Source organism: Lathyrus oleraceus, chromosome 2, assembly GCF_024323335.1.
Source record: "Lathyrus oleraceus cultivar Zhongwan6 chromosome 2, CAAS_Psat_ZW6_1.0, whole genome shotgun sequence".
NCBI classification, from domain to species: domain Eukaryota; kingdom Viridiplantae; phylum Streptophyta; class Magnoliopsida; order Fabales; family Fabaceae; genus Lathyrus; species Lathyrus oleraceus.
The window spans coordinates 347,538,043-347,610,131 of record NC_066580.1 but is presented as its reverse complement, the minus strand read 5'-3'; the positions used below and the strand labels follow the sequence as shown (position 1 = coordinate 347,610,131).

At 37.0% G+C, this 72,089-nt stretch overlaps 1 non-coding gene across 1 annotated transcript; it reads right to left on the bottom strand.

Moving 5' to 3' along the window:
• Nucleotides 1-34,865: 34,865 nt before the first annotated feature.
• On the bottom strand, nucleotides 34,866-34,972 carry LOC127124705 (small nucleolar RNA R71). Its single transcript, XR_007804166.1, has one exon. It is a non-coding gene; the product is annotated as a small nucleolar RNA R71 (small nucleolar RNA).
• Nucleotides 34,973-72,089: the final 37,117 nt, after the last annotated feature.

Genomic DNA, 72,089 nt, shown 5'->3' with positions numbered 1-72,089 from the left:
ATCCATTGGAATGGAACCTTCATGGACTTCAGTCATCAACAAGTCTGCTTCGTGTCTATCCACGCATCTGAGCAGAACCATATCGAAGTTTCTCTTGTACAACACATCACCATTCAAGTGGAAATTGCTGGCTAATCTTCTCAAAGTCTTCTTATCTTTCAAAGATGCCCCAGACGAGTAAATCTGACTTTGGAGGTGTAAGACCCTAATTTTGACCCTAAGATCCCTCATGGCATCATATCATTGCTCAAATGCATTTGCCTCAAGGATCATAGCATCTTGGCTCCTTAACCCTTGGGTTGGGACTTGTGTGAGTTGGTTTGAGACCACTAAGCATGCTTGAATTGTATATTATTTCTTTTCCTATTTTGTTTACTAACCAAAAGGCACAAAAATATGTCACTAACTTTGTTTGTTTTGAAGCTCAAGCAGTCATGTGATCCAAGGCTCCTAGGAATCCCCTATGCTCAAAGAATGGCCAGATGAAAGTGGAAGCAAACATGACAATGGTTCAAAAAGCTCTCAATCATCATATATGCCTCCCAAAGTATCTCAATTTGTCAATTTGATCAAGATAAACCAAAGGGCTTGAGGATTGTTTCCCAAGGGAACCCTAATTCAACTATGCATTGACTGTGCCTTGCTCATGAAGCAACCTCAACCCATGATCAAATAAAATCAAGGGAATTTCTTTCATTCATCATTTTATGCATATATGAGCCCATGTGAGTGTCCTCAATCATCCATTCATCAAGATTGGAAGTTTGGACTTGAGAAGTTGATCAGTCAATTCATCTAACTATTTTGAAATCCATTGAGACCTAACTTTTGATGTGTTTGTCAAATAAAGATGACCCCAAAATGAACAATGTTCTTAATAACCATATAAACAACTTTCATGTTCATAAAAAATTGATTTTAAGCTTGTAAGGTCATCATTCATTTCAAAACATTATAGGTCATTTTGACTGAAACCCTAATTTTGGGTCAACTTCCCAAGGATCTAACTCCTTCATTTTTAATGATTTTGAGGTGGGACCAAGTGCATTGGAAATTTTAAGATGTCTAATTCAATTGTTATGTTGGACAAAATTTCATAATCCTACGAGAAATATAGGTGATAATACAAAACATCATAGGTCACTTTGGACCAAAGTCATTGAAATGTGAAAAAGTCCAACTCCAAGTGCCCATAACTTTCTCATAAAAAATCCAAATGATGCAAAATTTAATTTCAAATTTATTGTCTTGAAAATATCTACAACTTTTATGTTGAAGGTTTTGTCATTTGAGGCTTTCATCATTGAAACAGAAGGGCTTGAAGTTGGTCCATTTTGGCAAAGTTTCCATATACATGTTTTGTACATTGAACTTCATGACCAGTTTTCAATATTTTCCCAACTCCAAATGGATTTTTGTTCAACATAACATTTGTTCCTTATGTCAAGACCTTTCCAACCATTACCCACATGCCTATGTTTCAATTTTGCAAATGGCATTTTCGAAGAGGAGAAGTTTTGGTTTCAATTATGCATAACATGTGAAATCTTCTTGCACACCACATTGCCTTGCCATTTGCACGTCCAAATTCGTTTGTTTCATCATCAACATGCAAAACCAATTGAGTTTGGGCCTCACATGCGCATGTACAGGCCCATGCATGGAGGACCAAAGCTCATGCGCACACGGATATTTCATGCATTGCATCATCCCTTGGCTATAAATAGAAGGCTTCATTCACTTCAAACTTCAACCTAAAGGCGCCTGAAATTCTGCACAAGTGAAATCCCAACCCTCCATTAAAGGAATTTTGATTTTTCTCTCAATTTTTCAAGCTCAGATTTCAAATTCATTGGTTGATCTCTGACTTATAATTCCTTAGCCTTGCTTCCTTGCCACTTCAAGAACAAGCTACACTAAAGAATTGGATCAGATCGTGCCATTGAAAGCTGCACTTCAAAGGTTTATATTCAAACTATTTTGATTCGAATCTCTCTTAATATTGAGCATTTCTTGTATTGGTTGGTACCTCTAAAGTCCTCATGTGAGAGGCAATTGATTTGTGCTTTTAATTTTGTGAATTGAGTAAGTTCAGTTTGAACACCACATTTTTCCAGCTCAGATTTCTCTCTCTATAGGGATCTTGAGTGGAAAGTAAAGGTACAGGGGTGATGTACATCACCCCAGCTTTCGAATGATATATGGGTCGTGTATTATGGTGAAGGTTTGAAAACCTGAAACTCTGCCGGAACAATGAGGTTCACCGGAGAAGACGGTGGTTTCCACCACCGTCCCCACGTGGATGAGTTCCTGGCCCTTGGATTCACATTCTCAGATCTAATCTTAGCCCTTGGTTGTTATGACTTTATTTAATCGTGTGTGTTACGCGTTTGACCCATCCTTACCATACGCGCGTGCCTCTGGCTCCTTGGATCAGCCACGTCAATTAATGAGCGCTGATCCAAGCGCTGTGGATTTTTCCAATTTTTAATTTCTGTTTTAACTTTCTTTTATTCCAATTATTTTAAAAAATTCATAACTTCTTTATTTGGAATCACAAAAATATGGGACCAATTGCAATTTTTTTCTCTTGAATTCTAGTTTCTAAAAATGTTTTTTAATTATTTTTGTGATTCCATTTAATATTTTTTGTGAATTATTTCTTTTCTGGTTATTTTTAATTCATTTAAAATACTTTTCAATATTCAAAAATGCCAAAAATATTTTCTTAACATTTTTGGATGATGATGGATCTATGAAAAATATTCTCATCAATTTCTTAATTTATTTGAGATTTATTTGAGATTTTAGTTCAATTATGTTATTTTTCTTCATTTTTAATTGTTTAAAATTAGTTTTTGTTTCAAAAAAAATGATGAAAATTTTGTCAAACCTTGTTTGACCATGTTAGACTTATGATGATCTAATTGGACTTTTCCAAGTTGATTTGAATTGGATTTGAAGTTTGACCTTTATTTGTTTATTTTAATTCAAGTATTATTTTAATTCCAAAAAATACGAAAATATTTTTTTATTGTTTCTTGACTTCTAAGCTTCATCTCACTTCTGTTTACCATTGATTGATGTTGATTCCATTCATGTTTGATCAATGTGTGTTGGTTATGTTATTTGAATTTTAATTATGTACATTCCATTTCCATCTTCTTCTTCTTCTTTTTCCTTTTTGACCAATGAGTTAATGATTGGTGGTTAGCCTTGACATATGAGGGGCTTAACCTTTTTTGATTCAAATCAAATTCATCTTGATCAAAGATCAAATGAATTGCTTTGCATTAGAGATAGGTTGCTTCTTGGTCAAGCAAAAAACCTAAATCCATACAAGGTCATTCTTCTTTTCTTTTGGCATGGCAAGTTGTAGGAGCTTGGCTTACTAGTCATGGTCTCTAACTTGTGTTTATTTGCCTATAGTTTTATTGACCGGCCTCAGATAGGTGTGACTACTACATTAGTCCACTTACGATTGCTTAACATAGCGCTAAATTTGCCTTATGGCACACTAACACTAACTACTAATCACTAAGTTTTAATTCAAGCATTTAATTCTTGCAATTTACTTTAATGCAATTTAATTTCTTGCTCATTAATTCATTTGTCTTTTGCCCTTTTGCTCACTTGAGCTCATGTTTATGTTAATGTCATCTGCCTTTTGCTCACTTGAGCACATTATTATGTATATACTATTGCCATGTGCTTGTTTTGTTTTATTTGTGTGAACCCAATGCAAATGGAGAAAGGACTTAGATTTAGGACCTTACCTATGCTAATGGAGTTTCAAGAGCAACTAGGCCTCATGCCTTTAGAATGCTAAATATGTTGAAGAGCAACTAGGCCTCATGCCTTTAGAATGCTAAATATGTTGAAGAGCAACTAGGCCTCATGCCTTTAGAATGCTTAATCTTGAAGATGAATTGAGAGGACCCCTAATTCTAAACTCACTCTTGTCCATTCTTTCATTACATTGTGGAACTTTTTGATCTGTGTGTTCTTGTGATAGGGATCCCAAACTTGAGCTACTTAGAAAGACCATTGTCATGGACATCCAAGATAAGAGATACAAAAGCCAATTGGAAGAATCCTAGGAGCTTGATTGATATTTGCTTGATTGCTTGAGTTATTTGCTTATTGCTTGCTAAATCCAAAGGAAAGGAGCAACTTGGATCATCTTTATGATCTCAAGAAGAGAACTCCAAGTGGTTTTATTTCTTTTCCCTCATCTTTGCATGTTTAGGACCTAGCCCTTCTCTTCTTCTCTCCACTCTAACCCAAGCCAAACTTTTTGTGCAAACATTAACATTGTTTTCAAAATTAGAAAGTTAGGCACTATGCCTTTGATTTTTCAAACTCTTTTCATAACACTTATTTTGAATTGAATCTTAAGTCAACTTTGACCTTATTTTGTGAATACTTTTCATTTGTAAATCCAACTCACTCAAACCATTTTGTGGTTCCAATGACCATTTGTGTTAAAGCTTTTCATAAACATTAGCTATTAGGTTTGAGTTATCATAGAGGTTGATATAATACTCACCTGTATCCTTAGTGTTGGACTATAAGTCTTCCATGCTTATTATAGGGTTAACCCCTCACTAGCATGTTGAAGCTCTCCTCACATGGTGGATTTGTGGTTTTAGGTTGAGTTTTCTCCCTTTGATAACAAAAGACCTTAAGGCTTTTGACCAATCAATTCACCAATTTCTTTTGATATTTTTACCCCGAACTACGAGGTTTTGATCCTACCTTTTTAAGATGGTACGTAGGCAATGGGTTCATCCATTCAAACACAAAATTGTAAATAACTTGTATATTCTTTTCTCACCCCCCCCCCCCCCCCCAATCATGTTTGCATAAATATTTTTACAAATACCAACCTACCATACAACATTTGTAAAAAGGGTTTCCTTAGAGTACTAAGGATGTTTTGGGTGCTTAAAACCTTCCCATTGCATAACCAACCCCCTTACCCAGATCTCTGACATTTTTATTAGTTTTTGATTTGATAAAACTTCTCGGTTTTTTTTCGCTTTCTAACCTTTCCTTTGGATAAATAGAAGTGTGGTGGCGACTCGAATTGTATGATTTACTTTTGATTTAGTCAATAAATCTAAAGGTAACGAATACCCCGCTACAGGAATAAACACTTGATATCATAATACCACAGCTTTTCGTCTTTGACTTCTTCAACAACAAACACATGAGCTGGCCTATCAAGACGCATCACAGTCAAATTGGGAACTTCATTCCAATATTTCACTACGATCATTGAAGCCAACATTGCAAGAGCATATGCCATCTGGTTTTCATCTCGAGGGATATGATGAAACTCAACCTTTGTAAAGAAAGTTGAAATCCTCGCATAGTCTCTGTATGGTATCAAACCGGGTTGATTCATCTCGCATTCGCCTTTGATTTGATTCACGACCAAAGCTGAATCTCCATAGACGTCTAGATATTTGATTCTGAGATCAATGGCCTCTTTAAGCCCCATAAAGCAAGCTTCATACCCATCCTTGTTGTTTCTACAATTGAAATTCAATCTAGCTGTAAATGGAAAATGTGTTCCTTGAGGAGTAATGATTACTGCCTCAATGCTATTACCATACTGATTAACAGCTCTATCGAATACCATGCTCCAACGGGAACCAGGTTATGACCCTTCTTCAAGTAATGGTTCATTACAATCTTTCATTTTCAGGTACAAGATCTCTTCATCAGGAAAATCATAATGCACTGACTGGTAATCTTCAATTGGTTGGTGAGCCAAATGGTCAGCCACGACACTACCTTTAATTGCTTTCTGAGATCGGTATTCAATACCATACTCTGATAACAATATCTGCCAACGGGCAATCCTCCCAGTTAAAGCAGGCTTCTCAAATATATACTTTATTGGATCCATTTTGGATATTAATCAATTGGTATGATTCAACATGTATTGACACAAACGCTTAGCATCCCAAGCTAATGCGCAATAATTCTTCTCAAGCATAGAATACTGAGTCTCACAGTCGGTGAATTTCTTACTAAGGTAGTAGATAACATATTCTTTCTTTCCAGTCTTATCTTGCTAACCTAGAATACAACCCATACTCTCGTCAAGCACAGTCAAATACATGATCAACGGTCTTCCTTCAACAGGTGGAGACAAAATCGAAGGTTCAAGCAGATACTTTTTGATACTGTCAAAAGCTTTCTGGCAATCTTCGGTCCAATCACAAGACTGATCTTTCTGAAGAAGCTTGAATATAGGCGCACATGTGGCAGTCATGTGTGAAATGAATCTTGAGAGATAATTCAAGCGACCGAGAAAACCTCTGACTTGGTTCTCAGTTTTGGGTGCAGGCATCTCCTGTATTGCTTTGACCTTGGCAGGATCAACCTCAATACCTTTCTCACTAACAATAAAGCCCAACAACTTACCAGAACGAACACCAAATGTATACTTATTGGGATTCAAGCGGAGTTTATACTTCCTCAACCACTGGAATAGTTTCAACAAATGCTCAACATGTTCCTCTTCATCAATAGATTTAGCAATCATGTCATCGACACAGACTTCAATCTCTTTATGCATTATATCATGAAAAAGAGTAGTCATTGCTCTTTGGTAAGTTGCACCAACATTCTTTAAACCGAAAGGCATCACTCTATAATAGAATGTTCCCCAAGGTGTAATGAATGTGGTCTTCTCCATATCTTCGGGTGCCATCTTGATCTGATTATATCCGGAAAATCCGTCCATAAATGAAAAGACTTTGAATTTAGCTGTATTGTCTACCAACATATCAATGTGTGGTAGAGGAAAATCATCTTTTGGACTGGCTTTATTCGAATCTCTATAATCAACACACATACAGACTTTTCCATCCTTTTTCGGAACATGCACAATATTGGCCACCCACTGCGGATATTCAGCAGTCACAAGGAAACTGACATCAATCTGTTTTTGCACTTCTTCTTTGATCTTCACTGCCATATCAGGATGAGTCCTTCTCAACTTCTGCTTGACTGGCGGGCATGCTAGCTTTAATGGCAATCTATGCTCCACGATCTCAGAATCCAAACCAGACATGTCTTGATAGGACCAAACAAACACATCTAAATATTCTCATAGAAGATCAATCAACCCCTTCTTCACTTCAGGATACAGTCGAGATCCAATCTTAACTTCCTTCACATCATCCTCAGAACCCAAGTTGACTAACTCAATCTGCTCTTCGAATGGCTGAATGGCTTTTCCTTCATGCTCAAGAAGACGAGACAATTCATCACTTACTTCTTCATCACTTTCCTCCTCAGCCTCAAACACAGGGAATTCAAAATTTGGAGAAAGAGAAGGATCATTGTATTCAATGGGGTTAGGAAACAACCTGCATAATAATTTGATATTTTGATTTTAGAGAATTGAATTATGACCAAATATTATGCAAATGGACAATTTTATTTATTTATTTATGTTTTTTGTGATTACCATTTTCAGAATAAAGCAAAAAGTAAAAATAAAACATCATAAATATGGATGAATAGAATTATATTTTATTGATGATCAAATTTGAAATGCCTAACAGTGTTCACTTCTCCCTTAGGCATAAGAGAAGGATAAAAGCAATTACTTATATCGATGCACAATAACAGGAATATCAACAGCAGCCTAATTGTTGCAAGCTTTTCCATGCGTCACAAAATTGGTGCAGTCTTCGTCTTCATCACCCTTGATTACAGCAACTGAGTGTTGTTCATTACCATGAATGAATCCTCCGCTGCAGAAACTGGGTTGCGCATCTTCAGCTCTAACCACTGATGAACCTTGTTGAAAACCCAAACTGGCTCTGCTCTTGTTATCGGAGACCTCTACCATTTGTCCCCACTGATCACACTGACCATCTTCAACAATTTTCTGTGCATATTTAAATGAGGACATAAGTGCCTTAACTCTTTTTTCTTCAGCAATAGATAAGGCCTGGAACGGAGTTCCAACCTCATCCTCGGCTTCTACATAAGAGAAAGATGACAGGTGGCTGACCAACAATGCCTTTACCCCACCAACAATAACTAGCTTCCCATTCTTAACAAATTTTAATTTCTGATGCAACGTTGAAGTAACGGCTCCTACATCACGAATCCATGGCCTTCCCAATAAGCAGCTATAGGCCAGGTGGATATCCATTACTTGGAAAGTAATTTGGAAGTCACTCGGACCTATCTTCACTAGAAGGTCCACTTCACCGATCACAGTCTTGCGAGAACCGTCAAAAGCTTTGACAATCACGCTACTATATCTCATAGGAGCTCCTTGGTATGACAACCTCGACAGAGTTGACTTCGGAAGCACATTCAATGAAGACTCGGTGTCTACCATCACATTTGACAGCGTGTCATCTTTACAATTCATCAAAATGTGTAGAGCCAAGTTATGATTTCTACCCTCCTCGGGGAGTTCTTCATCACAGAAACTGAGGTTGTTGTAGGAAGTGATGTTAGCTACAATATGATCAAACTGATCCACCGTAACATCATGTTCCATATAAGCTTGCTCTAGAACTTTTTGTAGTGCTTCTCTATGCGCTTATGAGTTCATTAGCAGAGACAACACTGAAATCTTGGTGGGGGTTTGGAGTAGCTACTCCACCACATTGAACTCACTCTTTTTGATTAAACGAAGCACCTCATCATCATCGCTAGGCTTCAAACTACTGGATTCACCAGACTGACACTTTGGAACACTAGCATAATCTACCACAGGCGCATCAACTTTCTTGCTAACAGATATATCTTCCACATTCTTTGGTAACACCGACCCAAAGACTCGGCCACTGCGGGTGACCTTAGTAACATCAGCAATGCTCACAACAGAACTGGTTGTAGGCAAAGGAACCTCTTGACCATTCTCTATCATGGTAGCATTGTATTGATATGGGACAACCTTATCGGATGCATACGATACGGGGCCCGCTAATCGTATAGTCAACAGCGATACCGATCTGTTACTGACGTTGTTACTGTTGCTGACGCTGTTACAGTTGCTGCTGTCGTACTGGATTACTACTCCCTCAGGAGTCTTGAATATTGGGACTATAACATTCACATCATCATCTATATGACGGGATTGGACAATCTGAATCAAACCTTCATCCATCAACCTCTGGATGTCTCTCTTCACAACCATACAATCTCTGGGATTGACACTGCAGATAGCACAACCGTCATGGTCATGCTCACAATCGCTTACCGAACAAATATCCTTGTGCATCATCACCAAGGACGTTCTAATAAAGCGTACGTTAAATACCTTGAACTCCCCAGGACATCCGTCCACCATATTAACAGATGAATTCCCATGGGCAGGTAGTGGATTAGCTTTGACGTTCGGTGCACAGTCCTCAAAGGACACCATTCCAACTTTAACCAGCTCCTGGACTTCATACTTTAGAGGGTAGGAGTTCTCAATATCGTGACCGGGAGCTCCTTGGTGAAAAGCACAATGGAGTTCCAGTTTATACCACCATGGAAGTGGTTCAGGGATTTGAGGTGGTTTTCTTGGTTGCAACAGGTTCTTGAGAACCAACGATGGGTACAATTCTGCATATGTCATAGGAATAGGGTCAAAAGAGACCTTCTTCCTCTCAAAGTTTTATTGTTGTTAAAGATGATTGTTGGTATTGTTGTTGTTGTAGGTGTTTGTTTGTTGTTGTGGCTGTTGTTGTTGTTGAATTGGTGTTGACTGATTGTTAGAAAATACTGGGATCATAGACGATACTTGATGATGGTGTTGACGGGGTGGTTGATTTCTTCTTACATGACGCCTCCTTTGCCTCCCAATGGACACGACATTAGCTTCGCTCTCCTTCTTTTTACCAAAACTATTACCATACCTCTTGCTGGATGATGCTTCCTCCTTAGATAACTATCTCTCTCGAACACCTTCTTCTAGCCTCATTCCCATGTTTACCATCTCGGTAAAATCACTAGGGGCACTGGCAATCATCCGCTCATAATAAAATGAACTCAGGGTATTGAGAAAAATCTTGGTCATCTCCTTCTCTTCCAAAGGAGGGGTAATCTGAGCGGCAAGCTCTCTCCATCACTGAGCGTACTCCTTAAACGTCTCTTTGTCTTTCTGAGACAACAAACTCAACTGATCTCTATCTGGTGCCATATCAACATTATATTTGTACTGTTTCACAAATGTTTCACCTAAATCATTGAATGTGCGGATGCTCGCACTATCCAATCCCATGTACCACCTAAAAGCGGCACCGGTCAAACTGTCTTGAAAATAATGGACCAACAACTAATCATTGTCGATTTGAGTCGACATCTTTCTGGCGTACATCACAAGATGACTAAGTAGGCAGGTATTCCCCTTATACTTTTCAAAGTCAGGCACTTTGAACTTCACCGGGATTTTAACATTTGGAACCAAACAAAAGTTCCGCAACACTCTTACCAAACAAATCTTTACCCCTCAAAGTCTTCAACTCCTTACGTAACTCAAGGAATTGATCCTTCATTTCGTCCATATTCTCATACACATCAGGGCCCTCAGACGGCTCAGAATGATAGATGGTGTCTTCCACACGGGGTAGAGTATGCACAATAGGTGGTGGCACATACATGACCGGGCTAGATGCCGGCATGAAAGAAAAATTAGGTGAAAAACCCTCAGGCACGAAATTGGATGGCATTCCCCACGGGAATCCGGCAGGCATGTTAGGCGCAAAGTGAGCAGCAGTTGCAAGAATGGTAGAGGTAGCAACCCCGGAAATGACAGTCCTCTGAGGAGGAGGAGTTACAGGCATTGGAGAAGACTGGCTCTGAGCGGCTAGCACTGACTCCATCATGGCAGTCAGACGGGCAATCTCGCCCTTCAAGTCTCTATTCTCATGCTCTAGATGCTCCATAATCTTTGAGTGATTGGCGCGAGTATTATATCGATGAGTCAACTTGGCTGAAACATAGAAGAAATACCAATAAGACATCTGGTGAAAGAGAAACCTGCTATGCAAATGATGCATGAAATGCAATGCTTGATTGTTTTTTATTTTCAACGAACTTACTATGTTATTCGCAAAATATATATAATAACAATTGTAACAATTTGATTGACCATAAAAAATCTCTTTTATTTATATAATTGGAAGGATTACACTGAGTACAATTTCAGAAACCAAATGAAAATACAAGAGAAAACGAAACTAGTCATCCTAAGGATCCCTAACAACAATATCAGAAGGTCTAGCTGCAGGTGCGTACTTCCTTCGAATGCGTCGGATCTCGGTCTCAAAAGAAGCCTTCATCTGAGTCTTCTCGAGGATAAGCTGATCAATAATCTTCTTCCAAGCAACGGAAGGCTAAGGCATACTAGAGGATGATGAAACCTCTAGTCCTCTCTGCCTCTTCGTTACTCGGTCTTCAAGTAGCTCAATAAGTGCATCTTTGTCCTTAGACTCAAGTTGCAACTCCTCATGCTTTCGGCTCAAAGCATGGAAACACTCTTCCCACATGTCCTTCTCTTGCTTCATCTTGGCTAGAGCGTCTTCTAACTCCTCCACATATGGGTTAGGGAGAGTTAATGGCTCAACCACAACCATTGATACAGGTCTTTCACAAGCATAAGGCATCTTTAACTCCAAAGCTCTCTTCTTCACCCAAAGAGTGTAAGCTTCCAAAGCTACACAATTGCACGGTCCATGCTCAGATCTTTCTTTCCTATGCATATTATGCCAAGCATGCACAATCTTATGCTTCAAATATTGGGGATCTTTACCCTCTTGATAGAAAAAACCTTCTAACAAAGTGTTATTAGGTTTGTCTCTCAAGGGGAACCCAAGTTGACGACCAGCCAAAGTAGGGTTATAGTTAATTCCTCCTTGTGTACCAATAAGAGGCACATTAGAGAATTCACCATAATAATCAATAATCTCCATGCTACTCAATGAAGAATCATACCAAACTATATCATCATTAGTGAGAGACATAAGTCTCTGAGATCACCTTAGACATTGTTTGTTCTCCATAAAAGCAGGCATCTGAGGAAAGTGCGAAATAAACCACTTATACAGAAGGGGAACATAACAGATGATCATTCCACCACCCTTAGAATTCCTCAAATGCAAAGAAAAATACATATCCCCTAATAAAGTAGGCACATGATTCCCAATCAAGAAAATTTTAATGGCGTTAACATCAACAAAATCGTCAATGTTAGGGAACAAAGCCAAACTATAGATGAGCAACACAAAGATGGCTTCGAAAGCATCCACACTACCGGCTTGAGCAAAGGCAGTAGCTTCCTTGATGAGGAACTCAGAAGTCAACCCAAATATGAGCCTTAGTCTTAGACTTCTTTAAGTGAAGAGCTTCAGCTATAAAATGAGATCTGGGAATCTCCTCCAATCCATTAAAAGGCACTTTGTTGGAAACAGGTATTCCCAAGAGAAGGGGATACTCCTCTAATGTAGGCACAAGCTAATAATCAGGATAAGTGAAGCAACAGTAGAGAGGGTCATAGAACTGAACCAACACACTCAACAATCCTTCAACCACATCAGCAAATAAGATAGGCAGAAGCTTCCGATGACGTTGCTTGAAGTCCAAGGGATCTAATACAAAAGATGCTAGTGTCCTTAACTCTTTCAAGTCGGGACATCTGAAACTGTACTTCTTAGTGTTCCTTCATCCATAATCCATGGTCTGAAAATATTTGCAAATAAGATCTCAGTTCCTTGAAATTTTCGTGTGATGAATGTCATGACGCGCATGGATGCATGAATGCAACAATCACAAATAAGGGATCACACACAAGGAAAACAAACAAAGGTTAAAGGATGATTCGAGTCATTGTCAATATCAATCATCCATTTTGGTGGATTATGGTTTTCACGTTATCAACACCCAAGTTCCATTGATATTTACAAGACTTGATTGAATCAACGAAGAATCAAGGGTTTGTTGCGAGTCAAGAGCATGGAGTCTGGGTAAGAACCATCCCAAAGCAGTGAACTAAGGATAAAAACCTGTAGATCATGTTCTAAAAAGTTCCCAGAGTCTTAATTCCATCTATCGGATATTACAGTTTAGGATGACTGACTCATCAACCCATAATATTCTCAAGAGAAACTCGTCTGAGTGTAGTATCGCCTAACAACTGTTATCAAGTCTACACCTGAACAGTCTTTGCACTACGTCCTAAATAGGCCAAGAGAGGTTAAATGTTCTACGGTCCTCAGCTTCTCGGACCCCAAATCAGAGATAGTAATGCCTAACCATAAATAACTTGTGTGACATTCCTAACTCCAAAAGGGTCTCCACTGAGTAGATGGGTCTCAAGCCAACTTGTTAAGGACTACTCCACACAAGTCGAACATGACTATACCATCCTCCTATCTTAATTGCACTCAAGTTCGAGTTAGAACTTATCTCACCACTCAGAGATCACCAAGCACAACAAGCAGATTATATCATACAAACAAATATACAAACATCAAATATACAGTGATATACAAACAAAAAGGTAGGATAAACCCACTAGAGATTATTCCCTAGCAGAGTCGCCACTTAATTTCTGTAGCGGTGAATTCATGACCATCAAGCTATGGATAAGCTAGACGTCAATAAATCCAGAGTCGCCATCACGCTTTTATTATTTCCGAGGGAAAAGGGAAAAGTACGAACAAAGCCCAAAAGATAATAAGTTTTCAAATCAAAACTAATAAAATACCAGAGATTATAGGTAAGGGGGTTGGTTACACAAAGGGAAGGTGTTAGCACCCAAAGTGTCCTAGGTACTCCTAGGGAACCCTTTCTTGTGTGCATATGTATTTTTGTACAAATGATGTTTTCAATAAATAGAATGGGGGGATGAGAAAAGAATTCATTAATTATATTTTTTATGTTTGGCAAGACCTTCGGACTTGTGCCTACGTGTCAACATAAAAATGAGGGATCAAAACCTCGTAGTTCGTGGTATCAATTTCAAAATGAGTGCATAGCTTTTAACAAAACTTTAAGTTTAATAAAGGAAAAAAGATGGCCTAAAATGGTTTGAATGAGTGTTAATTCTTTTTGACTTTTGAAATTTTAAGTCAAGTATAGTTAGGTTTATTTACCAGTTTGTTTAAGAAAAAGATGTTTGAAAATGAAATGGAATAAGGCCAAAGTTTCTAATTTTGCAATATGGTCAAAGTTTGGAAAACAAACACGAGCAAAGAAGATTTTTTTTAAAAAAGGGAGGGAGAGATTTTGAAATTAAAGAAGAGGGGAATAGATGAAGAGACTAATCCTAAGCAAAATTTAAAAGTTGAGAGTTGAAAAGATCTGACCAATGGGCTGCAATCTAATAGACAAGAATGTCATATAGAAACCCAAATTTCCCTTGGACTTTAGAATCAAGCAAAATCAATACACAAATAGCAAGATTAAGAGCAAGGAATCAAATAAAGATAGCCACAGACAAGCTTACCAACTCCATGATCTTCTTCAAATTTCCCATGTATCAGATGACTTCAAAGATATGTATTAGACACAAGTTTAAGATAACAACTTCAATATGTTGTAGATGAACTCAAATGGATCTTCAATACTTGTATCAAATGAAAGTTCACTTCACAAGCACTTGGTTTCATGAAAGTTGGCATTGACCAAGTCCTTTTGCATAGGGAGTGTTGCCTAATTCTAAGTCCAATGTCTCAGAGCAAACCAACAGTCCACACAAAATCTCTTTTAGGGTATGAATAATGGCAAATGACATAATACTTAAAATTAAAGTGCATAAAAGTAAATGGCTTGAAATTAAATGTTAGTTGTTAGTTGATTAGAAGTTAGTATTGCTTTTGCTTTGTTTTGTTTAAGTCATTCTTTGGAGAAAACTCAACCCACTTATCACAAGCATGAATCCTTGAACCAAGACATCTTCCAAAGGAAGGAAAAAAGACCAAGTTTCCACACAATACCATGAAAGAGGGGAGACTTACAATTTCACTAACTAGAATGCTATGCCTTTTGTGTCATAAATTTAGCGCTATGTTAAGCAATCGTAATTGGAATTATGTAGAAGTCATAACTATTTGAGGTCAGGCAATATAATTTTGGTGTTAATGCATGTTAGAGACATAGTATAATGAACTATGCTCATGAAACATACCACACACAAAAAGATTATGCAAAATGGGGGACCTAATCTCATCCATACTCAAGTTGATTTTGTAATCAACTAGCCTTATGATATAGAGATCTCATAGGTCCATGAAATGAATGAATGAAGAAGGGGAATGAGATGAAGAGGGAAGGGGAATGGATTAAACACAAATTGGTCAAATGAGGACTTTTACCAAATTAAGATCATTCATTCATTTTGGGAGATGGAATATACATTCCATCAATCCTCTAAATCCAATGATCTTAACCTAACAAAGTCAAATCAATCTTGACCAAGGCCCAACAATGTAAGTCAAACTCATCAAGTCAATTAAAATGGCTCTACACAATTAATTTGGCATTTAAATAACTAAAAATAATAAAAACATGCATTAAATTAAATTATGGTTGATCAATTTCCTAAAACCTCATCAAAACACCAAAGAAATGGCCATGAGATTTATCATAGGTCAAACAAGGTCAAAGGACCTTGGACAAAAAATTTCATTATTTTTAGAAACTTAAAAGTATTTTTAAACAATTAAAAATATTCACAAAATCAATTAAATCATGAAAAATATTAATAATGATCCAAAAAATAATTTTAATTCAGAAAATAAAATTGGAATTTATTTAAGTTTTTTTGGTGAAACTCTCATTTTTTGGATCAATATTAAATTTAATATGAATTAATAAAAACAACACAAATAAAATGAAATTTAAATATTCAGAAAAAACGTGGACCACTTGATCTCCCTTATTAATTGAGGTGGCAGATCAAGTGGATCCAAACGTGCGTTCCACCATGCACTTGAGTCAGCGCGCCACATAAACGGTAATCAAAACCAATGCCTGTGATTAAAACAAAACGAAATGTTCATGTGGCTCTGAACCATTCCAGCTCATCATCGGAGCAAAACGCAGGTCATCTTCTCAGGCGACCCTGACTGTACTGGTTCACTAATCACCATCATAAAAAAAAAGGACATGATTTCAAAGTAAAAATGATACTAATCACAAATCTGACCTCAATTCCTCCCAACTCCAAGTATATTGAGAGATACATGGAGTTGAAATTTGAGGTACATGATCTGAGTTACTTCAATTTGACCTCAAAGTAACTCAATCTTCTTGCCTACATTGGTAGGACTTCAGACAACCAAGGATCCAAGAGAATTGATGAGAATTGAGAGAGAATCAAAGAGAAGAAAAAATCTGGAAAATGCCTCCAATGCTGTGCAGAATTCGATTACTCTTGCTTTGATTCTTGCTTGATCTCACTCAGGAAGCTTGCAGAAGTAGATTAGAATGGAACAAAGGCTTTGGATCCCTGGAGTTTTGAATCTCTAAACAGTGAGATTCAAACTCAATTTTTAAATAAAATTCTCAGGTTTCTCCTTTCAAATGTGAGGGCTTTGGGTATTGGAGCAAAGCTGGCGCGCAAGGGTCTTTAATTCTGATGCTAGAGGTCTCTATTTATAGCTGCAACTTGTGATATTTGCACCTTCAAATTCAACTTCCAAATTTGGAAATGGATGATGAATACTTGCGTGGGCGTGTACAGGCCCATGGAGTCACTCAATTAGGTCCATAATCAAGTGTGAATGAATCTGAAAGTGAACCGGAATGCAAGGCAAATGTGTACAACTATTTGAAGTTTGATCTTTGCCAAATGATGATGCTCTGTTCAATCCATGTGCATACCACTCAAACCTTGTCCAAAATGGATGAAATTGAACTCTTTGTAAATGTTAGATCAAGAGGAACAACTCTTACTTTGAACACTTTTCCATTTGAAGCTTGTATCATGATGAATTTTGCGGTGGAAGTTTGGAAATTTTAACATATCAAATTTTTTTCTAAGTGTCAAACCATATGCTCACTTATTCCACCTTGGCTAACTTTTTATGTGAGCTTCAAATGAGAAAGGTGTATTAATCAAAGTTGTAGCTCTTTCAAAATCCTTCAAAATGGTTACCAATTTGACCTCATTTGGATTTGATATGAATGAGTTATGCATTTTTGAAGTTGAGGAAAATCACTTGTTCAATGGCATTGGTCCAAAATGACCTATAATGTATCCTCCAAACATAAAAGTTGAAGTAGACACCTTGAGTTTGATTGTGCAACTTCTAAATATTTAATCTCATAAAAATTGAGCAAGTTATGGCCTTGGGAAGTTGACCTCCAAATTAGGGTTTAGACAAAATGACCTATAATCATTCACCATAAAAATGACTTTCCAAGAAAAACTAGCTCTAGACCTAAACATGAAAATTGTTTGGAATGTCATTTAGAGTAACTTTGCTATTGTAATAATTTTCATATGATAAATATTGTAGGAATAGGGTCTAGGGGACCCCAGTTTTGATAAGATGAATTACTTTGGTCAACCAACTTGTTAACTTGCAATTCTCTTGACTTTTGGGACTCATGGGAGATCATATATGCATAAGATTATGAAATTTGAAATACCCCTTGAAATATTTGACCAATTGTTGAAGAAGCTTGGTGAAGAAGTTACACAAGATACCTAGATGCACTAGGGTTTCCAAGGCAAACCAATTCTAAACTCTTGAAGGATTCTTGATCATAATACCATGTAATAGGGACTCATATATGATGCCTATATCCATTTTGGATCATTTCATGGTTGATCTCTTAGCAATGAGGGTCTTAAACCCTAGATGTGAACTTGATAAATCAAAGGTGATCATATGCCCTACCTACAAAAGAGTTAGACAAATGCAAATACATATTTTTGGTATTTTAGTTGGTAAAGATGACAAAATAACAAGTATGATACAATCACATAGTGCTTGGTGATCTCTCCCAAAACAAACCCAATGGGTGAGGGGTAAGGAGGATGCCAAGGTATGATCTAAATGCCAATGCATATGATGAGATAGTATGAGGGATTTTATGGTCAAAATTGGGGTCTTACAGCTGGCTTCGTAGGTTTCGAAGGAAATCAGAAAGGAAGAATCAGAGGCTCCAGAACTATTGGTAATGGATGTTTTCCCTCTATATCTGATGTTCTCTTTGTAGAAGGATTAATGTATAACCTGTCATCAATAAGTCAATTAAGTGATAACGGTTATGATATAATCTTTAATCAAAAGACATGTAAAGCAATTAATCAGAACAATGGAACAATTCTATTCACTGGCAAGAGGAAAAACAACATTTACAAAATTAATCTTTCAGATCTAAAAGATCAAAATGTCAAATATTTAATGTCTATAAACGAAGAGCAATGGGTATGGCATAGACGCTTGGGCCATATTAGCATGAGAAGGATTTCTTAGCTAAATAAACTCGAGTTAGTCAGAGGTCTACCTAAACTGAAGTTTTATTTAGATTCTTTGTGTGAGTCATGTCAGAAAGGAAAATTTTCAAAAACTTCTTTTAAAAAGGAAAATGTTGTTTCTACCTCTAAGCCTCTCGAACTTCTTCACATTGACCTGTTTGGACCTGTTAAGACAGCTTCAGTAAATGGAAAGAAGTATGGACTAGTCATTGTTGATGATTTTAGTCACTAGACATGGGTAAATTTCTAAAGCACAAGAATGAGTCACACTCTGTATTCACTAGCTTTTGTTCTAAAGTGCAAAATGAATTTGACTCTAAAATCGTCAGAGTCAGAAGTGATCATGGTGGCCAATTCTAAAATAAGTTCTTTGAGGAAATTTTTGATTCAAATGGAATATCTCATGATTTCTCCTGTCCTAGAACTCCACAACAAAATGAGGGTGTAGAAAGGAATAATAGGACACTCCAAGAAATGGCCAGAACCATGATTAACGAAACAAATATGGCTAAGCACTTTTGGGCTGAAGTAGTAAATACAATGTGCTATATTCAGAATATAATTTGTTAGACGGTGTGGCTAGTGATCGAGAGGGGGGGGGGTGAATAGATCACCTCTTTAAAAGTAACGGATTTGAAGTTTTAACAGAGTTATTGAAACTTAGCGGAAAAATTCGGTCCTGAATCGACTTCCGTCTATTCTGAACCGCTGCTGGAAAACCGGACACGCGAATATAATGCTGGATTTGAATTAGAATGACAAAGATAATCAACACCAGAAACTAATTAAATTGAATGCACTTATTACTAGATCCTATTTCCAATGGAAGAAACACTACAAATAGTTTTGTCAAACAGTTGGTGTGTATGCGCTTTGTGATGAACAATGGTGGACTTTATTTAACAAAGTTTTCTTGCCACTATTGTATCGCGAAGAACACAGCCACAACACACTAACTGAAACTTCAAAACTATTGAAAACTTAAAGAGAGATAAGGATAGAATATGATACGCAGAGATTTGGTAAGGAAGTTCCCCACGTCGTCCTCGCGTGTGGGTACGTCTCCCTCTCAATTTCAAATGAAATTGAGAACTGTGATTATCAATTAATGCCGAATTCGTTGATACAAGGTTACAATACAAAGACAGAATTCTAAATCCCAAGAACTTCTTCTTGTATGAAACCTCCACTTGATCTGAGCTCGGTCAAGAATTTCCTGCAAGAAGTTACAAACAATTCACCGGTTCCACGACCTGTTTGCGAAATCCCCCGATCTCCAAACGCAACGCTGCGGCTGAATCTGTTCTGCAAACGTGACTGACAAACCCTCAAGAACACTCCAGTTCTTGAAGGACAAACCAATTGGTTTTTCCTCGAAACCCCCTTCAATCTTCAACTCAGCTAGATCCTCGATCGTTCCACTGAACACCTCAGCTAGATCCTTGATCGTACCACTGAACGTTATCTCGTTGATCCTTTAATCCGAAGAACAAGAATGATTATGTGTTGATGTTCTTGAAGAAAAGTGATTGAGAAGATGAAGAAGATGAAGTATCTTTCAGGTTTCTATGTGCTCCAAAACAATTGCTCTTACACTGCTTTAATCTTGTGTTCAACTGTTTTTCTCTTTGTGAATTCGTTTTTTTCACTGCTGTCAAAAAATATTTCTTATATACAAGGACAGAAGCTGTTAGTTGATTAAAACAGACTTATGTATTGATGCATGATGTTATGTATCGATTCATACTGTAACATTGAATATTTTTAGAGAATTAATGAAGGCATGTATCGATGCAAGGCTCGTATGTATCGATACATGAAGCATTTCAACTAAGCTTGTATCGATACAAGATGCGTGTGGATCGATCCATAGAGCAATTTGCCTGTCCATGTATCGATGCATGACTCGTATGGATCGATGCATGCTGAAGCAAAAGTGTTTTGTGGTTTACAATATATTTCATGGATCGATGCATAAGATCATGTATTGATCTATACTGATACAAAATAGTTTTTATGAGTTCTTTTAATAGGTGTATCACTGTGGATCTTTATGTATAGATGTGAGACACTAGTATGAGATGAAAACACAAATGAATCATGCAAACTGATGCACATGCCAACAATTGGTCAATGATCACACAATTTTCTATCATTCAAAACTTTATTCAAGGTAAGGACTTTGCTCACAAACTCCCCCTTTTTGATGATGGCAAATTTTGGCAAGATGTGTGATACTCCCCCTGAGTTTGTGCATTCTTGTCAGTTGTGTCAACATCTGCTTTCTCCCCCTTTGTCAACATCAAAAAGAAGAACCAGTTTCATCAAGGCAATATGTAAGTAGCAAGACACAGCAAAATTGATAATAAAGCTAACAGTCACAGAGAAGGAAGCTTAAAAGTAACGAGTCACTCACAAAGAATGACAAATAGGGGTAAAGACACCGAAGGCGGAAAGTAAACAGAAAGTAATAGGCATTTTACTAGGAGAAGATGTTTTAAGATACACAGAAACCAAAACATATAAAGTACAACCAAATCGACAGAGAAACAAAACTAGAGCAATATGCAATGAAATGTAATGAGATGAAATGGGGATGGTTCAATGTGGATTATATCCACCACATGACTCCTCGTCATCTCTATCAGGATCTCTGAAGCTAGGCGGAGGAGGAGGAGGAGGCATTTCATCTGGATTATGGCCCATGAATGTGTAGTGTCGGAATCGGTTCTGAACTTCAACACTTCGGAATCTGTCCATAATACCCGGATTTGCACGGCAGTCATCCATAAAACCAGACATTTCATTGTAGAAGACTTGGTGCCATTTCACCAAGTCCGTGTTCCAGGAGTGCTGGTTATGATACATCCGTGTGTGATCGTCATGCCATTCACGATGCTCCTTATGCCACTCACTTTGTTGTACATGCCAGGATCTTGCCTCGTCATGACGTTCTTTGTTAGCAATCTCCATCTGTTGAAGCATTTGAGTGAGATGTGCAGTGGATGTTGAGGATGAAGAACCACCGGAGAACGGAGGAGCCGTTGGTTCAGGTACATAGTTTGTTAGAGACCATCTCTGTGGCACCCAATCGCCCCATCCAGCATTGTCACCAGCTGCCGGCGCATCTGCTTCTTGAGCATCAGGCATTTCTTCATCAGGTTGATCTTCCACGATATGAATGCGTTCAGAGGGTACATCAAAATTGTAGATTCTAGTTTTGGATTTCCTTTCGAAGAGATAGAAGCATTGTCGGTCCTTGTCCCATCGATATCCCATATGAGCTAAGGTGGAAGAGTCAAACTCTTGAGCAGCAGATGGAGATAGGAGGGGAACTGATGGTATTGCAACTTTCCAAAACTTAAGAATTCTCATGATTTGAGATGCATAACCAAGAGCGACATTTTTGGTATTGTTACGCACCAAGAAGAGGCGCTTGACAAAGTAGTTTGCCCAATTCAACGGAACCTTATTTTGAAGAATGTGTAGAAGATGAATACTTGCCCTGTCTAACCTCGAGTGTCCGCTGGTTGCCGGACGCAAAATGTGCGAGATAATCCAATGGAGTATGCGAGGAGTTTTCTTTATCATGCCAGATGTAACATGTTCATCCTCACCCAGCGGTCTGTCCAGCTTCAAGATAGATGAAGCAAACTCCCTCAGGTCAAAATCAGTGTCAAAATGCAGATCATGCCAGGACTTGAAGTCAAGTGACGGCAGTGGAATTTGAAACACTGTTTCCCAATCAACAACTTCAAATGTATACGTTCTGACCCCGATGGAGCACTTAAACATGTATCCTCTACCAGAGTGTAAACCAGCATAAAATGCCCGGATGAAGTCCTCATGATAGTCATCCTTTGCAGACATAAATGACCCAAGTCTTTGTGCATTTAAGAGTTCAACCACATCACTGAGATGCAGATGAATAGCATCATTCTTATCAAAGACATGGGGTTTCATAACTAACCTTGTCTTGAAAGAATCCTCAAACTCAGTAGCAATGGCGGGATGAAGCAAGTCTAGGGCGTTAGGAGGAATGTCGGGTAGCTGCTGAGAAGTACCAACCGGTTCCTTTGCTTTTCCTTTTCCCTTTGCTCTAGCTGGGATTGTTCTTGGAGGCATGGTGATGAGGGTTTGAAGGAAGGTGGACTGAATTTAGGGTTTTGGAGATAGTGAGGAGGAAGGGAATTAGGGTTAGCCGCTGGTTTTGGGAGGAGTGGTGACGGTTGAGATGAAGTTTTGTGACATGATGTGATAAAGTGGCTGATGTGTCGATCCATGAGAGAGAGAAAAATGCATTTAATCCAAGTAGCAGACAGTATGTATTGATGCATATTTCCATGGATCGATCCATGTCACGAATTTTAGTTTGTATAGGATCTATGTATCGATACATACGATGGTTGGATCGATGCATACTGAACCCATTTTGAAATATTTGTAATCCTGAGAACATGAATCGATGCATACATGTTTTGGATCGATGCATATTGATGCTAAACCACATTTTAACTAAGTTTTATGCAATATGCTCAATTATGATTCACAAATCAGATTTGAATGTTCAAACAGTATATGCAGAGATATTTACATAAACGATAGTTGTTGTAACATACATAATTACATAGTTCGAAATGAGATATAGAGAGGAGTGATATTACCTCTGTTGGTGTAACCTTGAGAGGAATAGGTAGAATCTAAAGCAAGTCTCATAAACCAAGGTGAAGCATAATATAAATAAATTCAACCAAGCTTAAGACACCAGTGGAGATAGATCTAATATCCCTAATTCGCGACGAATGTTGAAGAATGGTTCCGTTGCCAAGGGTTTAGTGAAAATATCAGCAAGCTGATTTTTAGAATCAACATGCTCAAATACAACGTCTTCTTTTTCAACATGATCGCGAAGAAAGTGATGTCTAATCTCTATATGTTTAGTGCGAGAGTGTAAAACAGGGTTTTTAGTAAGGTTTATGGCACTGGTGTTGTCACATTTTATTGGAATACGTTTGAGTTGAATGTTAAAGTCTTGTAGTTGTTGTTTTAGCCACAAAATCTGAGCGCAACAACTACCGGCTGCAACGTATTCAGCCTCTGCAGTTGACAAAGCCACAGATACCTGCTTTTTGCTATGCCAACTTACCAAGGAGTTTGAAAACAGGTGACACGTACCACTTGTGCTTTTCCTATCTGATTTGCAGCCAGCAAAATCAGAATCGGAGTAACCTACTAAACTACAATCACTTCCTTTGGAGTACCAAAGCCCATATTTAGATGTGCCATGAAGGTATCTAAATATACGCTTAACCGCTTTTAGGTGCGATTCCTTAGGATTTGATTGATACCGTGCACACATACAAACACTAAACATGATGTCAGGTCTAGAAGCAGAAAGATACAAAAGAGATCCAATCATACCTCTGAACTTTTTGACATCTACACTCTTACCATGCTCATCTTTATATAAGTTCCCGTTGGTAGGCATAGGGGTGTCAATTGATTTTGAGTCATTCATTCCAAAGTGCTTGAGTAGTTCTCTGCAGTATTTTGTTTGACATACTGCTCTACCTTCATCAAGTTGCTTTATCTGAAGTCCTAGGAAGTAGGTCAGCTCCCCCATAAGACTCATCTCAAATTCACCCTGCATAACCTTAGAAAATTCTTCGACCAAGTGTATGTTAGTTGAACCAAAAATTATATCGTCTACATAAACCTGAACTAAAAGAATGTGCTTTCCTTTGTGTTTAATGAAGAGTGTATTATCCACTTTACCTCTTGAATATCCATGATCAATTAGGAATTTGCTAAGCCTTTCATACCAAACCCGAGGGGCTTGTTTAAGACCATACAAAGCTCGTTTTAATTTGTAAACATGATCTGGATTTTCAGCATTCTCAAAACCAGGAGGTTGTGAAACATATACCTCTTCATTTATGACACCATTTAGAAACGCACTCTTTACGTCCATTTAGTAAAGCTTAAAATCATTAGAACACGCATAGGCAAGCAAGAGCCGTATAGCTTCAAAGCGGGCAACTGGAGCATAAGTTTCCTCATAATCTATGCCCTCCTCTTGGTTATACCCTTGTGCTACTAAACGTGCCTTGTTCCTAGTTATCACTCCGCTTTCATCAAGTTTATTTCTAAAAACCCATTTAGTACCTATGATATGATGATCTCGCGGACGAGGGACAAGTTCCCAAACGTCATTTCTTTTAAATTGATTAAGCTCTTCTTGCATGGCCATTAGCCAAAATTCATCAATCAAGGCTTCTTTGGCATTTTTAGGTTCTACTTGGGATACAAAAGCGAAGTGAGAACAAAAGTTACTTATCTTAGAACGAGTCATTACTCCCTTTGAAATGTCTCCCAAGATGTTGTCGATAGGATGGTCTTTTGAGGATTTCCAAGCTGGTGGAAGGTCGTTCACTTCAGCTGTCCTTTCTTCCTCATCTTCTTCATGACTAGTATCTTCATCCTTCTCATGGGCAGCTGTTATAGACTGATCAATTTCCGTAGCAGCTTCCTTGAGTATGTCTTCTGTAGATACACCTGCGTCATCAAAAGAAATACCTTTTCCGACATTTTTCGGATAAGACTCATCAAAAGAAACATGGACATATTCTTCAACAGTAAGTAAACGCTTATTATACACTCTATATGCTTTACTTGATTGTGAGTATCCAAGAAAGATACCTTCATCTGCTTTTGCATCAAACTTCCCAATATTTTCTTTACCATTATTCAAAACAAAACACTTACAACCGAATACGTGAAGATGTGACAAGTTTGGCTTTCTCCCTTTCAAAAGCTCATAAGGGGTTTTATTTAAAATAGGACGGATTAGGATTCTGTTTAAAACATAACGGGCTGTGCTAACTGCATCAGCCCAAAAGTATTTTGGTAATCCACCCTCATTTAGCATTGTTCTTGCCAACTCCTCTAAAACACGATTTTTACGCTCCACAACGCCATTTTGTTGTGGAGTTCGAGGAGCTGAAAAGTTATGCTCAATACCATACTTGTCACAGTACTTATCAAAGTGGTAGTTTTGAAATTCACCACCATGATCGCTACGGATTGTAACTATTTTGGAATTCATTTTGTTTTGGGACAGATTTGCAAAATTCTTAAAAGCAGAAAAAGTTTCATCTTTGCTATGAAGGAATATGGTCCAAGTAAATCTAGAGTAGTCGTCAACAATTACAAAACCATAATAATTTCCACCTAAGCTCTTTGTCCTAGAAGGTCCAAAGAGATCCATATGGAGAAGCTCAAGGGGTCTTGAAGTTGAAATTACATTTTTTGATTTGAAAGAGACCCTTGTTTGTTTTCCCATTTGGCACGCGTCACATAGGTGGTCTTTTGAGAATTTTATTTTTGGAAGACCGACTACTAGATCCTTAGATACAACCTTATTAAGCAAATCGAAATTAACATGTGCTAAACGTCTATGCCAAAGCCAAGAATCATCATTCAAGGTAACTAGACATTTAGTACTTGTTAAAGATACATCAAAAAGGTCAAGCATATAGATGTTGTTTACTCTTACACCCTTAAACACAACGTTCTGTTCAGCATGTTCAATTATGCAGCAAGTTTTTGTGAAGGAAACTTTATAGCCCATGTCACATAATTGACTTATGCTTAACAAATTGTGTTTAAGTCCCTCTACTAGATGGACATTAGAAATAGTAGTGGTGGAGGGATTACCTACACTACCTTTGCCGAGTATAGCTCCTTTGTTATTGTCTCCATAAGTAACATATCCCTTCTTCTTTGCTTTGAAGTCTATGAAAAGCGATATGTCACCGGTCATGTGCCTTGAGCAGCCGCTGTCAAGAAACCATCTTCTATCTACGGAAGCAAGGCACTCATCCTACAATATCAAAAGAGAGAAGTTGGTACCCAATTTTCATTGGGTCCAAGTGGGTAAGTGTTAACATGGTTGCCTTTTGGCTTCCATTGATAAATACCTTTAGGGACAAGAAATCTCCTAAACTTGCATTTCTCAATGGTATGGCCAGCACGACAACAATAATGACACAAACCATGATGATGTGGTTGTTTATTCTTGTTCATTAAATCCTTTGGAATGAAAGAGTATTTTGCATATGGTGGATTTAACGACTTCTTAAACAACCTAGAGTCAACGGCGTAAGTAACCTTAGGTTAACGCTTTTTCTAATTTGACCTTGAGAGTGTTTACCTCTTTTTGCCAAATATGACAAGCGTCACAGTACCTAACTTTACTATATCCATCAATGTCAATATCTTTTGAATTTTCTGCAATACTAGCTTTTAACGCTTCTAAATCATTTTCAGCTTTGTATACTTTACCTTCCAAAAATGAAAAAATTTGTTTATCGGAAGATAGTCTTTTAAAAGCATCTACAGCTTCGTTATGCAGTTTTTCAAAAGCTATTTTCAGTTCGGAAAAAGACATAGAAGAGAAACTATTGTAATAGGCTTGTTTTACCTTTTTGTCATTGCTTTTCTTCTTGTGGTAGGAAAGATTTTTGGTGTGAGCCATAAGGCACAGATTTGCGGTTTCATCACTATCACTTGAGCCTTGTGTGCTTGATGAGTCACTATCACTTTCCCATGCAATGTAAGCTCTTCTTTGTTTGCTGTACCCTTTTGGAGAGACTTTTCTTTGATCCTTATATTTCATAGGACAGTCTGTTTTATAATGTCCAGATTTACCACAATTAAAACAGGATCCTCTTCCTCTACTCTTCTTATTCTCTTCCTGTTTCGCATCTGTAGATTGTCTTCGAAACTTCATGAGGTTTTTGTCGGAATGCTTGACTCCATTCTTTCGAATGAATCTGTTATATCTCCTTACAAACAGTCCCATTTCTTCATCATCCGAATCTTTGCCACTACTAGAATCATTGTCACTTTGCTCTTTTCGTGAGGACTTAGAGCTGGAGGCCACAAGAGCTATTGGCTTCTTCTCTCCCTCTTTGTCTCTTTTCTTCTCCTTTTCCTTCTTACTTTTGTTCTCATATTTTTCAAGACTTTCCAATGCTTGCTGATGTTCTTCCAGCTTTCCAAACAGAGTTGTAATCGTAAGTCTTGTTAGATCGTTGGCTTCCTTAATTGCTGTTACTTTAGGTTGCCATTCCCTGCTAAGACACCTGAGAATTTTATTAGTAGCGATTTCATTGGAAACGGGTTTTCCAAGTGCATTCAACCTATTAGTGAGATGAGTGAATCTCTTTTGCATGTCGGAGATAGTTTCTCCTTGTTTCATGCGAAAGAGCTCAAACTCTTGATTTAGAGTGTTAATGCGGGACTGTTTTACTTCAGTAGTACCCTCATGGGCAACTTCTAAAGCGTCCCACATTTCTTTAGCTGTCGTGCAATGGGATACTCGATAATACTCATCAACACCAAGTGCTGAAATTAGTATATTTCGAGCTTTCCAATCACACGACCACTTTTTCTCATCTTTCTCATTCCAATCAGCTTCTGGTTTAGGAACTATGGCGCCAGCCGCATTTGTCATTGTAATTTGAAAAGGACCATTTTCAATGGCAGCCCATACTAGCCTATCCACAGAATTTATATGAACTCGCATGCAGTCTTTCCAGTAGCCGTAATTTTCACCGTTGAAAATAGGCGCTCTATTATACGCCCCCTTTGGTTCAGAATCCATACTGTTACAGGCAGCCACAGAGAACCAGCGAACCGGCGCTCTGATACCACTTGTTAGACGGTGTGGCTAGTGATCGAGAGGGGGGGGGGGGGTGAATAGATCACCTCTTTAAAAGTAACGGATTTGAAGTTTTAACAGAGTTATTGAAACTTAGCGGAAAAATTCGGTCCTGAATCGACTTCCGTCTATTCTGAACCGCTGCTGGAAAACCGGACACGCGAATATAATGCTGGATTTGAATTAGAATGACAAAGATAATCAACACCAGAAACTAATTAAATTGAATGCACTTATTACTAGATCCTATTTCCAATGGAAGAAACACTGCAAATAGTTTTGTCAAACAGTTGGTGTGTATGCGCTTTGTGATGAACAATGGTGGACTTTATTTAACAAAGTTTTCTTGCCACTATTGTATCGCGAAGAGCACAGCCACAACACATTAACTGAAACTTCAAAACTATTGAAAACTTAAAGAGAGATAAGGATAGAATATGATACGCAGAGATTTGGTAAGGAAGTTCCCCACGTCGTCCTCGCGTGTGGGTACGTCTCCCTCTCAATTTCAAATGAAATTGAGAACTGTGATTATCAATTAATGCCGAATTCGTTGATACAAGGTTACAATACAAAGACATAATTCTAAATCCCAAGAACTTCTTCTTGTATGAAACCTCCACTTGATCTGAGCTCGATCAAGAATTTCCTGCAAGAAGTTGCAAACAATTCACCGGTTCCACGACCTGTTTGCGAAATCCCCCGATCTCCAAACGCAACGCTGCGGTTGAACCTGTTCTACAAACGTGACTGACAAACCCTAAAGAACACTCCAGTTCTTGAAGGACAAACCAATTGGTTTTTCCTCGAAACCCCCTTCAATCTTCAACTCAGCTAGATCCTCGATCGTTCCACTGAACACCTCAGCTAGATCCTTGATCTTACCACTGAACGTTATCTCATTGATCCTTTAATCCGAAGAACAAGAATGATTATGTGTTGATGTTCTTGAAGAAAAGTGATTGAGAAGATAAAGAAGATGAAGTATCTTTCAGGTTTCTATGTGCTCCAAAACAATTGCTCTTACACTGCTTTAATCTTGTGTTCAACTGTTTTTCTCTTTGTGAATTCGTTTTTTTCACTGCTGTCAAAAAATATTTCTTATATACAAGGACAGAAGTTGTTAGTTGGTTAAAACAGACTTATGTATTGATGCATGATGTTATGTATCGATTCATACTGTAACATTGAATATTTTTAGAGAATTAATGAAGGCATGTATCGATGCAAGGCTCGTATGTATCGATACATGAAGCATTTCAACTAAGCTTGTATCGATACAAGATGCGTGTGGATCGACCCATAGAGCAATTTGCCTGTCCATGTATCGATGCATGACTCGTATGGATCGATGCATGCTGAAGCAAAAGTGTTTTGTGGTTTACAATATATTTCATGGATCGATGCATAAGATCATGTATTGATCCATACTGATACAAAATAGTTTTTATGAGTTCTTTTAATAGGTGTATCACTGTGGATCTTTATGTATAGATGTGAGACACTAGTATGAGATAAAAACACAAATGAATCATGCAAACTGATGCACATGCCAACAATTGGTCAATGATCACACAATTTGCTATCATTCAAAACTTTATTCAAGGTAAGGACTTTGCTCACATAATTTCTGTAAGACATATTTTGGAGAAGACTCCTTATGAACTGTGTAAGGGAAGAAAACCTAACATTTCTTACTTACATCCTTTTTCATGCTCCTGTTTTATTCTTAATACTAAGGAACATCTGAATAAGTTTGATTCAAAAGCCCAAAAATGGATTATGTTAGGTTACTCAGAGCGCTCTAAGGGCTACAAAGTATACAACACAGAAACCAAAATTGTGGAAGAATCAATACATGTCAGATTTGATGGTAAGCTTGACTCTGGAAAGTCAAAGCTAATTGAAAAACTTGCAGATCTGGAGATAACTCTTGCAGGTTCTGACGAAAAGACTACATAATCTGAGGAAGCTGAAAAGCAAAATCCAGAAACACATGAAATCTCAACTATCCAGAAAAGATCAAGAAATCGTCCAAACATCTCTGAAGATTTGATTATGGGAAACAAGGATGAACTTGTTAGAACAAGGTCTACATTCAAAGTATCTGAAGAAACCCCTATGGGATTAGTGTCTCTAATTAAGCCTACTTCCTGTGATGAGGCACTTCTAGACAATGACTGGATTCTGGCAATGAAGGAAGAACTTGATCAATTCACTAAGAACGATGTCTGGGATCTGGTTCCAAACCCAAAAGGAACCCACATTATTGGAACAAGATGGGTATTCAGAAACAAACGAAATGAAAAGGGAGAAGTAGTCAAAAACAAAGCAAGACTGGTAGCACAAGGTTACAGTCGACAAGAAGACCTTGACTACAACGAAACCTTTGCTTCAGTCGCTAGGTTAGAATCTATTCGCTTACTTGTATCATTCGCTGTAAATCATTCCATCAAATTATATCAGATGGATGTCAAGAGCGCATTTATAAATGGTTATATCTCAGAAGAAGTGTATGTTCACCAATCTCCAGGTTTTGAAAACCCTAAATGTCCAGAACATGTTTTTAAACTAAAAAAATCTCTATATGGTCTAAAGCAAGCTCCTATAGCTTGGTATGAAAGACTAAGCACCTTTCTTCTGGAACATGACTTTATTAGAGGAAAGGTTGGTTCTACACTTTTCTATAAAAACATTAGAAATGATCTCATGATATGTCAAATATACGTTGATGATATAATTTTTTGTTCAGCTAACCCCTCTGTTTGTCAAGAGTTCTCTGAGTTAATGCAGGCAGAATTTGAAATGAGTTTGATGCAAGAAATAAAATTCTTTCTGGGAATTCAAATTAATCAAGCTTCAGAATCCACATATGTATACCAAAGTAAATACATAAAAGACATTCTGAAGAAATTTGAAATGTCAGAATGCAAACCAGCAAAGACACCCATGCATCCAACCTGTATTCTGGAGAAAGAAGAAGTAAGTCAAAAGGTTTATCAGAATCTCTATCGTGGTATGATAGGCTCTCTTATCTATCTGACGGCTACACGACCAAATATTCTTTTTAGTGTATGTCTCTGTTCCCGATTCCAATTGGATCCAAGGGAATCTCATCTAACAGCTGTTAAGAGAATCCTAAGGTATCTGAAGGGAACACCTAACCTTGGTCTGATGTATGAGATAACATCAGAGTATAGGCTCTCTGGATATTGTGATGCAGATTATGCAGGAGACAGAATGGAACGTAAAAGCACATCTGGAAACTGTCAGTTCTTGGGAAACAATCTTATATCCTGGGCCAGCAAAAGACAGTCAACCATTGCACTTTCTACTACAGAAGAAGAATATATATCAGCCTCTTTATGCACTACTCAGATGCTCTAGATGAAGAATCAACTAGAAGATCTTCAGATATATGAGAGTAACGTTCATATATTGTGATAATACTGCTACCATTTGTTTAAGTAAGAACCCTATTCTACATTCCAGAGTAAAGCACATAGAAATAAAACATCATTTTATCAGAGACTATGTTCAGAAAGGGGTAATTTCTTTAAAATTCATAGATGCAGACCACCAATGGCCTGGCATCTTCACAAAACCCCTTGCTGAAGATAGATTCTCAATCATTATGAAACACTTGAAAATTGAAATTTGCCCAGAATGAATCAAACGAGTGCTTATCTGAAATGGAAAAATAAGGCTCTGAACATAACATCTGGTGTCTGGATCAGAATTTGATACTTCTACCAGTTAGAAGTCATTTGAATCAGAAATCCTCAGGATCCAATCTTTTTCTATTCATGAAGATCAGATAGATCAACATGTGGTTTCTCTTGCGTCTGACTTTGGATCTTCTAGACATATGTCTAGTAGAAATCAAGAGATAGGCCCTTGAGATCTCCTCGAGCAGTGTGCTGATTTGTGGATTAGACTTCCATCATTAGCTGTAATCAATTTCTCCTCTAGCATGTCAACTCTTTTTCTGTGCCATCATTAAATATAACTGTTCCTTTTCCATCTAATGTTGTTGTTTTGCATGCCTTTTTTATGTACTTATAGTTGCCACACTTCACACTTTCACACTTTTCACTCACATCCTACACAAACCTCTCTCTCTCTCTCCCTCCCTCTCTCTCTCTCTCTCTCAAGCATTCAAAACATCTTCAAACGTTCTTCAACAACTTCATCTTATTCATGGATTCCCAGTGACAATCAGTGTACAACTACTCACAACAAATGGAATCAATGGAACAACCTCCAAATTCCTCTCAACAAACCACTACAACAACTGGTGTTATCTCCACTCCCATCTACACAGAACCCCATCTTTTGGATCGTGAAACCCACATCAACCTTGCCACTCGTTTGACAAGCTTGAAGTACTGTGTGAATCCTTGGTTGATTTCGAGAATATGAAAAGAAATGGAATAAACCTCATTGAAGAACTCAGAACGCAAGGGTGGGAAAATTACTTTCAAAGGCTCTATGGTCCTGTATACACATATTTGGTCAAGGAATTTTGGCGCTTTGCAGATTCAGACGACCACTATATTGTGTCCTATGTTCTGGGGGTGAAAATCGTCATCACCGAGAAATCAATCGCTTCCCTTTGAACATGGAGAAGACAGGGGGAAGACGTATTTACAACATCAACCCTAGGTCAAAATACATTTCCCAGGAAATTGCCCCAACAATTTTCAAGCAGATGATAACGCGAAAACGTATCGTATATTTGGCTTAATATGCATTGCTTTTTACTTGATTAACACTTATTATTACGCAGTATTTTATGTTTATTTCAGGTATTTTATGCATATTTTGGTGCCCATCCCACAAAATATGGCGCCCGCCACGTATACCACATTAGGGTTGTGGCATCCGCCATCAACCCGGTCTTCCTTATTCCTCTCCACACTTTTCTCCACGACCTCCTCTTACTTTTCCAACCAACCACTCTCCACTAGTAGATATCCAATGCCACATTTAAGGAGAGTGGGGAGTATATATGGGAAGGTCGGTTTTTACGAAAAGGGGTGCATTTTTCCAGTCAGATTTTGTTGTTAGATCTTCTTAGGTAGTTTCCTACTTTGTAGAAGCAATATATTCTCCACATCAGGGACTGTTGCAATTATTGTTTAAGCATCTGAATTTGATTGTAACAGTGTACTCGATTGCCAAAGCTTACCGACATTGTTTAATTTGAAGAATCAGGATTCATTCCAAGTTCTCGATTTATATTCCAGGTTTTATTTTAATTGCCATTTTAATTACTTATGCCTTATTGTATGCTTAATTGTTTGAATATCATGTTTTTTACTGGATCCATATCCAGCTAAACCCCTAGGTATCGGTATGTAAAGACCGTCGAAACGACGAGATTCGTAAATAATTGGTGTTGGCTTTTATAAAATATTATTTTTCGGTTTTAGTTTCTTGTTTTATTCAAAACTATTTTTCGTACGAGAGTACAAAGCAAACAAAGGTTACGGTTAATAAGAACGAGAGTTTGAGATTTTAACCGGATAGCTGAAACTGGGCATTAATCCTAAACACAACGAGAGCGCTTTAGGATTAATTAGACTTTATTCATATTCAAAAATTACTTTTAAATTCATAATGAGACCGCGAGAGCCAAGCATTCTGGTTTAAGAGTATGGTCAGAGTCAATAAAAACGAGAGTGTGAGACAAAGTCCATTTTATAAATAATTTCTACTGAAGAATATTTTGATCTTTAAGATTACACCAACTATCTATCGAATCCCCGAAGTTTGATACGTTACATACCGGTATCCCTTTATTAAATATGTTTATTAATATTTTGTTTACGTTATAGTTATTTCTCTTCATCCCACCAATCTTAGAAAGATCCTCAGCCTTAGATTTACATAGTAACATTAGATAACGATACATTCGATTATTAGTCCTTTTGGGTTCGATAATCTTTAAAACTATGCGATACGACTTTGCACTTGCAGTCACGATTCCCATAGACTTACTAAGTCGCGATCAAGTTTTTGGCACCGTTGTCGGGGAATAATTTAGTCAATATCGTAACTCCAGTGTTGCCCAGTATAGACTAAGGCAAACAATTCTATTTCCCTTTCTAATTTGTCGAGTGTATGCCAAGTACTCGCTCTTAAGGCGAGAAATTAAAGCTACCATTCGACGAACCTGAGCGTTATCTAAGATTAGAACGTCGGATAAGAGACCTGATACGAGAACATCATATCAAGCTAAATCTTCCCGATCCTAATATCCCTATTCTTGAACCAATTATACAACAAGAGATGGTCGATGGACCGCAAAACCGTCCTCTTAAGTACTATGCCATCCCTTCTTTGGATGAACCACATAACAACATCACTGCCCCTGCCATAGAGGCAAATAATTTCGAGCTAAAACTTTCATTGTTGTCAGCCGTACAGCAAAACCAATTTTCAGGTAGTCCCACGGAGGACCTGAACCTACATTTGTCAGTGTTTTTGCAATACGCAAACACAGTGAAAGCAAATGGTGTCAGCCCCGAAGCTATAAGACTATGTATTTTTCCTTTCTCATTAAGAGATAGAGCTAGAGCTTGGCTCCAATCTCTACCATCCAACTCTGTCACTACGTGGAACAAGTTGAAGAAAGTTTTCTTAGCACAATATTTCTCACCTAGTAAGACGGCTATGTTAAGAGCCCAAATAAACGGGTTTAAACAAAAAGATAACGAATCACTTTTTGAAGCTTGGGAGAGATACAAAGACATGATGAGGCTTTGTCTACATCACAGTCTAGAAGAGTGGTTGATCATCCATACCTTTTACAACGGTCTCTTGTACAACACAAGATTGACAATAGACGCCGCCGTAGGTGGCACACTGATGGATAAACCCTACAATGAGGCATATCAACTTATTGAAAGTATGGCCTAGAATCATTACCAGTGGGGAAGCGAAAGAACCTCCGTAGAGAAACCTCCAACGAAAGGCGGTATGTATCAAGTAATTAGTCTTGACCATGTCAATGCTAAGATAGACACTCTTACTCAAAAGATAGACAACTTGACCATAACACCCGCAACCACTATGGCTTCCGTAGCACCAAACTACGAGATATGTGGAGTTCCTGGGCATGCTGCCCCTGAATGTTAACTTTTGATAGGAGTCTCCACAGACCAGGTGAACTATGCTTAAGGAAACCCTTACTCAAACACCTATAACCCTGGTTGGAATAACCATCATAACTTTTTGTACAAAAACAATAATGCATTGTATGCACCTAACCAAGCACCTGCGGTACCACCAGGATATCATAAAGCCGCCACAAATACTAAAAATGCTCATAGGAAGTAAAACCTAGAAATAATGATGGAAAACTTCATAGCTACCCAAGCCCAAACAAATAAGGATTTCCTAAATCAACGCATACACACTAGTGAGCAAATCAAGTAGTTAGCAAACAAGGTAGACGCTTTAGCCACCCATAACAAAATGTTGGAAACACAAATTTCACAAGTGGCTCAGCAACAAGCACCTACTGCTGCTCCTGCAGGCACATTTCCTAGACAACCGCAACCAAACCCCAAAGGTCATACAAATGTTATTATACTACGAAGTGGGACAAAATTAGACGGACCGACCGACCCTAGGATTCAAAACCCAGCCATGCACCAAGACCCTGGTAAGGTAACTGAGAAAGAAGACGAACTAGAGGAAGATAAAAGCGAAGAGGCCGTAGAGAAAGAAGAACCTTATGTGCCTCCATCACCGTATAAACCTCAAATCCCTTATCCTCAAAGACTCGTTAAATCTAAAAGTGTAGGGCAATTTAAAAAAATTGTAGAGCTTTTAAAACAATTGAATATCACAACACCCTTTATGGAAGATATCACTCAAATGCCCTCATTGTAGCGGTAAATTCATGATCACCAAGCTATGGATAAGATATACATCAATTAAACAAGAGTCGCCACCGCACTTTTATTGTTTCCAAGGGAAAAGGGAAAAAGTATGAATAAAACCCAAGAATAAGAAGTTATCAAATCAAAACTAATAAAATGCCAGAGATTACATGTAAGGGGGTTGGTTACACAGAGGGAAGGTGTTAGCACCCAAAGTGTCCTAGGTACTCCTAGGGAGCCCTTTTTTGTGTGCATATGTGTTTTTGTACAAATGATGTTTGCAAACAAATAGAATGGAGGGATGAGAAAAGAATTCATTAATTATATTTTTGTGTTTGACAAGACCTTCAAACTTGTGCCTACGTACCAACATAAAAATGAGGGATCAAAATGTCGTAGTTCGTGGTATCAATTTCAAAGTGAGTGCATTGCTTTTAAAAAAATTTAAGTTTGAAAGGCACAAAGGCCTAAAAATGGTTTGAATGAGTGTTAATTCTTTTTGGCTTTTGAAATTTTAAGTCAAGTATAGTTAAGTTTATTTACAACTTTGATTAAGAAAATGAGTTTGAAAATGCAATGGCATAAGGCCAAAGTTTCTAGTTTGCAAAAATGGTCAAAGTTTAGAAATCAACAAACACAAGCAAAGAAGATTTTAAAAGGAGGGAGAGATTTTGATTTTAAAGAAGTGGGGAGGAGATGAAGAGACTAATCCTAAGCATAAAATTTAAAAGTTGAGAGTTGAAAAGATCTGACCAATGGGTTGTAATCCAATAGACAAGAATGTCATATAGAAACCCAAATTTCCCTTGGACTTTAGAATCACACAACAATCAATATAAAAATAGAAAGGAATCAAATAAAGATAGCCACATCTAAGCTTGACAACTTCATGATCTTCTTCAAGTTTGCCCATGTAGCAGATGAATTTCAAGATGGCATAAAGCACATGTTTAATATAACAGCTTCACAATGATCATGTTGCAGATGAACTCAGATGGATCTTCAATGATGTATCATATGGAGTTTAAAATTTCAAGCACTTGGTTACATGAAAGTTGGCATTGGCCAAGTCCTTTGCATAGGGAGTGTTGCTTAAATTCTAAGTCTAAATGTCTCAGATCAAACCAACAGTCCACACAAGATATTTTTTAGGGTTTTTGTTCTTATTATGTACATTAATGTTCAAAGACAACATAAACAAACACAATATACACAAACAAAATATATCACAAAATATGGTCCAAGTGGACAAAGTGAAAATGACATTAACATAAACAATTTGAATGGTATGAGTAATGGCAAATGAATAAAGCTTGAAAATTAAATTGCATTAAAAAATAAATGACTTGAAATTAAATGTTAGTTGTTAATGAGTTAGAAGTTAGTATTACTTTTGCTTTGCTTTTGTTTTAATTCATTCTTTGAAGAACACTCAACCCACTTATCACAAGCATGAATCCTTGAACCAAGACATCTTCCAAAGGAAGGAAAAAAGGCCAAGTTTCCATACAATACCATGAAAGAGGGGAGACTTACAATCTCACTAACTAGAATGCTATGCCTTTTGTGTCAAACTTTAGCGCTATGTTAAGCAACCATAATTGGACTTATGTAGAAGTCACAACTATTTGAGGTCGGGCAATAGAATTTTGGTGTTAATACATGTTAGAGACATAATATGATGAACTATGCTAATCTCATCCATACTTATGTTGATTTTGCAATCAACTAGCCTTAGGATATATGTCCATGACATGAATGCATAAAGAAGGGGAATGAGATGAAGAGGGAGGGGGAATGAATCAAACACAAATTGAACAAAGGAGGACTTTTACCAAGTTAAGATCATTCATTCATTTTGGGAGATGGAATGTACATTCCATCAATCCCCTAAATCCAATGATCTTAACCTAACAAAGTCAAATCAACTTTGACCAAGGCCCAACAACACAAGTTAAACTCACAAAGTAAATTAAAATGGCTCTAAACAATTAATTTGGCAATTAATCAATTTAAAATAATAAAAATAATGCATTAAATTAAATATGGTTGGTCAATTTCCTAAAACCTCGTCAAAACACCAAAGAAATGGCCATGAGATTTATCATAGGTCAAAAAAGGTCAAAGGACCTTGGAGAAAAATTTTCAGAATTTTTGGAAACTTAAAAGTATTTTTTAACAATTAAAAATATTCAAAAAATCAATTAAATCATGAAAAATATTAATAATGATCCAAAAAATAATTTTAATTCAGAGAATGAAAGAGGATTTTATTTAATTTTTTTTGGTGAAACTCATATTTTTTGGATCAATATTAAAATTAATATGAATTAATGAAAAACAGAGAAATAAAAATAAAAATCAGATAATCAAAAAAACGTGGACCACTTGACCTCCCTCATTAATTGAGGTGGCATATCAAGTGGTGGAGAGCGCGCGTTCCATGGTGCGTGATAGTCAACATTCCACATGTTTGGTAATCACAATGAACGCTTTAGATTAAAACGTTTTAAATCAAATCAATGGCTCTGAACACTTCCAGCTCATCGCCGGAGCCAAAGGCCGATCATCTTCTCCGATGACCCTGGCCGAACTGGTTCATTAATCACTATATTATAAATGAAAAAGGAGGACATGATCTTAAAGAAAAAATGGCGTAGATCACGAATATCACCTCAACTTAACCTAACTCCAAATATATAGAGAGATACATGGAGTTGAATTTTGAGGTGTGTCAACTGAGTTACTTCAATTTGACCTCGAAGCAACTCAATCTTCTTGCCTACATTGGTAGGACTTTAGACAACCAAGGATCCAAGAAAATTGATGAGAATTGAGAGAGAATCGAAGAGAAGAAAAATCTGGAAAAATACCTTCAATGTTGTGCAGAAATGAATCTCTCTTGCTTCAATTCTTGCTTGATCTTGCTTATGGAGCTTGGAGAAGTGGATTAAGAATGATGCAAAGCTTTGGATCCTTGATTTTTTGAATCTACAAACAGTGAGATTCAAACTAAAATTTCAATTGAAATTTATCAGGTTTTCCTTTGAATTGAGAGGGTTTGGAGCTAGGGATTCAAAGCTGGCGCGCAAGGTCCTTGAAACTGAAGCGTTGGACCTCTATTTATCGCAAAAAATGAGTGTTATTTGCACACTTGAAAATTCTTCCAAAATTGGCAATGCAATGTGCATGCTTGCATTGGATGTGTGTAGGCCCATGAAGAAACTCGACTAGGTCCACAATCAACTGAAACGAGGTCTGAATGAAGCTTGGATTGCAAGGAAAATATGTTTGGATGTTTGAAGCATGATTCTTGCCAACTGATACATCCCTGTTTAATCCATGTGTAGACCCCTCAAACTTTGTCCAAAATGAATGAATTAGGACTCTTTGGAAAGCTTAGATCAAGAGGAACAACTCTTATATTTAAAACTTTTCCATTTGGAACTTGTATCATGGTTAATTTTGAGGTGGAAGTTTGGAAATTTCAACATGTCAAAATATTTTCTAAGTGTCAAGCCACACGTTCAATTATTCCACCTTGCTTAACTTTTTATGTGAGATCCAAATGAGAAAAGTGTATTCATCAAAGTTGTGGATCTTTTAAAAAAGTTCAAAATAGTCACAAATTTTACATCATTTGGATTTGGGATGAGTGAGTTATGCATTTTTGAAGTTGAGGAAAATCACTTGTTCAATGGTATTGATCCAAAATGACCTATAATGTATCCTCATATCACATGCTCATAAAAGTTGAATTAGCTCTTACTACAAACATAAAAGTTGTAGTGACACCTTGAATTTGATTGTGAAACTTGTAAATCTTTCATCTCATAAAAATTGAGCAAGTTATGGCCTTGGGAGGTTGACTTTCAAATTAGGGTTTAGACAAAATGACCTATAATGTTTTAACATAAAAAATGATTTTCCAAGAAAACTTAGATCTAGACTTCAACATGAAAGTTGTTTGGAATGTAATTTAGAGTAACTTTTATCTTGGAATCATTTTCATATGATAAAAATTGTAGGAGATAGGGTCTAGGGGGACCCAGTTTTGATCAGATGAATTTATCTGGGCAACCACCATCAACCAACTTGCTAACTTGCAATTCTCTTGACTTTTTAGACTAATGGTAGATCATATATGCATAAGATGATGAAATTTGAAGTGTCCCTTGAGAAATTTGTTCAATTGGTGAAGAAGCTTGTTGAAGAAGTTACTCAAGATACCCAGATGAACTGGGGTTTCCAAGGTAAACCAACTCCAAACTCTTGAAGAAATCTTGATCAAAATAACATGTAAAGATCATGGGAACTCATATATAATGCCTAGAGCCATTATGGATCATTCCTTGGTTGTGCTCTTAGCAATGAGGGTCTTAAACCCTAAATGTAAACTTGATAGATCAATAGTGATCATGCCCTACCTACAAAAGAGTTAGTGTAAGATCCTAATTTTGACCCTAAGATCCCTCATGGCATCATGTTATTGCACAAGTGCATTGCCTCAAGGATCATAGCATGTTTGGCTCCTTAACCCTAGGGTTGGGATTTGTTTGAGTGTTTTGAGATCACCAAGCATGCTTGTATTGTATATTATTGCTTTTCTTATTTTAATACTAACCAAAAGTACAAAAATATGTCACTAACTCTTTGTTTTGAAGCTCAAGTGATCATGTGCTCCACAATGCTCCTAGGAGGCTCCTAAGACCAACGTAATGGCTAGATGAAGATGAGAAAGCATGAAAATGGTCCACAAAGTTTCTAATCATCATATATGTCTCCCAAGTATCTAAATTTTCCAATTTTATCAAGATAACCCAAAGGGCTTGAAGATTGTTCCCAAGGAAACCCTAATTTCAGCGTGTTTTGACTGTGCCTTGCCCATGAAGCAATCTCAACCTCTTATCAAATTTAATCAATGGAAGTTCTTTAATTTATCATTTTATGCATATATGAGCCTATTTGAGGCCCCTCAATCATTTATTCATCAAGATTGGAAGTTTGACTTTGAAAAGTTGACCAGTCAAGTCATCTGACTAAGCTGAGGTTCAATGAGTTATGATTTTTGATGTGTTTGTCAAATGAAGATGACCCCAAGAGAAAAAATGTTACTAAGAACCATATGAACAACTTTCATGTTCATAAAAAATCCATTGGAAGCTTTGAAGGTCATCATTCATTTCAAAACATTATAGGTCATTTTGACTAAAACCCTAATTTTGGGTCAACTTGCCAATACCATAACTTCCTTAATTTTTATTATTTTGAGGTGAGACCAAAGGCATTGGAAATATTGAGATGTATAATTAAAATGTTATGTTGGACAAAACTTCATAATCCTAAAATAAATACATGTGATAATGCAAAACATTATAGGTCATCTTGGACCTAATTCATTGAATTTGAAAAAGTACCCAACTTCAAATGCCCAGAACTTTGTCATAAAAAATCCAAATGATGCAAACTTTGAGTCTAAATTGACTACCTTGAAAATATCTACAACTTTTATGCTGGAGATTGTCTCATTTGAAGCTTGTATTATAAGGACAGAGGGGTTTAACCAAGCCCACTTTTGGGTTAATTTTTCAAAGTGATTTGAACATGTTTTACACTTGAATTTTCCAAGCCAGTTTTGATCAATTTTCACATGCCAAATGATTTTTTTCCCAACATGACTTTTGTTCCTTATTTCAAGATCTTTCCAACCATTAGTCACAATAGTCCTTGGGGTCTACCATTTGGGAGTTTCGAATTTATTTTCATTTATGTGCATTTTGGATATTTTATGTTGAAACTTGAATTGCAAGCATTTACCATCCAATGTGCATGACCAAATGCCTTCCACATGATCTCAGCAAGCTTCTTTAGCCATCCATGGGCCTCTCACACGTCCACAAAGGCCCATGCATCCAAAAATTCAAATCCCATGCACATGAGCAAAGTGTGAACTCAGCCACATTCAGCTATAAATGAACACCTCATGAGCTTCATTTCACAACTTTTTGGAGATCCCATATGCTGCTGCACTGAAACCATAGCCCTCACCAAAGGAATCACTCATAATTTTTTCAGATTTTTGAGCTTGAAATTCAGTAACATTAGTTGAGTTTCAAAGCTAGATTCCTTAGCCAATCATCTTCCATACACCCAGGGATCAAAGAGGAGCAAATATCTTGAAGAATTCGTGGCCAGAAACTCACCAATTTGAAGGTATCAACTCAAACTGTTTGGATCTGAAACTCTTAATCCAATGTAGTTTTCTTGTGTTTCTGTGGTTCTCTGAAGTCCTCATACTTGAGGCAAGCTTTTGATGCATTCAATTTGTCATTTCATGAACAATCCGTATGGACACCATGATTTTCTCCTTCATTTTTCTCTCAATATAGGAAGATTGAAAGAAATCCATTGGTACAGTGATGATCTACATCACACGAGCTTCATTTTCATGTCCTTGTTTTCCATTTTTATTAAGATTCATTTCTCTACAAATTTGGCCGGAGTTTGTGTGGTTGGCTGGAGAAGACGGTGGTTTCCACCACCACCACCACCACATGTGCATGCTTATGGCCATTGGATCTCCCTTCCACGATCTAATCTCACGTGTCCTTTTTAATTACTTCTTTTAATGCATCATGTGGCGCGGTTGACTCAAGCCTAGTGTGTGTCTTCAGATCCAAACCGTGCAAATGTGCCACGTTAATTAATGAACTGGATCTAGTGGCTCAGGCATTTTCGCTTATTTCATTTTCTTTTTATTTTCTGTTAATTCATTTCATTTTCAAAAATTCATTAAAAATTCATTTGAAGTCAGAAAAATATGAGACCAATTTTGAAAATTTTCTTGAAAAATCTAGTTTCATATTATGATTTTAATTATTTTTGTGACTTCATTTGATACTTTTTATGAATTACTTAGTTTTTAATGATTTTTATTCATTTTAAAATACTTTCTGACTTTTAAAAAATACAAAAATATTTTGATAGCATCTATGGATCATGATAAGTCAATGAAAAATAGTCTCAACAATTTCTTGTTTGTTTTGAGATTATTTGAGATTTTAATTCATATTATGCTATTTTTGGTTGTTTTTAATTGCTTTTAATTACTTCCTGACTTTAAAAATTTGTGAGAAAATTAGTCAAAGTTTGTTTGACGATGTTGAACCTATGAGAATTTAATTGGACTCATTGAAGTTGTTTTGAATTGAATTTGAGGTTCAACTTTGTTTGTTTATTTTTTTATTTGTGTTTTCTTTTAATGCAAAAATACCAAAAAAATATTGTGGACTTCTTGACCTGTCATCTTCATTTCTCTTTTGTTTGGTGTTGATCAAGGTTGAATTGATTCAACTTTGATCAAATTCATTGGATCTTGTGGTTTGAAAATCCTTAAGGAACATCACCTAGAAAGATGAATGAATTTGATCAAGGATGAGTTATCCCTTGATCAATTGAGATTGGTTGTTGACTTCTTGCCCCCTCCCTTTCATCTTCATCCCTTTCTTTCCCTCAATGGCCAATGAGTTAAAGTCTTGAGGTTGGTCTTGACAAAATAGAAGTTTAATCTTCTTTGATCCAAACCAAATTCAACTTGATCCATGATCAAGTGAGTTATTTTGTGTCAAAGATAGGTTACTTCTTGGTCAAGCAAATAACCAAAAGTCAATACAAGGCCCTTCCCCTTTTGTTTGGCATGGCAAGTTTATGGAGCTTGGCTTACTAGTCATGACCTCTAACTTGTGTTCTTTGCCTACATTTTTATTGACCGACCTCAGATAGGTGTGACTATTATATTAGTCCACTTACGATTGCTTAACATAGTACTACATTGTCTTATGACAAGCTAACATAACTCTACTAACTACTAAGTTTAATTTGAGCTTTTAAATTCTTGTCATTTACTTTTAATGTCATTTATTTCTTGCTCATTATTCATCTTGATTTTCATCTTTGCTCACTTGAGCACATATTTTATGTTTATGCCATTTTTCTTTTGCTCATTTGAGCCCATTATTGTATATAAATATATTTCTATTTTGTGTTGTTTGTGTTTGTTTTGATTTGAACCAAAATGCAAAAGGAGAAAGGACTTAGAATTAGGATTTACCCTTGCTTAATGGAGTTCAAGAGCAACTAGGCCTCACGCCTTTAGAATGCAAAATTTGTTGAAGATCAACTAGGCCTCATGCCTTTAGAATGCTAAAATTCAAAGTTGACCTCAAAAGGACTTCTCCTCAAACTTATTCTTTGTCCATTCCCTTTATCATGTTATAAGCTTTTTGATGTGTGCTTTTGTGTGATAGGAACCTCATCTTAAGATTGTGAAAAGAGGACCATTGTCATGAGTAACCAAGTTAAGAGCCAAGCCAAATGGAGATCCTAGGAGCTTGAATTCAATTTATTGATTGCTTGTTTGTGTGCTAAATCCAAAGGAAATGAGCATCTTGAGTCATCTCTATGACTTCAAGAAAAGGAACTCCAAGGGTTGTCTTTCCCCTCTTATCTTTGTATGCTTTAGGAATAGCCCTTCTCTCTTCTCCCCACTCTAACCAAGTCAAAAAACATTTTTCAAAACTTTGACTTTATTTCAAATTAGAAACCTAGGCCTTAAGCCTTTGACTTTTCAAAACCATTTTCATAAATACTCATTGTAAATAAACTTTAATCCAACTTTGACCTCATTTTGTAAATAAATCTAACTTGTAAATATAACCCATTTCAAGTTGTTTCGTGGTTCCAATGGCCACTTGTTAAAACCTTTTCAAAAACATTAGTCATAGGTTTGAGTTATCATAGTGGTTCATGTAAATCTCACCTCATCCTTAGTGTTGGATTATAAGCCTTCCATGCTTATTATAGGGTTAACCCCTCACTAGCATGTTGAAGTCTTCCTCACATGGTGGATTGTTGTTTTAGGTTGAGTTTTCTCCCTTTGATAACAAAAGACCTTAAGGCTTTTGATTAAAATCAATTCACCAATCTTTGAAATTTTTACCACGAACTACGAGGTTTTGATCCTCCTTTGTGATGGTATGTAGGCAATTGGTTCATCCATTCAAACAACAAAATTTGTAAATATAATCTATTCTCTTCTCATCCCTTCAATCTTTTGCACAAATCTTTTCACAAATACCAACCTACAACACATATTTGCAAAAAGAGGTTCCCTTAGAGTACTAAGGATGTTTTGGGTGCGTAAAACCTTCCCATTTCATAACCAACCCCCTTACCTAGATCTCTGACATTTTTATTAGTTTTTGATTTGAAAAACTTCTACTTGACTTTTGTTCGCTTTTTAGCCTTTCCTTTGGACAAATAAAAGTGCGGTGGCGATTCGAATTGTATGTTGACTTTTGGTTTAGTCAATAAACCTAAAGGTAACGAAAACCCCGCTACACTTGGCCTTATGCCATTGCATTTTTAAACTCCTTTCTTAAATCAAACTTGTAAATGAATCTAACCATATTGCCTAAAAAATTCAAAAGACAAAAAGAACTAACACCCATTCAATCTCTTTTGGACCTTTTGGGCCTCTTTTAAATTTAATCTTTTGATTAAAATCAATCCACTCATTTTGAAATTGATACCACGAACTACGAGGTTTTGATCCCTCGTTTTTATGTTGGTACGTAGGCACAAGTCCGAAGGTATTGTCAAACACAAAAATATAATTAATGAATTCTTTTCTAATCACCATACTCTATTTATTTCAAACATCTTTTATACCAAAAAAAACATACACACATAAAAAAGGGCTCCCTAGGAGTACCTAGGACACTTTGGGTGTTAACACCTTCACTCTGTGTAACCAACCCCCTTACCTGTTGTTGATTCTAAGTGTTGGCAGCAATTTTGGTAAAACAAAGAGTGTTCACAAGATGTCATATGTGATGTCTTAACATAAGATATCCTATGTACCTGCTGGAGTTCAAGAACATGTGCAAGCAGGATTGTTTCAGAATGCCACATACAATGCCATGGCTTCTGATATTGGTTGTACCTGCTGGAGCTTAAATGAAAGACATGTTCATGCAGGATTGTTTCAGATGACATACACAAGGTCATGACATCTGATATGGTTGCCCCTGCTAAAAGCTATAAAAGGAATTATTGGATTATGCAGGATTTTTCCAGGATGTCAGACCCAATGTCATGACATCCTGTACACAGAACATTCAGTATGAATGTCTGGTGTTTTGTGATTGCACAATTAATGGCAATCTTTGGATGATTGAAGATATGATTAGCTGGCGCATTCAATCATGGATTACAACCAGATTTACTTATTTTCCAAAGAGATCTAACCAGCTGTTATAAAAAGATTTGATTGGAAAATAGATTTAGGGTTTTCAAGATGTCCAAGCCCAGCAGAATGCTTCTATAAAAAGGGACCTAGAAAACCTGTTTGAAAACACAACCAAGACTGAGCGAAATACATAGAGAGAGCTAGGGTTTGTGTCTGTTTAGTCGTAAGACTTATAGGTCATTCAAGTCATCCTTTGATGATTGAATTGGACTGATTTGTGGTTGTAATTTGTCACTCTAAAGCTGTTAAGCAAGAGTGTGTGTCTACTTGATCAAAGCTGTGAAGCAAGATCAAGTGTGTGTCTTCTTGATCAAAGCTGTGAAGCAAGATCAAGAGTGTGTCTTCTTGATTGAAACTATGAAGTAAAATCAAGAGTGTGTAATGGAAAAGTATTTTCTTTTGTCAAGGGATTGTTGTTTAAAATCACTGGTGTGTGATTGTAAGGGAAGTGAGTGGGTTCTCATATCTAAGAGTGCTTAGGTAGAAATTGCACGGGTAGAGATTAGGTGAGAAAGACTGTAACTTATTGAAGTGTACGGATAGTCTTTGAACTAATTCTATTTTAGTGAATTTCCTTCCTGGCTTGGTAGCCCCAAGACGTAGGTGAGTTGCACCGAACTGGGTTAACAATTGATTGTGTTATTTAATTCTGTATCTTTATCCATTGTGTGTTAACAGATATCAGTGTCGTGACATTACCTTCGACATCTTATATCTGATACCAGAATTTCAATTGGTATCAGAGCAGGCATCCTGCTCTGGTTCTGGGTGAGATCTAGGGAGAATACTTTCTGGTTCAATGGAGAGGGATGGAGGATCTGTTCATAGGCCACCCATTTTGGATGGTTCTAACTATGACTATTGGAAACCTAGAATGGTAGCTTTTTAAAAATCCCTTGATAACAAGGCTTGGAAAGCTGTCTTGACAGGCTGGGTGCACCCTGTAGTTACTAAAGAAGGAGAAGCCACTGTTGAGAAAAAGCCTGAAGAACAATGGTCCAAGGAGGAGGATGATCTAGCTCTTGGAAATTCAAAAGCCTTGAATGCCATATTTAATGGAGTAGACAAAAATATTTTCAGGTTGATAAACAATTGTGAAGTGGCCAAAGATGCTTGGGATATTCTCAAAACCACCCATGAAGGCACCTCTAGGGTAAAAATGTCTAGACTTCAACTGCTCACCTCCAAGTTTGAAAACTTAAGGATGAAAGAAGATGAAAACATTCATGAATTTCACATGAGTATCCTTGAAGTTGCTAATGCCTCAGGAGCCTTGGGAGAAAAGATGACAGATGAAAAACTGGTAAGGAAAATACTCAGGTCACTCCCTAAGAATTTTGCAATGAAGGTGACTGCAATAGAAGAGTCTCAAGACATTTCCAGCATGAGGGTAGATGAGCTAATTGGTTCCCTCCAAACCTTTGAGATGGGATTGAATGATGGTCTTGAAAAGAAAACAAAGAACATAGCCTTTATGTCAAACACAAAAGAGGAAAGGAATCGGGAGGTTGATGAAGACATGGTCAATGAAGTAGCAATGCTGGGAAGACAATTCAATAAACTGTTGAAAAAGATGGATGTAAGATCTAAGACGAATGTCAAGAACATCTCATCAGACATCAGTAAATCCAACAATGCTGGAAGAAGAGAAAGATCAGATGAAAAGCTCAAAGAAGAAAAAGAGGTACAATGCTATGAATGTGATGGGCTTGGACACATCAGAACTGAATGTGGAACCTACCTTAGGAAACAGAAAATGAGTCTTGCTGTCACTTGGTCTGATGAGAGTGAAACAGAGGAGGCTGCAAATCTTGTGACTGCCTTGACAGGAAGATGGGGATTTGATGAAGACTCAAGTGATGGTGAAGTAACCTTTGAAGAGTTGGCATCTACCTACAGAAAGTTGTGTATCAAAAGTGTAGAGCTGTGCAAACAGGTTGAACACAATAAGAAGGAAATAACTGAACTGGAGAATGAGAAGGAAGAATACTTGGAAATCATCTCCAATTTACAAACAGAAGCAGTGGTTTTAAATGCCAAGCTAGTTGAAAATCCTCAAGCTGAAAGACAGAAGATAGCACAGCTGGAAGATGAGAAGGCAGACCATGTGAATACTATCTCTAAGTTGAAAATTGAAGTCATGTTTCTAAATTCTAAACTAGAATAGATGACCAAGTATGTAAGGATGTTAAGAAATGGATCTGACTCCTTAGACAAGATTCTCCAAACTGGTCAAATAGCAGGAGACAAATCTGGCATTGGGTATAATGACTCAAAACCTGAGTGCAGCTACACTGGTGCAATATTTCAAGCCAAACCTAAGTGTATCCATAATGAAAGTAAATCTGTGATGTCACATCATATGTCACAACACCAGAGAAAAAAACAGCAGATAGGGAAACACGAAAGATGGATATGCCATCACCGTGGGAAATTTGGTCATCTAAGGCCGTTCTGCTATAAACTATATGGTTATCCCAAGCCTGCTAATCATCAGAATCACTATCAATCCAAACCCAAGCAACACATGCCTATCATTAAGAAGCAATGGATTCCTAAGACTAATGTTACCGGTTTGATAGCTCACATACCCCTCAGAATCTCAGCCAAAGAAGAGTGGTACTTTGATAGTGGGTGCTCCAGACACATGACTGGAAACCAAGACCTGATAACTGATCTGCATCATCATACCATAGGCCATGTAACCTTTGGAGATGGAGCAAAAGGTGAAATCAAGGGAACAGGAAGGCTTGAGTGTTGTGGAGATCCTAAAATTGACAAGGTTCTACTAGTTAAGGGTTTGACTGCAAATCTAATAAGCATCAGTCAATTATGTGATCAAGGGTTGAATGTTAACTTCACCAAAACTGAATGTCTAATCTTTGACAAAAATAGTGAAGTAATTATGAAAGGAATCAGATCCAAGGACAACTGCTACATATGGAGCTCTCAAATGGAGTATCCCTTAAAGCACTGGATGAGTATAGATGCTCTCAATAGTGATGAAAAACAAGTCTGTAGGGAATGTCAGATTGGAAAACAAACAAGGATGTCACACCAGAAGCTCAGACATGACACAACTACCAAAGTCCTGGAACTACTTCATATGGACTTGATGGGACCCATGCAAGTAGAAAGCCTTGGTGGGAAGAAATATGCATATGTGGTAGTGGATGATTTCTCCAGATACACCTGGATCAATTTTATAAGAGAAAAATCTGATGTATTTGATGTCTTTAAGGAGTTGTGTCTGAAACTTCAAAGGGAAAAAGAAAGTCCTGTTGTCAAAATTAGAAGTGATCATGGAAAGGAGTTTGAGAACAGCAAATTTGCTGAATTCTGCTCTTCAGAAGGAATTCATCATGAGTTCTCATCTCCCATCACTCCCCAGCAAAATGGTGTGATGGAAAGAAAAAATAGGACTCTGCAAGAATCAGCCAGAGCTATGATTCATGCTAAGAAGTTACCCTATCATTTTTGGGCTGAAGCCATGAACACAGCCTGCTATGTCCACAACAGAGTGACATTAAAGAAAGGGACTCCCACAACCCTTTATGAAGTCTGTAAAGGAAGAAAACCTACAGTAAAATACTTTCATGTATTTGGTAGCAAATGCTATATCTTGGCTGATCGTGAGCAAAGAAGGAAGATGGATCCCAAAAGTGATGAAGGAATATTTTTGGGCTATTCAACAAACAGTAGAGCCTATAGGGTCTTCAATTCCAGAACTAATGTGTTGATGAAATCCATTAATGTAGTGGTTGATGATCAACAGACTGATGTCACAGACAATGTCGAGACATCTCTGAATGATTCTCCAGCTGACTCCTCAGGTAAGAATAAGGAAGAAGAACCACCTCAAGCTGAACCTGAAGATGACAAAATCAACAAGGGACCCTCTATCAGAATTCAGAAGGATCATCCCAAAGACCTTATCATAGGAGACCCAGATAAAGGAGTCACTACTAGATCAAGGGAAGTAATCTCACATGGTTGCTTTGTGTCAAATATTGAACCTAGAAATATCAAGGAAGCCTTGACTGATGAGTTCTGGATCAATGCCATGCAAGAAGAGTTAGGCCAATTCAAGAGGAATGAAGTATGGGAATTGGTTCCTAGGAAGGAGTAAATGTCATAGGTACAAAGTGGGTATATAAGAATAAATCTGATGAACAAGGGGTTGTTACTAAAAACAAAGCTAGATTAGCAGCTCAAGGATATACTCAAGTTGAAGGAGTTGACTTTGATGAAACTTTTGCTCATGTAGCTCGCCTTGAGTCCATTAGATTATTGCTTGGAGTGGCATGTATTCTGAAATTCAAACTGTTTCAGATGGATGTAAAAAGTGCCTTTGTAAATGGCTACCTAAATGAAGAAGTATATGTTGAACAGCCTAAAGGATTCACAGATCCAAATCTTCCACAACATGTGTACAGATTGAAGAAAGCCCTATATGGATTGAAGCAAGCTCCAAGGGCTTGGTATGAAAGACTCACAGTCTTTCTCACTGACAATGGATATAGGAAAGGAGGTATTGACAAAACTCTGTTTGTAAAGAATGAAGGAGGAAAGCTCATGGTGGCACAAATATATGTAGATGACATTGTATTTGGTGGAATGTCAGAACGAATGGTTGAACATTTTGTTAGACAAATGCAATCTGAGTTTGAGATGAGCCTAGTTGGGGAACTGACCTACTTTCTTGGGCTACAAGTCAAACAGATGGAAGACTCTATCTTTTTATCTCAAAGCAAGTATGCCAAGAACATTGTGAAGAAGTTTGGCATGGAGAATGCAAGCCATAAAAGAACACCTACTCCTACACATGTAAAAATCTCCAAAGATGAAAATGGTGTCAGTGTAGATCAAAGTCTATACAGAAGCATGATAGGCAGTCTGCTATATCTCACAGCAAGCAGACATGACATTGCATTTGCTATTGGTGTGTGTGCTAGATATCAAGCTGAACCAAAAGTCAGTCACATAAACCAAGTGAAGAGAATACTGAAATATGTCAATGGCACCAATGACTATGGGATGTTATATACTCATGGATCTGGATCTATGTTGACAGGATACTGTGATGCAAACTGGGCTGGGAGTGCTGATGATAGGAAGAGCACATCAGGAGGATGTTTCTTCTTAGGGAACAATCTGATTTCATGGTTCAGCAAGAAACAGAACTGTGTATCTCTATCCATTGCTGAAGCTGAATACATAGCAGCTGGAAGTAGTTGTTCTCAACTGGTCTGGATGAAACAAATATTGTCTGAATACAATGTCACACAAGAAGTCATGACATTATACTGTGATAACCTGAGTGCTATAAATATTTCCAAGAATCCTATTCAGCACAGCAGGACAAAGCACATTGATATCAGGCATCACTTCATCAGAGAACTTGTGGAAGAAAAGATCATAGCACTGGAGCATGTTCCTATAGAGAGGCAATTAGCTGACATATTCACAAAAGCTTTGGATGCTAATCAATTTGAATGTTTAAGAGGAAAATTGGGGATATGTGTGTATGAGAATCTATAGCAATCAAGGGAGTCTGTGGATAGCCCTCACAAAGAGAGTATGAAGTTTTGTGAGGTATGGTGTAGCGAAGGATGTGATAGGTGTGAAGATGTTATGAGAATTGGTCACCTTTGGTCAATTTTGACTAAAAAGGGGGAGAAGTATGTGGATGGGTACTGGAGTTGTGAGTGGCTGGACTGGAGGACAGTTATTATTGAAGGAAATACACAGCTGTTAAAACAGGTCTGATATGATGTACAGGTGTTGTGCTGATGTTGAAGCAGATGTCAGAATGACATTCTGGCTGGTACAGGTGCTGGAGTTACATCAGCTGTTATTTGATGAATGCACAGATTTAGGGGGAGAAGAAGTACCCTTGTGCATTGTGCATTTGTGTGTCTTACTAGTTGCATCCATAACTAGTAATTCTGTTGTTTGTTGCACAGATTTAGGGGGAGGAGAAGTACCCTTGTGCATGTGTGTATTACTAGTAGTTATATCTAGTAATTGTTATTGCTTCTGCTGCTGATTAAACTACTGATAAGTTGTTTAACTGCTGACAGTTTTCCTTGTGAACAAAAAAAAAGGACAAATATATGTTTTAGCCAAAATTTGCCAAAGGGGGAGTTTGTTGATTCTAAGTGTTGGCAGCAATTTTGGTAAAACAAAGAGTGTTCACAAGATGTCATATGTGATGTCTTAACATAAGATATCCTATGTACCTGCTGGAGTTTAAAAACATGTGCAAGCAGGATTGTTTCAGAATGCCACATACAATGCCATGGCTTCTGATATTGGTTGTACCTGCTGGAGCTTAAATGAAAGACATGTTCATGCAGGATTGTTTCAGATGACATACACAAGGTCATGACATCTGATATGGTTGCCCCTGCTAAAAGCTATAAAAGGAATTATTGGATTATGCAGGATTTTTCCAGGATGTCAGACCCGATGTCATGACATCCTGTACACAGAACATTCAATATGAATGTCTGGTGTTTTGTGATTGCATAATTAATGGCAATCTTTGGATGATTGAAGATATGATTATCTGGCGCATTCAATCATGGATTACAACCAGATTTACTTATTTTCCAAAGAGATCTAACCAGCTGTTATAAAAAGATTTGATTGGAAAATAGATTTAGGGTTTTCAAGATGTCCAAGCCTAGCAGAATGCTTCTATAAAAAGGGACTTAGAAAACCTGTTTGAAAACACAACCAAGACTGAGCGAAATACATAGAGAGAGTTAGGGTTTGTGTCTGTTTAGTCGTAAGACTTGTAGGTCATTCAAGTCATCCATTGATGATTGAATTGGACTGATTTGTGGTTGTAATTTGTCACTCTAAAGCTGTTAAGCAAGAGTGTGTGTCTACTTGATCAAAGCTGTGAAGCAAGATCAAGTGTGTGTCTTCTTGATCAAAGTTGTGAAGCAAGATCAAGAGTGTGTCTTCTTGATTGAAACTGTGAAGTAAAATCAAGAGTGTGTAATTGAAAAGTATTTTCTTTTCTCAAGGGATTGTTGTTTAAAACCACTGGTGTGTGATTGTAAGGGAAGTGAGTGGGTTCTCATATCTAAGAGTGCTTAGGTAGAAATTGCACGGGTAGAGATTAGGTGAGAAAGACTGTAACTTGTTGAAGTGTACGGATAGTCTTTGAACTAGTTCTATTTTAGTGAATTTCCTTCCTGGCTTGGTAGCCTCCAGACGTAGGTGAGTTGCACCGAACTGGGTTAACAATTGCTTGTGTTATTTAATTCTGTATCTTTATCCATTGTGTGTTAACAGATATCAGTGTCGTGACATTACCTTCGACATCTTATATCTGATACCAGAATTTCACCTGTGATCTCTGGCATTTTATTAGTTTTGATTTGAAAACTTCTTATCTTTGGGTTTTGTTCGTACTTTTCCCTTTTCCTTTGGAAACAATAAAAGCATGGTGGCGACTCTGGTTTTATTGACGTTAAGTGTATCCATAGCTTAATAGTCATGAATTTACCGCTACAGTACTAACTGATAATCATCAATAGGTTGGTAAGCCAAATGGTGACCCAAGACACTACCTTTAATCGCTTTGTGAGCTTGGTATTCAATATCATACTCAAATAACAACATCTGCCAACGGGAAATCCTCCCAATTAAAGAAGGATTTTCAAATATGTTCTTGATTCGATCCATCTTGGATATCAACCAAGTAGTATGATTCAACATATATTGGCGCAAACGCTTAGCAACCCAAGCCAAAGCACAACATGTCTTCTCAAGCATAGAATACCGAGACTCATAATCGGTGAAATTCTTACTGAGGAAGTAAATAGCATATTCTTTCTTACCAGATTCATCTTGCTGACCACCGCACACAACCCATACTCTCTTCAAGCACAGTCAAACACATGATCAATGGTCTTCCTTCAATAAGCGGAGACAGAATCAGAGGCTCAAGTAGATATTCTTTAATACTGTCAAAATCTTTTTGGAAATCCTCGGTCTAATCACAAGACTGATCTTTTTGAATGAGCTAGAATATAGGCGCACATGTGGCAGTCATATGCGGTATAAATCTTGAAATATAGTTCAAGCGACCGAGAAAACCTCTAACCTGCTTCTCAATTTTGGGTGCAGGAATTTCTTGTATTACTTTATATTTGGAAGGATTAACTTAAATACCTTTCTCACTGACAATAAAGCCCAACAACTTACTAGAGTGACACCAAATGTACACTTATTGGGATTTAAGCAGAGTTTGTACTTCCTCAAACGCTGTAATAGCTTCAATAAGTGCTTAACATGCTCATCTTCAGACCTTGATTTAACAATCATATAATCAACATAGACCTTAATCTCTTTATGCATCATATCATGGAAAAGAGTGGTCATGACTCTTTGGTATGTTGCACCAGCATTCTTCAAATAGAAAGGCATCACTCGGTAACAAAATGTTCCCTAAGACGTAATGAATGTGGTTTTCTCCATATCTTTGGGTGCCGTTTTTATCTGATTATAACTGGAAAATTCATCCATAAAAGAGAAAACATTGAACTTAGTTGTATTATCTACCAACATATCAATGTGTGGTAGAGGAAAATCATCTTTAGGACTAGATTTGTTTAAGTCTCTATAGTCGACGCACATGCGAAATTTTCTATCCTTCTTTAGTATAGGCATAATATTGGCCACCCTATGAGGATATTCAGAGGTAACAAGGAAACCGTCATCAATCTACTTTTGGACTTCTTCCTTGATCTTCACTGCCATGTAAGGATGCGTTCTTCTTAACTTTTGCTTGACTGGCGTACATTCTAGCTTTAACGGAAATCTATGCTCCACAATATTGGTATCAAGACCTGGCATGTCTTTATAAGACCAAGAAAACACATCAGATTACTCTCAGAGAAGCTCAATCAACCCCTTATTAACCTCTAGATGAAGCTGTGACCCAATCTTGACCTCCTTGATATCATCTTCGGAACCCAAGTTGACCAACTCAAATTGTTCTTCAAACGGATAAATGGTTCTTTCCTTGTTCTCAAGAAAATGGGATAACATCAGAAACATCTTCATCATCATTCCCTTCCTCAACTTTGAACACAGGGAAATCAAAGTTCAGAGAGGAAGTAGGGTCATTATTTTCAATGGGTTTGAGAAGTAACCTGCATAATGATTTGATATTTTGACTTTAGAAATATATAGTGCAAACAAATACTATGCAGATATGGGAAAAATTATTGTCTATTTAGTTTTTTTTTCGATTACCATTTTCAGAAAAAAAGAAAAAAGTAAAAATAACATAAATGTTGATGAATAAAATCGCATTTTATTGATGATAATTGAAAATGGCTGACAACGTTTTCACTTCTCCTTTAGGCATGGGAGAAGTATTTTTATTTAAATAATAAGGTATATTACTTTGAACGTTGAATTATTACAGGAAAATGAATAGCAACCCAATTGTTGCAAATCTGTCTATGCGTTACAAAGTTGGCACCGTCTTCTTCTTCATCTTCATCTTCATGAAGGACGCAGCTGAGTATTATTCTTCCTTATGGATGAAACCTCCGCTACGGAAAATATGTTGCATAGCCTTGACTTCCTTCTTGAACGACCCTTGCTTGAATCCCAAATCGGCCTGATTCTTGTTCTCAACCACTTCCACGACATGGCCCCAATTGTCTGTGTCACCAGCCTAAACAATCTCTTGCGTATCTTTCAAAGAAGACATGGATGCCCCAGTCTTTTGGATCATATTAGCCACTGACAAAGCTTAAAATGGGGTTCCAACATCTTCCTCGGATCCAACATACGTGAAAGATGATAAGTGGCTCACCACCAATGCCTTCTCACCTCCCACAATAACAAGCTTCCCATTCTTGACAAATTTGAGGTTTTGGTGTAGAGTTGACGTGACAACATCTGCTTCATGAATCCATGGCCTACCCAATAAGAAGCTATAGGTCGGGTAGATATCCACTACCTGGAAAGTAATTTGGAAATCGATTGGACCAATATTAATTTAGAGGTCAACCTCTCTAATGACGGTTTTGCGAGAACCGTCAAACGCCTTCACAATCACACCATTATATCTCATGAGTGCTCCTTGATAAGATAGCCTAGCCAAGGTAGACTTGTGTAGAACGTCCAAAGATGAACCAGTGTCTACCAAGATGTTGGACAAGGCATCCTTCTTACAATTCATAGATATGTGGAGAGCCAGATTATGATTCCTACCTTCTTCTGGAAGCTCCTCATCACAAAAACTTAAATTGTTGTACGCAGTAATGTTAGCAACGATGTGATCAAATTGATCAATTGTAATATCATGTTCAATGTAGGCTTGCTGAAGTACTTTTTGCAAAGCCTCACGATATGCTTCATAAATCATTATTAGAGATAAAATAGAAATCTTGGAGGGCGTCTGGAGTAGCTTCTCCATGATTTTAAACTCGCTCTTCTTTATCAGGTGGAGTACTTCATCATCATCATCATCATCATCCTTATTCTTCAAACTGCTGTACTCATCGGACTGACAGACTGGAGTGTTAACATGATCAAATAAAGGAACAACCACCTCGGCCTTATTTCCAACGATGACATTCTTAACAGCCTTCGGGAATACCAAACTGAACACTCAACCACTTCGGGTCACCTTGTAAATGTAAGCAATGCCTACTACTAAAGTAGTTGCGGGAAGAGGAACCTCTTGCCCATCTTTGATCATAGTAGCATCAGACTTGTAAGGCACAACTTTATCAGATGCATACCGGAATGGGCCCTCTAACCATATCACTAACGGTGATACCGATGTATTACTTCTCCGACTTCTATCATACTGAATCACCACCTATTCAGGAGTTTTGAAAACTAGAACAATCACATTCACGTCGTCATCCAGATTTCTAGTTTGGTGGATGTGAATCATACCTTCATCCATTAACCTTTGAATATCCCTCTTCACAATCACACACCCACGTGGATTGACACTACAAATGATACAGCTGTCATGATCATGCTCACATTCACTAATCTGACACAAACTCTTGTGAAGCTCTACTAAGGATCTTCGGATACGTGGGACATCATAAACTCTATACTCATTGGGACAACCGTCCACCATATTTAGAGAGGAGTTACCATGAGCGGGTAACGGATTGGCTTTAACACTTAGCCCACGGTCCTCAGAGGATACAATCCCACTTCTTACCAACCATTGAACCTCATATTTCAACAAATAACAGTTTTCAATATCATGGTCTGTTGCCCCTTGAGGATAGGCACAATGCTGATTAGGCTTATACCACCACAACAGAGGTTCAGGCATACGCGGAGGACTTCTTAGTTGAACCAGATTTTTGACAATAAGAGATGAATATAATTTGGCATAGGACATCGGAATAGGGTCAAACATGACCTTCTTCCTCTCATAGTTGTTGTTCTAATTATTGTTGTGATTGTTGTTATGATGATTGTTGTTATGAGTATGTTGTTGTTGTTGTTGTTGTTGAGGTTGGATTGTTGCTGATTGAACGAAAGAATTATTGGCAAACACTGGAATAACATAAGACACCTGATGATGTTGTTGATGAGATCTGGAACTCTTCTTCACATAAGGCTTCATTCGCCTCTCCACAGTCACTGAATTAGTTTCTCCATCCTTATTTTTCGAGAAACCACTCTTATACTTCTTATTGGTTGACGCTTCTTCTCTAGACAATCTTCCCTCACAGACACCATTTTGGTGAAAACATTGGGAGCACTAGCAATCATACGCTCATAGTAAAATGAACTCAAAGTCTTGAGAAAGATCTTTGTTATTTATTTTTCTTCCTACAGAGGACTGATCTGAGCGGCTAGCTCTCTCCATCTTTGCGCATATTCTTTAAATGTCTCTTTGTCTCTCTGACACATAGACCGAAGCTGGTCATGATCAGGCGCCATATCCATATTTTACTTATACTTCTTGGCCAAGGCCTCACCTAAGTCATTGAAAGTATGAATACTACCACTGTCCAGACCCATGTACCAACGAAGAGCGGCACCGGTCAAGCTATCCTGGAAATAATGAATGAGCAACTGGTCATTGTCTGTTTGGGTTGACATCTTGCGGGCATACATCACAAGATGGCTTATAGGGCAAGTGTTCCCTTTGTATTTATCAAAGTCAGGGACCTTGAACTTAACAAGGATCTTCACATTGGGCACCAAGAAGAGCTCAGAAGCACTTTTCCCAAACAAATGTTTTCCCCTCGGGGTCTTCATTTCCTTCTTCTGTTCTTGAAACTAATCCTTCATTTCATCCATCTTTTCATACATATTTGGACCTTCAGACGGCTCAGAATGATAGATAGTCTCTTCAACACGAGGCATGACATGCACAACAGGAGAAGGAGTAGACATGACTAGGCGAGATGCAGGCATAGGAGCAATGGTATGAGCATAACCCTCAGGCACATAGTTTTGAGGCATTCCCCAAAGGAATCTAGCAGGCATAGAGTGCGCAGGATGGTTGACTGGAGCCACAGACACGGGCGTTGAGGTAATCTTAGAGATAACTGTCTGTTGTTGTGGATTTACAGGAGCTTGAGCCATCTGACTCTGAGCTATGATGAGAGACTCCATAAGAGTAGTAAGTATAACAACCTCCTCTTTGAGTTCACGGTTTTCTTGCTCTAATTGATCCATCTTGCATTGATGATTAGTACAAGTGTTGTACTGATGTGTCAGCTTCACTGATACAAAGATGAAGATCATGAGACACCTGGCCGAAGGGCTAGAATGCAAGAAACCTACGATGCAAATGATACATGAATGCAATTTTTTGATTTTTATTTTCAAGAAACATATAAAGTCTTATTTACAAATATTTCAACAATAATAATCAATAATAACAATTTGAATTGACCATAAAATCTCATTTGTAATTATAATATTTGGAAGAATTATACTGAGTACAATTTCAGAAACCAAAATAAAAATACAAGAGAAAAGGAAAATAGCGTCCTAAGGATCCCTAACAATTGCATCAGAGGAGGAACCAACAGTAGACCGTAACATCTTTTCTAACTTCCCGATCTATTCTTCATACTCTTCCTTCATCTTCCTTTTTCCCAACACTATGTTATCTACAACACTCTTCCAAACACCAGAGGTAGAAGGAATATTAGAATAATCAGCAGGTAGAGTAGGGCTAGAGGAAAATAAATCCATGTGCGCCTTCCTCTTCTTTTTGGCAAAGTCTTCTTCATCCCTTTGCTTCAACAACTTTTGGGTCAAAGAAATCCGAGCGTCTCTCTGTTGTTGTATATGGGTCAAAGAAATCTGAAGTTTCTCAACATCAGTCAGAAAAACAAGAGTATGACATCTATCAACCATAGGCAAAGGCTCTTGGCGAGGATATGGCATCTTAAGATCAAGATCTCTAGCTTGGACCCATTGAAGATAGGGTTCCAAGGAGACACAATCTTTCCTTCCTAATTCTTCCTTTCCCTTCCTACGAATATTATACCAAGCACGAACAATTTTCTCCTTGAAACCTCTATTATCTTCATTTTCCTTGAGATAGAAACTATGTAACACCCCTTTTTCTACCCCAAAATATTTATCGTATAATCAGAGTAAATAAGCACGCTTATAAACAAAAGGGCGTCACATCGACGTTTTCAAAAACTAAAAGCTTTCAAAAACCAACAATACACCTGGTCATTTAAAATAACACATCTCAATTATCATGAATATTCAAGCATATGCGTTCGCAGCGGAAAATAAAGAATACTCATGTATTTCATAAAATGATCCATGTCCCATACCATGATCATCTCTCAACAATCATCTCAAGATAACATAACTCAAGTAATAACATACTGCATCTCCAATGAGATATGAGTTCAATACTACCAATCTACCCAGTGTTACATGACCAGAGCATTGACTCATTACCTAACTTCAAACTAAATACGGAAACTCTCCAGCTATTCTTGAGTGAGCTACCGTCCACCTACTCCAACAATACTACTTTGTAGTATCTGCACGATAGCCATGTAAAGGTAACATTCAAACAGAAAGGGTGAGAATTCCAAATCATTATGAATATAGCATAATAAGGCATAATGAATTAAAACACAATTTAAGAATTCATCACACTTGGTATAATCACATCAATAATATTAATCAACATTCATCTCACATATTTCAAACGTACATCACACTCACATCAATACATGCATTCAATGATCACATAACTATAGACGACTCAATGCAAGACAATGTGACTCTATGCATGTGGTACCGCAATGTGAACTCAAAGTTTCACCGCTTTCCGATTCAATATCTAGAATCCAAACCACGCTTCCGATCCGGACAAGACCAAAGCCCTACGTCTGTTTCCAATGAAGGATCACCACTTAATACTATGCCTAATCCCAATTAAGGATTAACGTCTGCTACGTCTGTTTCCAATGAAGGATCACCGCTTAATACTACGCCTGATTCCAATTAAGAATCAACGTTTGCTCATGTGAACCCACAGTTTCACCACTTCCACAATGAAGTCAACCATGCTATGAATGAATGCACACATACCAACACATATGCAATTAAGATCTATACCATCTTAACATTCCACATACCACCATAACTCACAATTGGTACATATACACATTCATCACCACACATCATCTATGATTACATATACACATCCATAACCAGAAATCATTCACAATCCAATAATGGTATACATACACATTCATACAATATTTTATTTTCATCATGATAAAATTCATGGCATTTATAAATCACATAATATTTTATAACATGGAACAATAATAATAATCCTTTACGTTATCTTTAGTCATGTTATTTCACAATCAAACATATCAACCATGTTTAACCCCCATCAAAATAAAATTCATAGAATTTGTAAGACGCGTAATACACTATAATATGATATCATAATAATAGCCTTTTTCATTATCTTACCAATGCATCCGTCCGCATTCAAAACGGAGCTATAATGCCCAATTAATTCATTAATCTATCTTAATCAAGATTTAGATTAATATTTATTCATTGCATAAGTATTCATTGCATAAGTATTCCTGCGCTAACACGAAACAGAATGCAGAATTCTCCGCATTTTTCATCGTTGGAGGACTTCCAGACCTCCGATTTCGATTCCGTAAAAAGCTACACGTTCAGAAAATTATGACTCATCCAAATATATATTCATTCACAGTTTTAGCATAATTTAATCATCACAATTCAAGAGTATTTATCAAGACCTAATAATTTCAAAACCATGCCAATTAAGGATTTCAACCTAAAACATGTTCCTACCCATTAACCCAATCATACTAATCCATAATAATAAGAATTTCCCCCCTTACCTTGTAAATCTGATGAAAACCCTAACTCCTCGTTACTTTTCCTCTCTTCTTTCTCTATTGCCTTCAGTGCTCAAGTGAATTCTAATTCTCACTTCCTTCACTCTTACTATTTATAATAGTATTCTAGTTGGACTTAAATCATTTAATTTAATCACTAGGTCCAATAATACCTAATATTGAAATACCTCTTTTTAAATTCAAATAATTAACCACTCACTATACACACTAGGTTAATTATTAATTATTTAATTATATCTCATATCACTAAATAATTAATTATCACACTAATTAAATTAATTAATCCATTATTATACTACCTCACAACCGCTTAATTACTTAACACTCCAAATAATTAAATATAATATAATAAAAATAATATAATAATTAATTCCTAAAAATTGGGCTGTTACAAACTACACAACCAAATGTTGTTTGGTTTACCCCTCATAGCATACCCAAATTGACGACGCGCCAAAACTGGGTTGTAGTTAATGCCTCCCTTTGTACCAAGAAGGGGTACATTGGGAAACTCACCACAACTATCAATAATAATCACCCCATCATAAACACGATTATACCATACAATATCAGAGTAAGTAAGAGCCATGATTTTTTGGGACCACCTTAATCCATTATTGAGATCCCAAAAGGAAGCAGACGACAAGAAGTGAGAAATAGACCACTTGTAAAGCAAAGGCGTGCAACAAACAATCATTCCCTCACTCTTCGAAGTCCTATGGTGAATAAAATATTAATTGTCTCCAAGAAGGGTTCGAAGTGGATTTCCAATCAAGAATATCTTTATGGCATTAATGTCAACGAAGTTATCAACATTGGGGAAAAAAACCAATCCATAAATGAGCAGATAGAAGATAGCCTCAAATGTGTCCTATAGTGGTAAATTCATGACCATCAAGCTATGGCTAAACTTGACGTCAATAAAGCCAGAGTCGCCACCGCGCTTTTATTGTTTCCAAAGGGGAAGGGAAAAGTACGAACAAAACCCAAAGATAAGAAGTTTTCAAATCAAAACTAATAAAATTCAAGAGATTACAGGTAAGGGGTTAGTTACACAGAGGGAAAGTATTAACACCCAAAGTGTCCTAGGGAGCCATTTTTTGTGTGCAAGTGTTTTGGTCAAAATGATGTTTGGTAAAAATGGAATGGGGTGATGAGAAAAGAATTCATAAATTATATTTTTTGTGTTTGACAAGACCTTCGGTCTTATGCCTACGTACCAACATAAAAATGAGGGATCAAAACCCCGTAGTTCGTGGTAAAAATTTCAAAGAAAGTTGGTGAATTGATTTTAACAAAAGTTTAAACAAAGAAAGGCACAAATATGGCCAAATATTTGAATGGGGTTGTTAGTTCTTTTTTGTATTTTTTAAATTAAAGTCAATATGGTTAAGTTCATTCACAAGTTTGATTTAAGAAAATTGTAAAAATTCAATGGCATAAGGCCAGGGTTTCTAATTGTTAAAACATGTCTGAGTTAAGAACACAAACAAAGAATATTTTTGAAAAGAGGACGAGATTCTGGAAATTAAAGAAATGGGAGGAGATGAAGGGATTATCCTAAACCAAAATTAAAAGTTAAGAGTTTGAAAAGTTCTAACCAATGTGATGTAATCCACAAGACAAGAATGTCAGATAGAAATCCAATTTCATTTGGACTTTAGTAAGAAACAAGCATAAGCAATATCCAAGCAAACCATATGAAGACCAAGGAATCAAATAAAGTTTTACATAATATCCAAGCAAGCACTCCAATAGCTAACAATCTTCAATGTCTTCCAATGTATCAGATGAAATATTCCCTTGATACACTTACAGAAACAATCATCAAACACAATCAAAATAACAATATAACAATTAAACACAGAGACAGATGAACCAAGGGGAACTCAAGGCTTATATCAGATGAAAGACACTGTCAAAGATATCTCAGTCTCAGAATAGTGGCATTGGCCAAGTCCTTTAGCATAGGGGAGTTTCCTACTTCTAAGTCCAAAAGTTCAGATCAAGTCAAGGGCAGAGGTCCAATAGTCCACCAACATATTTTTTTAGGGGTTTTCTTGATATTAGGTATTCTAAGGTCCTAAGACCATAAACACAACAAAATCAAAGGCACACAATATATACAAGCACAAATGATATGGCTTAAGTGAGCGAAGTGAAAATAACTGGAACATAAACATCTTGCATGAAATGTAAATGGCAATGAAGGATAAAGGTGCTTGAAATTTAAATTGAATTAAGTAAATGACTGGAAAGTAAAGCAATTTTAATTAGAAGTTAGTCAGTTGTTAGTGAATAGTTTTAATTGTTTAAGTCATTCTTTGGAGAACACTCAACCATCCATTTACAAGTAAGAAGACATGAACCAAGACATCATCCATTAGAAGGGCTCCAACTTGGATAAATCAACAAGTATGCCACTACTCTCATGAATGGAAAAAATTCAAGTCTTCACACAATTCCATGAAGAATGGGAGACTTACAATCTCACTTACTAGAATGCTATACCTTGCGGGACAAATTTATCTCCATGTTAAGCAATCGTAATTGAACTTATATAGAAGTCACAACTATTTGAGGTTGGGAAATAAAAATATAGGTGTTAATGCATGTTAGAGATTTGGTACAAAGAACCTAACTCCTAAAACATACCACACACTAAAAAATGGGATGAACCTATCTCAGTCAGGCCCATGTGGATTCATCTGACATATGGTCATTGATGAATCGATTAGCATTAGACATGCAAAGAATTCATTGGTCAATGATCGATTAGGGAAGAATAGGGATGAAGATGAAGAGGGAAGGGGAAATAGAAATCCAAATTGATCATAGGAGGAATTTCATCTGATCAATACTATCCATTGATTTTCGGGGATGACATGTCCATTTTGTAGCAGTAAATTCATGATCATCAAGCTATGGATAAGCAAGACATCAAATAACAAGAGTCGCCACCGCGCTTTTATTATTTCCAAGGGAAAAGGGAAAAAATACGAACAAAACCCAAAAGTAGGAAGTTTTCAAATCAAAACTAATAAAATGTCAGAGATTCCAGGTAAGGGGGTTGGTTACACAGAGGGAAGGTGTTAGCACCCAAAGTGTCTTAGGTACTCCTAGGGAGCCCTTTTTTGTGTGCATATGTATTTTGTACAAAGTGATGCTTGCAGACAAATAGAATGGGGGGATGAGAAAAGAATTCATTAATTATATTTTTGTGTTTGACAAGACCTTCATACTTGTGCCTACGTACCAACATAAAAATGAGGGATCAAAACCTCGTAGTTCGTCATACAAAATTCAAAGTGGGTGCATTGCTTTTAACAAAAATTAAGTTTGAAAGGCACAAAGGCCTAAAAATGGTTTGACTGAGTTAGTTCTTTTTTGGCTTTTGAAAGTTTAGGTCAAGTATAGTTAAGTCTATTTACAAGTTTGATTAAGAAAAGAAGTTTGAAAATGCAATGGCATAAGGCCAAAGTTTCTAGTTTGCAAAGTGGTCAAAATTTAGAAAATAGAAAGTGCAAACAAAGAAGTTTTTGAAAGGAGGGAGAGATTTTGAAATTAAAGAAATGGGGGGGGGGGGGGGAGATGAAGAGACTAATCCTATGCACAAAATTAAAAGTTAAGAGTTGAAAAGATTTGACCAATGGGTAGCAATCCAATAGGCAAGAATGCCATATAGAAATCCCAAATTCCCTTGGATATTAGAATCAAGCAACAAACAATGCATACAATATTAACTTGAAGAGAAAGGCATCAAATAAAGATAGCCCCATCCAAGCTTTAGCCACTCCATGATCTTCTTCAAATTGGCCTATGTAGCAGATGGACTCCACAAGTCACAGGTTCAAAATAACAACTTCATAGTGATCATGTTGCAGATGAACTCAAAGGGATCTCCAAAGATGTATCAGATGAAGTTTCAAACTGCAAGCACTTGGTTTCACAAAAGTTGGCATTGGCCAAGTCCTTTTTGCATAGGAATGTTACCTAAATTCTAAGTGCAATTGTCCATGATCAAGTCAACAGTCCATACAAACATTTTTTAGGGGTTTTGTTCTTATTATGTACATTAATGGTCAAAGACCACACAAACAAACAAAATATACACAAGGAGGATATATCACACAATATGGTCCAAGTGGACAACGTGAAAAGGCATTAATATAAACAATTAGAATCGTATGAATAATGGCAAATGAATAGAGCTTAAAAATTAAAGTGCATTAAAATAAAAGACTTGAAATTAAATGTTAGTTGTTAATGAGTTAGAAGTTAGTATTGTTTTGATTTTGCTTCTTTTTTTTAGTCATTCTTTGGAGAATACTAAACCCACTTATCACAAGCATGGATCCTTGAACCAAGACATCTTCCAAAGGAAGGGAAAAAAGGCCATGTTTCCACACAATACCATGAAAGAGGGGAGAAATACAATCTCACTAACTAGAATGCTATGCTTTTTGTGTAAAAAATTTAGCGCTATGTTAAGCAATCGTAATTGGACTTATGTAGAAGTCACAACTATTTGAGGTCGGACAATAGAATTTTGGTGTTAATGCATGTTAGAGACATAGTATAATGGACTATGCTCATGAAACATACCACACACAAAAAGAATATGCAAAAGAGGTGGCCTAATCTCATCCATACTTATGTTGATTTTTCAATCAACTGGCTTTAGGACTTTGAGATATCATAGGCCAAATGAAATGGATGTATAAAGAAGGGGAATTAGATGAAGAGGGAGGGGAATGGATCAAAACTCAAATTGGTCAAAGGAGTACTTTTACCAAATTAATATCATTCATTCATTTTGGGAGATGGAATGTACATTCCATCAATCCCCTAAATCGAATGATATTAACCTAGCAAAGTCAAATCAACCTTGACCAAGGTCCAACAACACAAATCAAACTTACACAAACCATCATAAGAGGTCTACACAATTATTTGACATTTATTCAATTTAAAAATACTAAAATAATGCATTTAAATTAAATATGGTTTGTCAAATTCCTAAAACCTCATCAAAACACCAAAGAAGTGGCCATGAGTTTTATCATAGGTCAAGCAAGGTTAAAGGACCTTGGAGAATTTTTTTAAAGAATTTTTATTAAGAATTTTTAAAGACTTAAAAGTATTTTTAAACAATTAAAAATAATCACAAAATCAATTAAATCGTGAAAAATATTAATAATGATCCAAAAAATAATCTTAATTCAGAATATGAAAGCGGAAATTATTTGAAATTTTTTGGTGAAACTCTCATATTTTTTTGATCAATATTAAAATTTATATGAATTAATGAAAATCAAATGAATTAAAACAAAAATCAGAAAATAAAAAAAATGTGAGCCACTTGATCTCCCTCATTAATTGAGGTGGCAGATCAAGTGGACACAAACGCGCGTTCCATGATGGAACCTAGTCAGCGCGCCACACGCGTGGTAATCAAAACCAACGCCTAAGATTAAAACGTTTTGAATGGATCCTTTGGCTGGGAGACGTGCCAACACACCGCCGAAACCAGATCTCCTGTCTTCTTCTCTGGTGGACCTCACCAGACTGGTCCACCCTCAACCATCACCAAAATAAAAAAGGAGGACATGATTTGAAAGAAAATATGGCGTAGAGCACGAATCTGACCTCAATTTCAACTAACTCCAAATATATAAAAAGATATGAGGAGTTGAATTTTGAGGTGTGACAACTGAGTTGCTTCGATTTAATCTCAAAGCAACTCAATCTTCTTGCCTACATTGGTAGGACTCCAGACAACCAAAGATCCAAGAGAATTAATGAGAATTGAGTGAGAATCAAAGAGAAGAAGTTTTCTGAAATTTACCTTCAATGCTGTGGAGAAATGGATCTTGCTTCCTTCAACCTTGATCTGATCACACTTGAGAAGCTTGTAGGAGAGGTTTGGCAATGGTACAAAGCTTTGGATCCTGGAGTTCTTGAATCTCCAAACAATGAGACTCAAACTCAATTTTCAAGTTGAAAATTATCAGGTTTTCCTTTGAAATGTGAAGGTTTCAATTGGGGGGCAAAGCTGGCGCGCATGGTGTGTTTGAATTGAGCTCCAAGGGCCTGTATTTATAGCAATTGGGACTGATATTTGCACACTTGAAAAATTGTTAAATTTGGACATTTCATGCACAAGCTTGCATGGGCGTGTACATGCCCATGAAGCAATCCAATTTGATCCACTTGCATCTGTTCTGAAGTTCAAATGAGGCTTGTACATCAAGGCGAAGTGAAATGTGATTTTTGGCATTTGATTTCTTCCAATCATGTAGCTTTGTTAAATCCATGCGCAGACCTAGCAAATCTCATCAAAAATGCATGAACTTAGGTTCTTTGGAAAGCTTAGATCAAGAGGAACAAGTTTGATGTTGAACACTTTTCCATTTGGAACTTGGATCATGGTGAATTTTAAGGTGGAAGTTTGGAAATTTCAACATGTTGAAATTTTTTCTAAGTGTCAAGTCATATATCTCCATATTCCACCTTGCTCAACTTTTGATGTGAGCTTCAAATGAGAAAAGTGTCTTCATCAAAGTTGTAGCTAATTCAAACACCTTCAAAATGGTAACAAATTTCATGTCATTTGGATTTATAATGATAGAGTTATGCATTTTTGAAGTTTGGAAAAATCACTTGTTCAATGGTATAGGTCAAAAATGTCCTATAATGTATCCTTATATCACATGCTCATAAAAGTTGAAATAGCTCTCACTCCCAACATCAAAGTTGAAGTAGAAATATTGAATTTGATTGTTCAACTTGGAAATATTTCATCTAATAAAAATTGAGCAAGTTATGGCCTTGGGAAATTGACTTTCAAATTAGGGTTTAGAAAAAATGACCTATAATGTTTCAACATAGAAAATGATTTTCAAAGCAAAACTAGCTCTAGGTCTCAACATGGAAGTTGTTTGGAATGTCATTTAGAGTAACTTGTATCTTGGAATCATTTTCATATGGTGAAAATGGTAGGAGATAGGGTCTAGGGAGACCCAGTTTTGATCAGATGAATTCATCTGGTGAACCACCATCAACCAACTCGCTAACCTTCAATTCTCTTGACTTTTTAGGCTCATGGTAGATCATATATGCATAAGATGACGAATTTTGGAAGTGTCCCTTGATAAATTTGATCAATTGGTGAGATAGCTTGTTGGAGAATTTACTCAAGATACCTAGTCAAACTAGGGTTTCCAAGGCAAATCACCTCCAAACTCTTGAAGAAAACTTGATCAATATGACATATAGAGATCATTGGGACTCATATATGATGCTTTGAGACATTGTGAATCAATCTTTGGTTGTGATTTTAGTCATGAGGGTCTCAAACCCTAAGTGTGGATTTGATAGATCAATGAGGATCATGCCCTACCTACAAAAAGTTAGGCAAATACAAAGACATATTTTCGTTATTTTGGTTAGTAAAATGCTAATATACAAGTATGATACAATCACATGGTGCTTGGTGATCTCTCCCAAAACAAACCCAATGAAAGAGGGCTAAGGAGGATGCCAAGGTGTGATCCCAATGCTAATGCATATGATGAAATTGCATGAGGGATCTTAGGGTCAAAATTGGGGTCTTACAGCTGCCCCTATTTAAGAACATACTAACTGAGGAGGTGAAGGTTAAAATCTTCGTATCGACTCAGTAGAATGGACTTAAATAACAACATAGAAACAAATTTTGGTCCCTAAGAGACCTCATGATGCATATGACATGTATGTAAAAAGCAAATTCTCTATGGGGAAATATTGCCACAAGGGAAAAGAAATCAGAGAGACCGAAGATCCGCAGGAGTGTAATGCATTCCGTAAGGAAAACTCACTGGGGAGATAGAGACTCTGGGGGGTAAAAGGTTACGCGTAGGTGTAACACCTCAAAATTTGCCCTCCTCTCTTGGGACTAGCTTAACACATTGCATATCATTTTGTAGGTCATTAGGCATTGCATCTTTGCATATCATGTGGCAACATGGAGCAAGTCATCCTCCTAGGTCTTGATCAGAAGATAAAGAGGTTAAGGTGCAAGCTAGGGTTTCATTGGATTAATCACTAATCATCTGAGGATTGTGCTACAAATTAGGGTTTTTTGGTTGTCAAGGGGATTGAGTTTCATCTTGGTTGAAATGGTACATCATCATCATCATGGTCTTGTCATCACCAAGAGATTCATCATGCTTGATCAGATACCTTGAGATTAGGGTTTTGACCACTGGTCAACCCTAATCAGTTGTATTGGGCCAATCAGGGCTTGACAAGGAGATGGGGTCTGTATGGATATGGGGATCATCATATGATTATATTGAGCTTATGGAAGCTAGGGTTTCATCATTGAGCCATTTCATCAGGAGTTTGAGGCTCAATTTGATCAGTCAAGCTGAAATTCATCTATCAGTCAGAAAAAGTCAATTGTGGTCAACTGTGCCTGAATTGATGGATTTGGAGGTGGGAGAGAGTTAGAGACACTTCATTCATGTCTAAACAAGTTTCATTTGACATTTCAAACATCAAGAATGAAGAAAATAAAGTCAGATGGAAACTTTCCAAAAATAGAAAGTGACTTGTAATTCAAAATTGCCAAGAATGGAAAGTTTTCCTCCTCAAAATTACATGTCCAAAAATGCTTCAAATGAAATTTTGTCCAACATTAAAGTTGTAGATCTTGCTCTCACCTTTCCAAAAAGTCCAAGAACATGAATTTCTCATGTGTGGTTGGCAAGTTATGGATTGATCATTGTCCAAAAAAGTTGATTTTCAAAGTGGCATAACTTTTGATTCACAAGGCCAAATTGAGTGAGGTTTCTTTGAGCAAACTCCATTTGACATGTACTATCATAATCAATCATCACATTTCATGAAAACTCATCACATAAAAAGTCCATTTTTCAAGTGGACCAATTTTAAAAAGTGGAGGGAAAAAGGCATTTTGAGAAATATTCATTATTTTCACTCCATTCCTTTTGCACTAGCTCACAAATGCCATTTGAAATTTGCTGCAACAAAAAAAAATCTACTGTTACATTGGCATGGCATAAGTGAGGTGAAATGACAAAATTGCCATTTAGCATGAAAATGCATTTTCACTAATCCATTTCATTAGCACTAATTAGGATTAGAATCATGATTAACATCACATATAAAAGGATAATTGTAACTGTTTTCACAATAATCATAACAGAATTTCAGATCTAGATCCAAAATTGCACAATTCTCTCAACTTTTCATCTTCACTTTTTTGCAATTTTCTTCACAAACCTAGCATTGTTCTTCATCAATCCTTCATTCTTGAGCATTGAGGAAGCTAATTGGAGCAAGAACCAGTGGAATTGAAGCTGATTTTGGAACTGTTCAAGTGAGGTGCATCCATGGCAATTTGAGATTTCATCAAAATCGTGTACAATTAACATCCAAGACTTGTTCCATTCACTTCTACAAACATCAAGGAGCATCTGTTTTGGCGTTACCAAAGCTTGATACGCACGATTTAACAACTGTCATCAAATTAAGGTGAGTTTTCGACTTCAATGATTCTTGAAATTGTTTGATGCTTTGGATAGATCTTGTTTAGTAGAGAATTCTGCACTTTGAACCACTAAATTTGGTTGAGAAACAAGGAAGTTATGATGATTTGAAGTTTCATGCATGTTTATGTTTGCTATCGAATCTTTTTAATCAGTAAGAATTAGGACAAAATAATTATGGATTCATGATGTACGTTGAAAGACCTTTCCATTGATATAAAGTTTGTCCAATTTGGTGGAGATTTGTTCTTGGACCTATGAATGTGTGAAGAACATGAAGAACATTGATGAACATTCAAAAAAATTTTCAGAAAGTGTTTTGATCCAAATTCCGTGTTACTGTTCATCCTGGTTGTGTTTTTGCGCGCCACTGTTCAAAAAGGAGCCAGGCTCGATTCCGTGTGATGGCAGTTCCGCTTTTTGCTTTTCCATTTAATTTCCACATGCTTACTTGTTTCACCTTGCCTTGTTCATCATTTTTTTAATTTTTCTCCATGTTAATAAATTCACAACTCATTCAATAATTGTCCAAATTGCATGAAATTTTTTTTCACCATGATCCTTGTAATCTCTAGTTATTTTTGGTGATTTTTGTGGAAATTGTGCACGTGTAATTTTTGGAATGGCCTAGGGTTTGCATGAACATGTGTTTGCTTGCACCTTGCTTGGTATTTTGCTCATGAAATGATGATGCTTAACTGGATGGAGCTGAAATTTTGCATGCTTATTCT